Source organism: Eumetopias jubatus, unplaced genomic scaffold (genome assembly GCF_037043125.1).
Source record: "Eumetopias jubatus isolate StellerSeaLion01/CBP00866 unplaced genomic scaffold, mEumJub1_p1.0 scaffold_8, whole genome shotgun sequence".
In the NCBI taxonomy this organism is placed as follows: domain Eukaryota; kingdom Metazoa; phylum Chordata; class Mammalia; order Carnivora; family Otariidae; genus Eumetopias; species Eumetopias jubatus.
In genome coordinates this window covers 47,327,002-47,388,445 of record NW_028274814.1, presented here as the reverse complement: position 1 = coordinate 47,388,445, position 61,444 = coordinate 47,327,002, and the positions used below count along the sequence as shown (strand labels likewise).

Genomic DNA, 61,444 nt, shown 5'->3' with positions numbered 1-61,444 from the left:
GACTAGGACTAAAAGTAGAACACACTGGGGTCGAAACACACTGGTTCACACATTAAGCCATTTTCAATGGCCCAGCAGATCATTTCTAATTTTACTCTATATAAAACAACCTATGATCTTCTTTCAGTTTTCATAGTCATGGGCCTACTGATCTTGAAGCAATAGGGCTAAATTAAATGGCCACCTCTAAATTAATGCTTGTTTTGTGGCTACCCAAAGACTCAGGAGAAAATCTGACATGGAAGGATATTTTTGACTATTTTGAGGACCAGAAGAACTTGGTATTTCTCTAGGAGATTTTCCTCTAATCTCTGTTTATAACGTGGAGATAGAGTGAGAAATTATTTTCTCCACTTTCAGTCACTGTTAGAGGTGAGAGTGGTGTGTGTCCTTTTAGTTGCTTAGATATCCATAAGACACTGTCATAGGTGTAATACTAGAAGTATCTGGTGAGTGCTGTAGGTGGAAACACTGAAGAAGGATTGATGATGTAGCTTCGGGTGTATTCACCCAAAAGCTGCTCTGTGTTTTCTTCATGTTCTAATTACTTCTTCAGGTTGGGATGCATTTTCTATTTGTATATGCAAATGTAACTTCATTTATGGGTATAAATCAAACCTGTATAAATAATAAAATACAGTCTGTAGCTAATGTTCATGCTTCCCAGATCTGTCTGGACTGCCAACACTTTCTTAAAATTCCTAAAAGAATTGTGTAGATGACTGTGAAACCAAATGTGATATAATAATAATAATAATAAAACTTAAAAATCCAAATACCCTGAGGAAAAGGCCATTTATAAAATCAGGTGACACATTCTGAGAGAGGACAGGAAGATGAAGTTTAACGTCCCAGTTTTGGCACAGAGTTGGATGGTAGAACAGTCCACAGCACAGGTGGACATGATCTCCCAATTCTCTGCCCAGCCCCTAGAATGGGAAATTGTCCCTTAATAGAGCAGTGAGCTGACAAGGTAAATCTCTATTTTAAGGGCCAAAATAAATAGTTTCTGAGAAGCCAAACATCTATTTTTTTTAAAAGCCACATCTGGAGAGAATGGGATGTCTTGCTTGGGATGTCTTAGGATGTCTAGGTGGGGATGTCTAGCTTGCGATGTCTTGGTGGTTTTCCATCCAGAGCCTCTATGATTATGCATTGCAAGTGCTGGTGCTTGGTTTTTTGGGGGAGAAATACAAGTCATGAAAGACCAGAGGAGGCTTCTAGGCTGCACCAGCAAGAGGCAGTAGACTACCAGTGAGACCAGCCGGTGTGCACCAGCTGAGGAATTTGAAAGTTCTGTTGTTCAACATTCTGGATGTTTGCTCTAATTTTAATGAATTACCCCATAATCAGAGAAAGCATAAGCCAAGGTGATAGCAAAAAGAGCCACCTCTGGACTATTAGACTAAGAGCCATACTATGCACTGCTTTTAATCTCAGCCCTCAAAATTTCACAGTACTGAGCAAAGGCAATTTATTTGGGATGATAGAAAGAACTTCTAAATTCTTATTGGGCTAATTTGGTAATGATGACAAATCATGAGTTTCTGGTCTATTTGCCAGATTCTCAAGTCTTTTATAATTGTTTTTATTAGAGGAGTAATATTCCAAGTTTGCTTTTTCTCTAAGCGATTGGCTTCATCATTCAATCAAGTAATTTATAATGGAATAATCAAAATAATCTACCCTCACTAAATCAGATAATTCTCTGTAAACACAAAAAATGTAGGTACTTTCAAAGGGGGCCAATAACTCCCTTGAAAATATAAGCACATGTTTTTGACTCAATTCTTGCTTGGTATTTTACGATTTTAATTCAGAAAAATAGAATTTAAAAATATTTAAGTTCATGAACTCAATTTACAAACTTAGTCGATCATTTGCAAATGTCACAAAGTTTTATTTTGTTCATTTCTAAGTAATAACTGTGATTAAGGAAAGGGTTAAAGTCTAGGCAAGGAGAGATAGGAGGCCCCTGACTCCTCTGACTAGGCTCACACAGAAGGCTACGTGACCAGGTTCACAGAAATCCCAAATGTGGAGAAATGCTGAGGTGTACAAAACCAGAGATAAGGGAACACCTGGCCCTGGATGTTAGGGAGTATTATTTTTTATTAATTAATTTAATTTTGGGGGAAGCTACGTTGTAAACACAGAAAATGACCAGACCTCAGAGAAGAAGTAAGCCGTTATGGATGTTATCAATAGTCCTTGCTCAAACCAAGGGGGTGCAAGAATCTCAAGGCCACAATCTTCCCAGTCAGTTCTCAATAAAAGACTGCAAGCGACACACAGTAGTAACCCATTTGGGACCCCTCTCACTCTAGGGAGCTTTCCTGTTTCTGCTCTCACCTTTGCTTCATAAACTTGCACTTCATTTCACCCTTTTATGTCCCTGAGATTTGTTCTTCAATTCCATGAGACAAGAACCCAGTAACCCTGCAACAACTGTAGCAATAACTGAAAAGTATGTTAAAATAAAAGATTTTTTTTTGAAATAAAAGAAATTTTTAAAAATTATTTTTATGGAAGAAAAATTGTAGACAAATTGTGACATCTGTACCTCAGAATTCTGACTGTTTAAATATGGATTTTACCTCAGCCATCAAAAAATACCTAAAAACTTTGCATATAAATGTGCTTTGCTGCATTATTTTTTCATCTTTTAGTTTAGTTTGTGTTTGAATAGAGAAACAAGCTAACGGACAAGTATTGGTTTGAGTTCCTCCTCGCTATTTTTTCTTGGAAATTATGTCCTCTTGTCTTTAAGGAACTCTAGTCCTCTATTTTCCAGGCACCTTGAATCCCTTCCCTCATAGCAACAGAGACGACCACGGATCCAGATCTGAACTTTATGTTTTGGTAAAAAGTGGTTGGTATGAGGGGTAGACATATGACCCAAACAAGACAAAAAAAAAAAAAAAAATATATATATATATATATATATATACACACATATATATATGACACAATTGGCTTGGAAATTACCATTCACACACTCACATACACATGAATAGTTGAAAATAGTATTTGTGTACTTAGCTTCTCCCCAAAATTATGTATATAAGTTTCGTTTGTTTGTTTGTTTGTTTTGTCACCTAGAGAAGAATATTTTGTGAGGCTGGAAGTTCCCAAGAAGTTTGTGTCCCTTTGAAGTATTTCAGTTTTAAAAGGGCCTTATTTCTCTTTCTCTCTCTCTCTGCTTCCTCTCCTCCTCCTCATCTCTTTCTCCAGGGACCCTGAACAGGGCAAGGGTCAGGAGAGGCAGGATCTTGGGAGAACAAGGCATCTGCTTTATTTCAAGCCCTAGCCTAGACAAATGGACATTTACCTCCGAAGGCCCAGCGCCGGTTTACCCGACTCTTTTGCCAAAGAGGGGCCAGGTGGGGTGACTGGTATAACCACCTGTCAACCTAAAATTGCCAGAAGGCAATAAGTGAGCAAAGGTATTTATTTGGGATCAAAGAATTGCAATTCAGGGTACACAGGTTTGGGTAGCAACCCAAATAGTGTCCACTAGGAAGCAAAAGTCAGGGTTTTTAAAGGCAAAAAAGGAATGCTTGTATACATTGTTCACAAAGATTTTGATTGGTATTGGCAGCAGCAAACCAACACTGACTAAACGTAATTGGTAACTAAGGCTTTCACTGAGCAAAAGTCCATTATTGTAGCAAGTTGCAGATGTTCGCGCAGAGTCCTTGGAGTATTTGCTGCTTGGCCCAGTTCAAAAGTTCATGGTTCCACTTGAGGAGAACAGTGAGGACATGCATAAGGCCCACCTCCTTCATGGCCTCTCACTTCAATTTTAAAACCCCTTGACGTAAATGACTCCATTTTATTTCACCTTTCAAGAAACAGAAAGAAAGAAAGAAAGAAAAAGAAAAAGAAAAAGAAAGAAAAGAAAAAAAGAAAAAGGAAGAAAGAAAGAAAGAAAAGGAGATATCTGGGATCCCTGTTTGCTGGGGAAGCCCAGGAACCCCAACAGGCAGTAAGTCCAAATGGAGTCTGTCACTAATTTGCAGCTACTGCCTGGAGCGATATTCAAGTGGGCGTGGCTGGGATGGAGTCTCACGCACTCTGGAGGCTGTGCCGCCGCTTGGGGTTGGGGGTTAGCGCCACAGGTCTAGGACATCTAGGCTGCCCAGGGGCTACTAAATGGGTGCTTAATGCTTGGTCACAAGAGGCTTGGGAAGAAGGCATCTACCTAATCCCAAGCTCTAACCTAAAAAAGGGTGCATATTCCCCATGAGGGCAGTGCTGGAGAATGCTGGACTGCCTGGCCAGGGAAGGGCTGGGGTCCTGGCTGGGGTATCTTTCATATTAAATTTCCAATTCTATTGAATGTATCTATTGACTTCTAATGGCTGGGATAAGTTCTTGGGCATGCACTGAAAAGTTTATTGAAGTTGGGGTAAAATTTGTTTTTTGGGTAAACTTCTGATTACTGGAAATCTTCGTTTCAAAATACAAGATACGTCTCCTGTCTTCAATCTCCTTGGTCCAGGGCTGTTAACAACCAGCAATAAGTTTTTTTTAAAAAAATTGCAATACTTTATTTCTTAGGGAAGTTTTATTTTTCTTAAAGATTTTATTTATTTATTTATTTGAGAGGGAGAGCACAGGTGGAGGTGGGGAGTGGGGAGGGTATAGGGAAAGGGAGAGGCAGACTCCCCACTGAGTCGGAAGCCTGAGGCAGGGCTCGATCTCAGGACCCCGAGATCATGACCTGAGCCAAAGGCAGACATTTAACCAACTGAGCCACGCAGGTGCCCCTTAGAGAAGTTTTAATTGTATAGGTTGATCTGGAACAAAGGACACACTGAGCAGCACCAGGCAGGATCAGCAGAGAAGGCAGTCATGCCTTCTTCATCAACCTAATGAAGCTGGAGAGCCAGGTTCTTGTCTCACGGAGTCAAAGAATGAATCTCACACACAAAGGGTAGTGAGTAAAGCGATGGAAGTTTTTAAGCAAGGATGCAGAAAAAGCTCTCAGGAGTGAGAGGGGTCCTGACAGGGTTGCCACTGGGGGCTTTTAGGGTTGGTCTTTTATAGAAAGCTAACCAGGAAACTTAAATCTTTTTGACTTGTCTACTGACAGCACCTTTGTGTAAGCAGGACTAGTGATAACATCTTTAATGGCTTACTTCTTTTTAGGGTCTGGTTATTTTCTGTTGACCACAGGAGACCGTCATAAATAAGACTTCGTCCTCGGACACCTAGGGCAGGTGTCCTATGGCAAATATGCCAAAAAACACTCCAGAGTGTTCCCTTATCTCTGGTTTCCTTACACCTCCATATTTTTGGGATTTCTGTGAGCCTGATCATGGAGCCCCCTGTCTATCTCTCCCTACCTAGCCCCACCTGTCCCTTTTCTCACCATAAGGTGGAGGACATTGCAGAGGGGACAGGAAATGAACAGAGGAATAAGAAATGGCCATGAGGGCTGCCTGAAGATTATCCTTCAACTCCATTTCCCTCTCTCCACCCCTGGAAAGAACATGAAGAATGACATCGTGGACTGAGAGGCCAGCATGGACAAGAGTAAGGATGTCGGCATGGTTTACAGAGGCTGTCCACTGGCCCAACATCAAGCTTTAGGACAATTTCAGGTCTTTCACTTTGCTTATCTTCCCTGCCTCCCAGGAGCTCCTTTCCTCATCTCCACTTGTTCCTCCCTGCCCTGTCTCTCTGCACATACTACACACCCCCCAGATCACTCCTCATTGCCTGTGTCATCTTGCACTTTCCTATCACTCTCAATTTGCTCAGAATCTCCCCTGTTCAAGGATTCTTTCCCCATTCTCTCCTCTAATCATGCTATTCTTAGGAGTCAGGCCCAATCACCTGTTGCATCAAAATCTTGTTTCCATACCCTCTCTTCCACTACTAGGTGTTCTTACTTCTTCTGCAGGCAGTGTCAACCTTTTGCATAGTTTCGGACTTGACTATGCATAGTTTTTAGGGAACTTCAGTGTTGTGTAAACCACATTCCCAGATATTGTTAAGCAACAGAAAAGTCCTGCTACAGCAGAATGTTCTGGGTTTTATCATCATGTGGGCCCAAGAGCAGGGCATATATGCATTATACATGCTTGCAAATCATTCAAGCAAGGTCAAAACACTGCCTGTTTAGCAAAATAGCATTTTTACTTCACCGCAGATTAGCTATAAAAACAGAAAATTTCTATTCCCCTTAGAATTAACACACACACACACACACACACACACACACACACACACACACACTCCTTCAGAATTATCTGCCCCTTTCTGAGTTCCCCTCAAATTTACTGAAATGGAGAAATTAACTTATTCGCCAAGAGTGGTTTGGATTATGGTTGGGAAGAAGAGATTTTGATTCAACTCATTTTAGTAATGACTTATTCAAGTAGACTCTGGGCTTAGTATTGAGCTAAGCACTAAATTTTGTTAACAGTGTCAATGGTCCTTTCCCTCAGCTCACAATTTAATTTGTGAAATATGCCAAAAACACTGCCATGGAAAGTAGTCTTAGACTTCCATATGGTTGAGTTAAAGACAACATACACTTTCAAATGTTTTAAGTTAAATAATTTATATTGTCTTTTGTATATAGAATCCACAGTGGGAACTTACCTGTGAATGAAAACCTCTGGAACTATTACCACATCATGTCAAAATATAAGAAGTAAAAAAACAAAACAAAACAAAAACCAAACCTCTCCACCTAAAAACATGTTGAGTTTTGGGACTTAAATTAACAACATATATTAGTTCATCTTTAGGGGGATGGAGAAAAAAAATGGTATCATATTAGACACCCACAATTGCCCCCTCTTCTTTCCTTGTCTTGTTAATTCAAATCGCTTTAAAGTCATATGTGTAGTCAACAAAGAATATGGCTTTTCACTGTAACAGCTAATATTAATTTTTCACTCACTTTGTTCCAACCAAATATTTTAGTACCTTTACACTTATTGATTTATTTTTTTCTCAAAATAACCCTACAAATCAGGAGCTATTGGTATCCCAACTTTATAAGAAGGGAGAGAAATTAATTAACTTGCCTATACTGATAATATGTATCAGGGTTGGAAATAAAATCTAAGAAGCCTCATTTAAAAACATATGTTTTTGGTGTGCCTGGGTGGATCATTCGGTTAAGCATCCAACTCTTGATTTTAGCTCAGGTCATGATCTCAGGGTTGTGGGATTGGGCCCCACATGGGGCTCCATGCTCAGCTCTGACCCTCCCCCACTTGTGAGTGCTTTCTCTCTCTCTTTAAAATGAATCAATAAATCTTAAAAAAAATAGAGGGCTATGCATCCTTGACTCTTCTGTCTTTTAAAAAAGTAAAATGAAAAAAAAAACATATGCTCTTTATAATTCATTTAAAACCCATCTGAGATTTTATTAGATAGCCCTCTAATAAGTATCACAAAACTTTTCTTTTTTTTTTTAAGATTATTTATTTATTTATTTATTTGACAGAGAGAGAGAGAAAGAGAGAGAGAGCCCAAGTGGGCAGAGCAGCAGGCAGAGGGAGAGGGAGAAGCAGGCTCCCCACTGAGCAGGGAGCCTGATGTGGAACTCGATACCCAGGACCCTGGGATCATGACCTGAGCCGAAGGCAGATGCTTAACCAACTGAGCCACCCAAGTGCCCCTCACAAAACTTTTCATGACTAATTCCGTAAAGGTTTTCAGAATGTGCTACTACTACTACTTATGCATGTCCAGAAGCTTCTGAAATGGGTCATGTCATTACATTATTATTATTATTTATTTACATTATTATTAATTAATTTATTTATTTATTTTGCTTCAAGGCAACGCTGTGCTTAGACCATTCAAAATCAATGAAAAGAGTTAGTGAAGTTGCACAAGTAATTTCATAGCCCAAATAAGACACCATTAGAAATGGTTCCAAAAATATGATGTTCCAAAAATATGACACACTGAAATTTAGTATGAACTTCCTTTCTCTACCAAAACAAACCTGCAGAACTATGAAAACACTGAAGTATCCAAAAAGCTACAAAAATATATTCATTTATGTTTTTACTATATCCTGATCCACCTAGAGGAAAGGGTTAGCATTTAGAACATAGGATCAATCTTCAACAGCAGAAAAGCAGGCCTTTTACTAAGAAAGGAAACAGGATACTGACAAAATGTGTCCTCACCAGCGCTGTGAATTGTGCAAGACTGTTGAATCACAGATCTGTACCTCTGAAACAAATAACGCAATATATGTTAAGAAAAAAAAAAGAAGAAGAAGATAGCAGGAGGGGAAGAATGAAGGGGGGAAATCGGAGGAGGAGACGAACCATGAGAGACGATGGACTCTGAAAAACAAACTGAGGGTTCTAGAGGGGAGGGGGGTGGGGGGATGGGTTAGCCTGGTGATGGGTATTTAAGAGGGCATGTTCTGCATGGAGCACTGGGTGTTATATGCAAACAATGAATCATGGAACACTACATCAAAAACAAATGATGTAATGTATGATGATTAACATAACAAAAATTTTTTTTTAAAAATGTATCCTCACCAGAGAATACCAGTACATTTATAAAATATCACTACAGCAGCTTGTGATTCAATCACTAATTTCATTATATACTTGTATTTCCAAAGACATTAAAAAAAAGATGTTCTCAGAACTCATGAATATTTCATTTTAAACCCATCTGGCACGTAGCAGACATGACACATAACTGAAACATCCTTATTTGAGATAAGGAACAAAAGAAAGAGAAACATAGCAAGCAATTTTTAGTTCCAGCTTCATGTCAGTACTGGTTAATCTATGGCAGGTGTCTAAATCACAAAACTTGTTAACTTAAAGTATTTTAGAAAAAAAAAATCTTTCCTTAAGAATTTAATTGAGGGGGCACCTGGGTGGCTCAGTAGATTGAGCATCCAACTCTTGGTTGCAGCTCAGGTCATGATCTCATGGGTCGTGGGATCAAGCCTTGTGTTGGGCTCCATGCTCAGCATGGTGGAGTCTGCTTGAAGATGTTCTCTCTCTGCCCCTCCCCACTTTCTCTCTCTCAAATAAATAAGTAAATCTAAGAAAAAAGAATTTAATTGAGAAAGAGACATCAGCAGGATGACAGAATAGAAGATGTTTTGTCCCTTCACAGAAACACTAATTTGACAGCCATCCACATATAAAAACGCCTTCACAAGAGTTATAGAATCCAGGTGAGAGATTACAGCAACTGGAGGACGCATGGAAATAAGAAAGGATGCACTGACGGGAGTACGAAGGACAATCTCACTTTGTACACATCTGCCCTCCCCATGCCCAGGGAGTGTGTACCCAGAGAAACCCCCTCCACCTGGGGGCTCTCTCATGGAGGAAAGAGAGAGGAGAGCATCTGACTTTGTCATGAACTCTGGTGTTGGGCTGCCTCCATTCCAATGAGTCCCCATGGATGCAGACTCCTGACCTACTTCCACAGACCCAGGCTCCAGCCTGCTGTCATGGACCCCGGTGCCAGGCTCACCCAAATAGTAGTAAGGAGGGCATTGATGGTCCATGGTGTGATCTGGCAATAGATATGCAAAACATGACCCCTGGGTACTTATAATCAACCACTTAAAAAAGCAAGAACCATAAGAGACTTTTAACAATAGGGAACAAACCAAGGTTTGCTGGAGGGGAGGTGGGTGGGAGGATGGGGTAACTGGGTGACAGACATTAAGGAGCGCACTTGTAATGAGCACTGGGTGTTACATGCAAGTGATGAATCGCTAAATTCTACCCCTGAAACCATACCACACTATATGTTAACTAATCAAAATTTAAATAACATCTTGAAAGAAAAAAAAAGCAAGAAGCTGGGTGACTACGATACTTTCAAACATTTTTGGCAAACTAACATAATGACACTGGCTGGTTTGTTTCTACTGGACAAAGTTGGAAAAGAAAAGTATGAGCTCGGGGATTTGAACTCCCAGCTGAAGCTGCATAAATGATCTAAAAACTTTATGTATGTCATGAAAGACACCCTTATATCCCCTGGCTACAGGGTTGGGATTGCTGAAAATCAAACCTAGAGATTGGCGGAGCAAGACGGCGGAGGAGTAGGAGACCTGGATTTCGTCTGGTCTCAGGAATTCAGCTGACTAGGGATCAAACCATTCTGAACACCTACGAACTCAACAGGAGACCGAAGAAGAGAGTAGCAACAACTCTCTGAACAGAGAAGTGACCACTTACTGGAAGGTAGGACGTGCGGAGAAGTGAATCCGAGGGGATATTCGGGAGGATAGACGGCGGGGGAGGGGGCCTCCGTCGGCCGCTTCTGGCAAGTGATGGGGCCGCGGAGCACAAAATTGGAAATTTTAGAAGTCGGTTCCACTGAGGGACGTCGCTCCAGTGGCTAAGCTGGGGGTGGAACCCTCGCGGGACAGTGTGGTCTCAGGACCCTCGGGGTCACAGAAAGACCGGGGGTGCCTGAGTGCGGCAGAGCTCCCAGGTACCGGAGCGGGGAAGCCGGCTGCAGAGACGGAGCCGAGGCGCGGGCTCTCAGCTTGGGGTGGCCATAAACTGTGGTCGGTGACAGTCGGGCCACTGTTCCTCCAGCAGGGACCCAACAGGCGGCAGAGCTGGGGAGACTCCCCTTCCTCCCCCAGAAGGAACGGTGCGGGAGTGCACCGCAGGGATCTGCTGGGTTTGGAGACTCCACACGGGGTCGGGTGCCAGAGATAGAAACGCTCAGTCACAGGCCGGGTGAGCACGGAGTGCGGCCGGAGACGGGGGAGACGGGAGTAACTGCTTTTCTCTGGGGGCGCACTGAGGAGCGGGGCCCCAAGTTCTCAGCTCCTTCGAGTGGAGATTGGGAGGCCACCATTTTCACTCTCATCCTCCAAAGCTCTACCGAGAGCTTTCAGGGAACAAAACCTCCTGAGAGCAAACCCGAGCAGATTGCTTAGCCCCGACCGACAAGGGCGGGGCAATTCCGCCTCCGGCAAAGACATTTGGGAACCACGGCAACAGGCCCCGCCCCAGAAGATCAGCACGAACAGCCAGCAAGCCAAGACGAAGTTTACCGATCAAGGAGAACGGGAGAACTCCAGCGCTAGGGGAATACTGCATATAGAATTCATGGCATTTTTACCATGATTCATTAGTTTTTCAAAGTTAATTTTTTTAACTGTTTTTTTTAATTTTTCTTTTTCCCTTTTTCAACCAACATCTTATCAATCCCTTTTTTAAAAAAACATTTTTTATTTTTCATTTTTAGAGTCATATTTTATCCCTTCATAGTAGTTACCCTCCTTTTTGGCATATATATATAAGTTGTTCTCTCTTTAAAATTTTGAGATACAGTTTCTTCTAACAGATCAAAAATACCCTAAATCATTAATAGTGTATGGCTTTGTTCTAGTTCCTGCCTGATCACATTCTCTCCCTTTTTTTTCTCTTTTCTTTTTCTTTTTTTAAATCTTCTTCTTTCTTTTTTCAACCAACTTATCAATTCCTTTTATAAAATCTTTTATAATTTTCATACTGTATCAACCCTTATTTTGTACATATATAAGTCTTTCTGCCTTTAAAATTTTAGGAGGCACTTTTGTCTAACAGACCAAAATACATCCAAAATCTAGTGTGTGGCACTGATCTATGCACTAGCTTGATCATACTTGATCATATTCTGGTTTTTTTTTGTTTTGTTCTGTTTTTGTTTGTTTTTATCTTTTTCTTTTTCTTTTTTTTTTTCCTCTTTCTTTTTTCTTTCTTTCCCTTTCTTTTCCCCTGGTTTCAGGTCTTTTCTGATTTGTATAGAGTATATTTGCTGGGAACGTTGTTAACCTGTTAGCATCTTGTTCTCTCATTCATCTATTCTCCTCTGGACAAAATGATAAGATGAAAAAAAATCACCTCAGCAAAAAGAACAAGAGGTAGTACCGTCTGCCAGGGACCTACTCAATACGGACATTAGTATGATGTCAGACCTAGAGTTCAGAATCATGACTTTAAAGATACTAGCTGGGCTTGAAAAAAACGTGGAAGTTATTACAGAAGCCTTTCTGGAGAAATAAAAGAACTAAAATCTAACCAAGTCGAAATCAAAAAGGCTATTAATCAAGTGCAAAAAAAATGGGGGCACTAACTGCTAGGATAAATGAGGCAGAAGAGAGAATCAGCAATATAGAAGACCAAATGATGGAAAATAAAGAGGCTGAGAAAAAGAGAGAGAAACAACTACAGGATCACGAGGGCAGAAATCGAGAGATAAGCGATACAATAAGACAAAACAACATTAGAATAATTGGGATCCCAGAAGAAGAGGAAAGAGAGAGAGAGGGGCAGAAGGTATAAGAGCAAATTATAGCAGAGAACTTCCCTAATGTGAGGAAGGAAACAGGCATTAAAATCCAGGAGGCACAGAGAACCCCTCTCAAAATCAATAAAAATAGGTCAACACCCCGACATCTAATAGTAAAACTTATGAGTCTCAGAGACAAAGAGAAAATCCTGAAAGCAGCTCGGGAGAAGAGCTTTGTAACCTACAATGGTAGAAACATTAGATTGGCAACAGACCTATCCACAGAGACCTGGCAGGCCAGAAAGGACTGGCATGATATCTTCAGAGCACTAAACGAGAAAAATATGCAGCCAAGAATACTATATCCAGCTAGGCTGCCATTGAAAATTGAAGGAGAGATAAAAAAGCTTCCAGGACAAACAAAAACTAAAGGAATTTGCAAACACGAAACCAGCCCTCCAACAAATATTGAAAGGGGTCCTCTAAGCAAAGAGGGAGCCTAAAAGCAGCATAGATCAGAAAGGAGCACAGAGAATATACAGTAACAGTCCCCTTACAGGCAATACAATGGCACTAAATTCATACCTTTCAATAGTTACCCTGAATGTAAATGGGCTAAATGCCCCAATCAAAAGACACAGGCTATCAGATTGGATTAAAAAACAAGACGCATCGATATGCAGTCTGCAAGAGACTCATTTTAGACCCAAAGACACCCCACATTGAAAGTGAGGGGGTGGAAAACAATTTTCCATGCTAATGGACACCAAAAGAAAGCTGAGGTGGCAATCCTTATCAGACAAATTAGATTTTAAACCAAAGATTGAAATAAGAGATGAAGAAGGACACTATATCCTACTTAAACGGTCCATCCAACAAGAAGATCTAACAATTGTAAATATCTATGCCCCTAACATGGGAGCAGCCAATTATAGAAGGCAATTAATAACAAAAGCAAAGAAACACATTGACAACAATACAATAATAGTGGGGGACTTTAACACCCCCCTGACTGAAATGGACAGATGCTCTAAGCAAAAGATCAACAAGGAAATAACAACTTTAAATGAAACACTGGACCAAATGGACTTCACAGACATATTCAGAACATTCCATCCCAAAGCAACAGAATACACTTTTATGATATTGAGGTATATACACATTCTTCTCTAGTGCCCATGGAACATTCTCCAGAATTGATCACATCCTAGGTCACAAATCAGGTCCCAACTGGTACTAAAAGATTGGGATCATTCCCTGCATATTTTCAGACCACAGTGCTTTGAAACTAGAACTCAATCACAAGAGGAAAGTCGGAAAGAACTCAAATACATGGAGGCTAAAGAGCATCCTACTAAAGAATGAATGGGTCAACCAGAAAATTAAAGAAGAATTAAAAAAATTCATGGAAACCAATGAAAATGAAAACACAACTGTTCAAAATCTTTGGGATACAGCAAAGGCAGTCCTGAGAGGAAAGTACATAGCAATACAAGCCTTTCTCAAGAAACAAGAAAAGTCTCAAATACACAACCTAACCCTACACCTAAAGGAGCTGGAGAAAGAACAGCAAAGAAAGCCTAAACCCAGCAGGAGAAGAGAAATAATAAAGATCAGAGCAGAAATCAGTGAAATAGAAACCAAAAGAACAGTAGAAAAGATCAACGAAACTAGGAGCTGGCTCTTTGAAAGAATTAACAAGATTGATAAACCCCTGGCCAGACTTATTAAAAAGAAAAGAGAAAGGACCCAAATCAACAAAATCATGAATGAAAGAGGAGATATTGCAACCAACACCAAAGAAATACAAACAAGTATAAGAACATATTATGAGCAGCTCTATGCCAGCAAACTAGATAATCTGGAAGAAAAGGTGCATTCCTAGAGATGTATCAACTACTAAAATTGAACCAGGAAGAAATAGAAAACCTGAACAGACCTGTAACCACAAAGGAAATTGAAGCAGTCATCAAAAAACTCCCAACAAACAAAAGCCCAGGGCCAGATGGCCTCCCAGGTGAATTCTACCAAACATTTCAAGAAGAATTAATACCTATTCTCCTGAAATTGTTCCAAACAATAGAAATGGAAGGAAAACTTCCAAACTCATTTTATGAGGCCAGCATTACCTTGATCCCAAAACCAGACAAAGACCCCATCAAAAAGGAGAATTACAGACCAATATCTTTCATGAACATGGATGCAAAGATTCTCACCAAAATACTAGCCAATAGGATCCAACAGTACATTAAAAGGATTATTCACCACGACCAAGTGGGATTTATCCCTGGGCTGCAAGGCTGGTTCAACATCCGCAAATCAATCAACGTGATACAATACATTAACAAAAGAAAGAACAAGAATCATATGATCCTCTCCATAGATGCAGAAAAAGCATTTGACAAAGTACAGCATCCTTTCTTGATCAAAACTCTTCAGAGTATAGGGGTAGAGGGTACATACCTCAATACCTCAATATCATAAAAGCCATCTATGAAAAACCTACAGCGAATATCATTCTCAATGGGGAAAAGCTGAGAGCTTTTCCCCTAAGGTCAGGAACGCGGCAGGGATGTCCACTATCACCACTGCTATTCCGCATAGTATTAGAAGTCCTAGCCACAGCAATCAGACAACAAAAAGAAATCAAAGGCATCCAAATCGGCAAAGAGGAAGTCAAACTCTCACTCTTTGCAGTTGATATGATACTGTATGTGGAAAACCCAAAAGACTCCACCCCAAAACTGCTAGAACTCATACAGGAATTCAGTCAAGTAGCAGGCTCTAAAATCAAAGCACAGAAATCAGTGGCATTCCTATACACCAACAACAAGACAGAAGAGAGACAAATCAAGGAGTCGATCCCATTTACAATTGCACCCAAAACCATAAGATACCTAGGAATAAATTTACCCAAAGAGGCAAAGGATCTGTACTCAGAAAACTATAAAATACTCATGAAAGAAATTGAGGAAGACACAAAGAAATGGAAAAACGGTCCATGCTCAGGGATTGGAAGAACAAACATTGTGAAGATGTCAATGCTACCTAGAGCATTCTACACATTCAGTGCAATCCCCATCAAAATACCATCCACTTTTTTCAAAGAAATGGAACAAATAATCCTAAAATTTGTATGGAACCAGAAGAGACCCCGAATAGCCAGAGGAATATTGAAAAAGAAGAGCAAAGCTGGCGGCATCACAATTCTGGACTTCCAGCTCTATTACAAAGCTGTCATCATCAAGACAGTATGGTACTGGCACAAAAACAGACACATAGATCAGTGGAACAGAATCGAGAGCCCAGAAATGGACCCTCAACTCTATGGTCAACTCATCTTTGACAAAGCAGGAAAGAATGTCCAATGGAAAAAAAGACAGTCTCTTCAACAAATGGTGTTGGGAAAATTGGACAGCCACATGCAGAAGAATGAAACTGGACCATTTCCTTACACCACACACAAAAATAGACTCCAAATGGTTGAAAGACCTAAACGTGAGACAGGAGTCCATCAAAATCCTAAAGGAGAACACAGGCAGCAACCTCTTTGACCTCAGCCGCAGCAACTTCTTCCTAGAAACATCGCCAAAGGCAAGGGAAACCAGGGCAAAAATGAACTATTGGGATTTCATCAAGATAAAAAGCTTTTGCACAGCAAAAGAAACAGTGCACAAAACCAAAAGACAACCGACAGAATGGGAGAAAATATTTGCAAATGACATATCAGATAAAGGGCTAGTATCCAAAATCTATAAAGAAGTTATCAAACTCAACACCCAAAGAACAAAGAATCCAATCAAGAAATGGGCAGAAGACGTGAACAGACATTTTTCCAAACAAGACATCCAAATGGCCAACAGACACATGAAAAAGTGCTCCACATCGCTCGGCATCAGGGACATCCAAATCCAAACCTCAATGAGATACCACCTCACACCAGTCAGAATGGCTAAAATTAACAAGTCAGGAAACGACAGATGTTGGCAGGGATGCAGAGAAAGGGGAACCCTCCTACACTGTTGGTGGGAATGCAAGCTGGTGCAGCCACTCTGGAAAACAGTATGGAGGTTCCTCAAACAGTTGAAAATAGAGCTACCATGTGATCTAGCATTTGCACTACTGGGTATTTACCCCAAAGATACAAATGTAGGGATCCGAAGGGGTACATGCACCCCAATGTTTATAGCAGCAATGTCGACAATAGCCAAACTGTGGAAAGAGCCAAGATGTCCATCAACAGATGAATGGATAAAGAAGAAGTGGTATATATACAAAATGGAATATTTTGCAGCCAGCAAAAGGAATGAGATCTTGCCTTTTGCAACCACGTGGATAGAATTGGAGGGTGTTATGCTGAGTGAAATAAGTCAATCAGAGAAAGACATGTATCCTATGACCTCACTGATATGAGGAATTCTTAATCTCAGGAAACAAACTGAGTGTTGCTGGAGTGATGGGGTGTGGGAGGAATGGGGTGGCTGGGTGATAGACATTAGGGAGGGTATGTGCCATGGTGAGCACTGTGAATTGTGCAAGACTGTTGAATCACAGATCTGTACTTCTGAAACAAATAATGCAATATATGTTAAGAAAAAAAAGGAAGAAGATAGCAGGATGGGAAGAATGAAGGGGTGTAAGTCGGAGGGGGAGACGAACCATGAGAGACGGTGGACTCTGAAAAACAAACTGAGAGTTCTAGAGGGGAGGGGTGTGGGGGATGGGTTAGCCTGGTGATGGGTATTAAAGAGGGCACGTTCTGCGTGGAGCACTGGGTGTTATGCACAAACAATGAATCATGGAACACTACACCAAAACAAATGATGTAATATATGGTGATTAACATAACAATAAAAAATTTTTAAAAATGATTAAAAAAAATCAACCTAGAATCTCATCCTATGATCATTTGAATTACTACAGAAATTGAACTTCCAGTCTCATGGAGTATCTACTTTAAAGTGAGAGCATTAACTGGGGAGGAATGGTGTCCTGAAAGTTGGGATGGGGACGTGTGGGAAGATCCTGAAGAACCTGGGGATATTGAGCCTCTAAATTCTGATGCGTCTTTTTTGACACTGGAAGAGATCTCCCCATTCCCAAAAGGAGCACCCTTTCACTGCCAGTGGGAGTAGCCCCTCTACCCCCTTCTGAGAAGATTATCAGTGCAATGCTGAGGAAACTGCATGGACTCCCTGTCTTGCTCAGCAAGACAATTCTGAATATCCTCAGGAGCTCCCTTTTGTTCCCCTTTACTTCTTTTTTTTTTTTTTTAAAGATTCTATTTATTTATTTGAGAGAGAATGAGCAGGGGGAGAGACAGTGGGAGAGGGAGAAGCAGTCTCTCCATTGAGCAAAGGGAGCCCGAGGCGGGGCTTGATCCCAGGACCCTGGGATCATGACCTGAGCCAAAGGCAGTCGTTTAACCAACTGAGCCACTCAGGTGCCCCTGTTCCCCTTTACTTCTAAACTTATAACAAGACTCATGTCCTAGAAGGCCCCAAAAGGTGGATGTACAAAGTGTGACCCATGAGGAGGTGAGTTATACTTCAAAAGAACTACTTGAGTTTTCTGATTTATACAGACAGAAATTTGGGGAGCATGTGTGGGAATGAATACTAAGGATGTGGGATTTCACCATTAGGTGAAAGGAACATGAATTTGGGTCAGGCCAAATTTGTTAATATGAGCTCACTCAGCAGAGATTCTGCAACTAATATTGCAGCTTGGGGTGTTAGAAAGGTCTCTAACAATTTGGTTGGTTGACTAAAACATGAACAAAAAGATGGCCCATCATGAGCAAGTTGGAAATACTAGAACTGCGTTGGTTTAATGTAGAGAAAGAGATTGAAAAGCTGAAGGAGATTGGAATGTTAGAGTGGATTTGTTATTTAAAACTTACCCACACTGGGAGGGTCCAGAAGGCATACCTTTCATCATGAGAAATCAATTTGTGAGGGAAACCCCCAACATCTTTGAAGAACTCTGAGATCACTCTTCTCTGTGGACTAGACTTACTTACAGTAGGAACTGCAGTCACTGAATTGGGAAACCTAGATGCAATGGAGGTAATTGGATCCCAGGTGGCAGCGGCCAAGGCAGTACTCAACTGCAAAGGCAAGATGACTGTGGTTACTATAATGGACAGCAGAGTCAAGCTAGCCATCAGAATACTCTGACTCACGGGCCTGTGGCATTGGCCAGTTACTTACGGTGTTCCCAGAACTGAAATAGATAGGAAGTCTACTATGTCCTCATTTGATCAGTATAAGCAGAAAGTTCTAGATCAAGTGAACAGAAGTCTAACCTGAACCACAAAACATAGAACCATGTTTCTCAGTCTATTCTCAGACTTAAGCCAGTTTACACAACCAGAATGAAGGGGAGGCTGGGTCTCCATGAGGAAGGATTTTGGTACACTGACTAAAATTTATACTGTTGATCTTTTCCCCAACCTTCCTCAATGAGACCTACAGCCTTTTACTAGGTTAACTGTGCATTGCATAAAAGGAAATAATCAGAACTTTCAAAGACTATTGGACGCTTGCTTGGACTAATTCCAGGAGACCCAGGATGTCCCTGTCACCCACCTATCAGAGTAGTGGCTTGTGGAAGTCAGGTGATCAATGGCGTTTAGCTCAGAACCCTCTCACAGTGGGCTTGGTGGGCCTCCAAACACATCCAATGCTTATTTTCCTTTTCTAGAATCTACAATTGGAATAGATATACTCAGCAGCTGACAGAATCCCCACATATGTTCCCAGACTTGTGGAGTGAGTGCTATTACAGTGGGGAAAGCTGAAGTGGAAGCTACTAGAAGTGCCTGTACCTAGGAAATAGTAAACCAAAAGCAATATCACATTTGGAGGAATTGCAGAGATTAGGGCCACCCATCATCAAGAAATGGAAAATTGCAGGGGTGATAATTCTCATTTCATTCTTCCTATTTGGCCTCTGAAGAAGATGGATGGATCTTAGAGGATGTAGGTTATTGTAACCATCTGGTGATGAGTAGTCCAATTGCAGTTGCTGTACTAGATGTAGTTTCATTGTTTCAGCAAATTCAGTACATCCCCTGGTACCTGGTATGCAGCTATTGATCTGGCAAATGCCTTTTTCTCCATTCCTGTCAATAAGACCAATCACAAGCAATCTGCTTTCAGCTGGCAAAGCCAGTAATACACTTTCATTGTTCTACCTCAGGGGCATATCAATTCTCAAGGCCCATGTCATAATTTAGTTTGCAGAAATATTGATTACTTTTCCTTTCCACATGGTCTATTACATTAATGACATTATGTGGACTGGACCTAATGAGCAAAAAGTAGCAATTACTCTAGATTTATTGGTAAGACATTTGTGTGTCAGAGAGTTTGACAAGTTTCAGACAAAATTTGACAAAAATTCAGGGGCCTTCTTTCTCAGTGAAATTTCTAGGGGCCCATTGGTGTAGGGCATATTAAAATATCTCTTTTGAGATAAGATTAATCTTTGCATGTGGTCTTTCCTACAACCAAAAAAGAGGCAGAAGGCCTAGTGGACCTCTCTGCATTTTGGAAGCAATGTATTCCTCATCTGGGTCTGTTACTCTGGCCTGTTTATTTTTGGCTAAAAAATAAAGATTTGAGTGTTGTCTGTATTTTGTATTTAAAGCCATGTACAAAGATAAAGACTTCAAGAGAAAATATGTGATAAAAACTGCAAAGAATATGTTAAAACTCTGAGGCACACCATTTGAAGGCTCAAAAAAGGAGAAAGCAAAATAAGTGAAACGAAAGAAAACCAGTAAAGAGTGTTAAAAAGAAGAGAAAGGTAGGAGAGATGCACAGATTGTTTGATCAATAATGCTTTATAAAATTAGGTAAATATAGTGCTGACACCAATAGACATGGGTTTGCCAATCTGGAAATCACTGATGTCATTTGAAAGCACAGTTCCAGTGTAGTGATAAAGGCTGAATACAAAATTGGTATGCAAATGAGTAAAATAATATTGAGAAGTAAAGACAGCAATAAAGTGTTTTCCAGAGTCTTGACTCTAAGGCTTTACCTACCTTTCATCTGAAATATCCCTGAAACTAATCTTGTATCCCCATGTAATGCACTTATGTTGTTACTGACGTTTTTAGTCTATGTTAACCTCTGTTCTTTGGACTAAGTATAGACATTTTGTAACCAATAACAAAAAGCCAGGCGATACAAGATCATTTTACTGAGTTTGGATTTCAACTAAGTGAGTCCTAGAAACTTTTAAACAAATACTTTCTAAACAAATAACCATCCTCACTTCTATTGAATAAATGGAATCATGGAATGATATGTAGAAACTCCCATTCTGTAAATTCTATAGTAATGTAGTAAAGTGGGAAAAAGACAGAACATTGAATCATAAGACATATCTTGGCTTCATCATGTATTAAATGCAATTTTAGGCATAAAACCTAAATTGTGAAACTAAATTTCTTCGCTTTAACTGTGAGAATGATTATGATAATCTATGCAAATCATAAGATTCATGTAAGATTTACAAGAGGAAAATACCTAAAACTTCATTTTTAATGTCACGTGCTATACAAATGAAATCTTTTCATTAACATCACCTGCTACTCCACCCTTTGATATAATATTTAAAAATTACAACATGCATAGAATTCTAGCAATAAAGGTGTAAAATTAGAGGTAGTTCCTGGTTTTGCATTATACATGAAGCTAAACTTCACATTCAAATCTAAATGAGAAAATTAAAATATTGATTAAAGAAGATGCAACATTAAGCATTTCTTTTCAAAGAACACCATAGAAAATAATTAATACATGATTGATAAACTGGGAGAATGTATGTTTAATGTTTAAAAATACAGAGGGTGGGGATTTTTGTCCATTTAATTTACTATTGTACTACAGAATTTTTTCAGATCTTATTTCTTATTTTTGCACGTCCTCAGCAAAGTTCAGAAACTTCACTTTTTTTTTTTTTTAAACAGACAGTCTTACTTTAATCAAGTTCCAGAAAGAGGGCACACTGCTTTGGAAAGCACTTGTCTCAGCAGAAGACGCAAGAGTGTGTGTAAAAGAATGTTTCTAGAAAATACCAAAGGCACGAAACATAACCCCAACTTTGCCTTCCACTTCCCCTTGATGCCACTCCATACCTTGGGTGGGGAGGCTACTTTGTCCAGCTGACTTTGGGAATGTCAGAGTGCTCCGTGAGGGTGTCCAGGTGTCTGTTGAAGTCCTCCACTCTCTGCTTGTGGGTTTTGGAAGCTTTCTTCAGGATCCTTTCCATTTGCCGCTTCTCCTGCATCTTCTCGAAGGCCGCCTGGGCCGGCGTTCGCTTGTCCAGGCCGCGCCGCTTCTCCTCGTTCTTTTTGCTCGTTCCCATCGCTTCCAGGAGTTTCGCCTTGTCTTTGTCCTTCTTTTTCTTCTTCCGCTTGGTGACGCCGAGCTCTGCAACGCCTTTTAGTTTCACGGGCCCCTTTTGAACCTGCTCGTACGCCGCCATGATGCCACTTGCAGTTCTGTAAGTAAACTGCCCAGAAACTTCACTTCTTATGCTTCCATCCTTAGTTGTGATTTAAATTTCAGGTTGGCCTTGTAATCACCTTTCTCATCAGTAATTCTTCACACTTTGTTTTCTTCCACCTTTTCCATTTATTCTTTATGAAAATAGGAAGGATAGTCTTGATTTAAGGCAAAAGCTAAGGTCTAAAATGAAAGCTAATCATGGGAAATACATTTTTCTACTTTCCCTGAGATCAGTTTTGTTCTGTCACTTCACTAAAACTTAGTATCATTAAAAAATTCTATTATCACCCAGCCCCTTAGAAAAAATTATTTTTTCTTATGCTGAAAAACTTTTCCAAGCTCTGCTAAAGCAGTCATGAATAGGATAGAATCCTTGGATTTTATATCTATGTGAAGCCCATGACTCTTAACATAGGACTAAGGAATGTACAGTAGAAGATGCTACTTAAGAAGTGTTGAGTAAAATGTATGAATTGCAGTGGTTGTAAAGGAAGAAATGAAGATTATAAATATAGCTTTTAGGGAACAGCTGTGCAAAAGTTTTCTGTAAAATATATCCATGGTAGAATATTTGATCTATTGAGGATGAGATGTTAAATAGAAAACTTAATATAAGTATTTCTAATCTGTAAAAAAAAAAGAAAAAGAAAACTGTTCTTTCCAATCTTTTATATTAAAATTTTGCATTTTTAGTACCCCAAAGAAAATTTATTTTGTCCACTTACTATGTTTGAAAGCAATAGAAATTCATTTGCAAACATTTGTTTTCATATTCCCCTTTAATCTAGCCCTAAATATTCATTTTTCTCTCTGCTTATCTAAATTGTAGGCATACTGTAAGGGAATTTCTTCAGACAAAATGAAGGTATTTTGTGTGAGAAAAAGATTGAGTCATCAAAGACATCCTCTGTGCTAAATCCCCCAAATTTCATAATACCTTGAGTCAGTGTCTTTCTTCCGTCTTCAAAACCATTCTTTGAGAAGCAAGTAATTCTAAAGGACTCTACTAGATCCGAGTAAGGCAAACATATAGCAAACATTTTCTGGACTGAACTTAAAGGCATGTTCTATATTTCCCATTCTTAAGAATTCAAATAATAACAACAAAATTGTATCTACGTATTTGTTTGTAATCAACAAACAGCTTGCCTGAACTGGGATGGTTGGAAGGTAGATATGTAAAATTAAAATATTTAAAAATCTTCTTTCTTTATTTAAAATTAAAAATGAAGTATAGCAAAGTTTTTTTTTCTTTCTATTGCTGTTGCAAGAGATCATCACTCTGTATCTTTTCTCAAACATTAATTAATAATGCGACTTAAGTTTATTTGGATTGGCCACATGATTTTGATATGTTCCACTAACATTAAATCACCTTCACTAGGTTTGGAAGGATGATTAGGAATTAATCAGGCAAATATAAAGTATAGTATTAAAGTTGCAAGGAGCAGCATAGGCAAGGGCTTGGAAGTAAGATATCCATTTGGTGGGCTTTAGGAAAGTAAGCATGATAGGAACTTATTTTATGAAGGAGTGTGGTACATAATAGCACTGGGGATTTGTTTCTTTCCATATGATTGAGAACTTTATGTGCCAGATATGCAGAATGTTCTGGGAGAGGAGACAAAAGGATGGAAGACAACAAAACTATTTTTTTAAGTTTATTTTTTTTAGTAATCTCTCTACCCAATATGGGGCTCAAACTCAACAACCCTAAAATCGAGAGTCACATGCTCTTCAAATGAGCACCCCAAAATCAAAACTATTTTACACTAGAGTTGTATATAGGGTGGAAAATAGGGAATACCTGAAAAGATTACAGAGGTGTGAGTTATCTCAGACTGATGGTTTCCTAGGCAACTAGCATAAAGACATAAGCGTAAGAGGATCCATCTTGTGTCCAGATCATGGACATTTGTATAATTTAATATGGTTGGGCATAGTTCTATGTGTATTGATGTCATGGTACTCCTTATAAAACTTGCTAAAAATTAAGCTATATCTAATGAAATACATTAATTAGGGATTTAAAATTTTCTGATTTTTAAAAGAAAGATTAATCTAATAAATGGGAGTTAGGATAGAGGAGACATGCAAAACTGCGTTATTAATGGTGAGAGATGATTAGGACTTAGAAAAAGCTAAAGTGGAGAATGTGATAAGATACACAAGAATAGAATAAAGTTCCTAAATTAGATATTATTTGGCTTGCTAGAAAAGGGGGTAACGTTGAGGTAGGAAACAATGCTTCTTATACTTTTACACTGAAAAAATAGGAGTTGGTATAATAAACTTGTCTTTATTTAGCTTGGTGCTCCTTTGGATTAATCAGAGAAAACTGTTTAATTAGGTAGATAAAAAGCTTGCTCTGGATGTTAGGAGAGAGGACTGCTTGAAATAATGATGTGAGCTTCATCCACATTTAAATAAATGTTAATGTATATGGCATATTAAGAAAATAGCATTTGTAAAAAGAAGAAAGTCTAAATAGAACTTCAAGGAAAGACTGGAGAGAGAGAGAGGGAGAAGTCCAAAGACATAGAAAAGTAGTCAGTAAAGCAATATGACTACCAGGAGTGAGGTTAAAAAGGAGAATTTCAAAGAGACATGAGTTATCTGTAGCTACCCACAGTGTGAAATGCTCTAGGACTGAAAATTGCCTACTTAGTTGGCAATTTTATGATCACTGGTGATCTCAAGTATGACTGAAGTTCCCTTGCTGTTACTTTTAAGAATTTTGCAATTTTTAGTTAGCTATTAATATTTTTCACATTTTTATGACTAGAGTAGCCAGCTAGTACTAGAAACTGGAAGTGTCTTTAGAGACTTTCAGTTTTTTTAAAGCACGTGTCTCATGAATATTATTTTCAAGTGTGGTACTGTGGTTTATAATAAATATATATTTTGGACTTCCATCTACAGTTTCTGGCTTACAGCTCCTAAATTCCTTGGAATTTCTTAAGTGATAAATGCAACGGAACATCTTTTGTTAAAACATTTGGTTTCTTGTCCTCACTTCCTGAAATCAAGTCACCTCAGAGCCCGGAAATGGGTGTCTGTTATTCATAACAAGTCTCTTTCAAACAGGACTTGCAAGACAGAGTTTATGTTAATGAAGTGATGTTTGGAAATCCCCTGGGTTGGGGGTGGGGAGGGGAGCAGTGGTTGCCAGGGGAACCAACTGGTGAAATGAGGGTGAACTTTCAATCCCACCCCATGATTTCCGGAGAGGGTGACAGGCTGGAGGTTGAATCTACCTATGGTCAGTGATTTAATCAAGCACGCCTAAGCAGTGAACCCTCTGTAAAAACACAAAAGGAAGGAGTTCGAGAACTTCCAGGTTGGTAAATCAGAAAGCTTCCACCTGCCACTGTGCCTGGCCCTAAATACCAAATGCCACAGGAATAGAAGCTCATTTTTTGGGACCTCATCATATGTATCTCTTCATCTGGCTGTTGACCTGTACCCTTTAATATCCTTTGTAATAAACCAGTATCTAGTAAGTAAACTGATTTCCTTAGTTCTGTGAACCACTCTTAACAAGTTAATGGAACCCAAGAAAGGGATCCAGGCAACCTTTGATTTACAGCAAGTCAATCAGAAGCATAGGTAACAACCCGGGCTTGCAATTAGCATCTGGACTGGAGGCAATCTTGTAGGACTGAGCCCTTAATCTATGGGATCTGACAATATCTCAGGGCAGATAGTGTCAGAATTGAGTTGAATTGTAGGACACCCACCTGGTGTCCAATTGCTTGGTGGTATGGGGAAAATCCCACCACATTATAACTGGTGAGCAAAATTGCAATCAATATGTTGTACTTTTTTGTGGTTATTGCTATTCTGAAGGACACTTCAGTAGTCCTGAAGATAATAAAGTGTTTTGTTCTATCACAAGTCTTGTAGTAGATTCAATTCTATGAACATATTTCCTAATAAGAAATTATCCTAGGGCGCCTGGGTGGCTCAGTTGGTTAAGCGACTGCCTTCAGCTCAGGTCATGATCCTGGAGTCCCGGGATCAAGTCCCACATTGGGCTCCCTGCTCAGCAGGGAGTCTGCTTCTCCCTCTGACCCAACCCCCTCTCATGCTCTCTCTCTCTCTCTCATTCTCTCTCTCAAATAAATAAATAAAGTCTTAAAAAAAAAAAAGAAATTATCCTAACAGGACTAGAATGAAGCACATGTGGTAATAATATCTTAGTCTTTTATGATTCTGAAGGATTGCATTTGCAAATGCAGCAGAATCAAATTTCCACAGGAAAAAAGTAATGTGTGAAAACATATCTTTCTATAATTTGACTTAACTTTCAGGCCCTACTTCCCCTAAAATACCCAGAAAATTCAATCATGCCAATTTGCCAGATAAAATATATCTTGGTATCTTATCTCTCACTGGCAAATATTCAGTAAATTCACAATTCTCTCATTTTTTTGTTATGATCCATCTCACCAGGGAGATACAATCAAATACTCTATTTTAATATCACTTAAAATAATTCTTGTCTGGGTGCTTATGCTGCAAAACTGGTATATGTTTAAGATTATTTACTTCAATTTGGTCCTTTTTCTTAGAAATTGCCTTTTTAATTTTGACATATAAAATATTTATAGGTCTAAAATCAAAACTATAACGCAAGTCTAGCTTTCATTATATTCTCCTATCCCTTTCCTTCATTTTTATTCGCTGTGGTTTGTCCTATAATTATTTCTTTTAAAAAAAAATCTAAAAAAAGCACCCATATGTATGTCTTTGTTTAAATTGTAGTCCTCCCCACACTTTCCTAAGCAAAAGTTACATACTATAAACATTGTTCTCCTTCTTGCTGTTTTCATTATAATAATATCTCTTGAAAATAACCTCAAAGCACATAAGCAATGGGCTCTTCCTCATTGCTTTTAAGTGACATATTACTTCATTGTATGAATTTACAAAGTTTGTTCAACTAGTCAGCTACTGATGTACATTTGAGTTACTGCTACTTTTCTTACTGTAGAGAACCAACAATGCTGTTAGGAATAGCCTTATGCATACAGTCTTTTTTTTTTTTTTTTTGTCTGTTCGTCACTCTACTTTGATTATAATTTCCTAAAAGTAGAATTTCAGGGTCAAAGAGTAAATGCATATGTCATTTTGCAAAATTCTCACTGGGAGTTTTATCATCTTTCAGTTCCTCCAGTTGTGTATGCGTTCCCTGTTTCCCCCACAATCTCACCAGTGGAATATTTGTCACACTCAGAATACTTGTTATTTGCATTTTTCTTATTAAGTGCGTGAATGAATTTTTTTTCATATGTAAAACTTAATTTTAGTGAATGAAAGTATTTTCGTCATAAGAATAAGAGAGAGGATTAAGCTAGATCATAAATTCCTTAAGTATCAACGTTATTATCCTGAGAAAGCCTTCCTAGATTTCTCATTGATGAGAGTATGTAATGGTCTGGAGAAAAAGGATGACATGAATACAAAACAGAGCACACCTCAGATGTTGACTTTTATTTATTATTTGAACTTATTTTTTTAAATATCAGAAATAACACATGTTTACTTTAGGAAATTGTAGGAAATACATGCAATATTAATGAAATTAGTCTGCTTCCTAGCCAGAATCAGCATGGAATTACATACAAAAAGAAATCAATTTTCTTACTTTTTTTTTTACAGTTTAATGTATTTTAATAACAAATTTACAGGAACAGCACAGAAGACAGACAACATTAAAAATATGTACTTGCAATGTAGGACAAGTCAGTTAGAAAAGTATAGCGAATAGAAGGAACCTGCTGCATGATAAAAATGCCTCAAACACCATTTAGTTGCTGTCAATAAGAAACTTACTTGTTTCAAAAAACTCCAAATGCTGGCATTGTCCAGAAAAATTTAACAGGTTTATTTATGATTGTTATAAAGTTGAACTGCTGAAATGTGTCACTGAAACATTTTGACTTGCATTAACGCTTTATGTGCCCACATTTATATTAAAAATTCACACACAAATGCAAATGGAAAAACTGACAATACCTGATTTCTGTCCCCTGTGTTTCCACTTGTAATCATATACTTAGGTACCTTTCGACCCCATGGGGGGCGGAACATCCAACGTTCAGAACTACCACTAACAGGAAGAAGAGAAATTTTTTTTTCTTTCTTTTTTTTTTTAAGAATGAAATGTTTTCCATCATAGTGGATTCTTAAGCATGTTCTCCAATAAAAAACTAAAAAAGTAATATTAATTTTATGGATGTTTTCCAGAATATATATTTTGACCACACTTCATTTATTGATGAATCCGAGAGGAGTAATACTTTCAGAAATTTGAAATTTCTATCCAAGAATAAGTTACATTACTCTTTTTGTTCAAGTCATTTTAGTATCTTTTACTACAGTTTTAAATCTTCATCATTTCATATTCACTATTAATTTTTTCACATGAGTTTTATATATTTGTTGTTATGTTGGTCAATACCTCTTCTCTCATTAGAACATTTTGCTATTCTAAGACTTTTTTACTTATATATAATAAAGAATATGTCTTGGATATCTGTCATGAGAGTGGCCAACTTGATAATATTATGTCATAACTTTCAGCCATTTTTTTCAAAATTGTATTTTCTATATTCCTCAATATTTTATCTCTTATAATCAGTTGTCGCTAACCTTTTAATTTTTCTCTGTTTCACTTGCTAGCCTTCTGGGACAGTGTTACATAATAATGGTGATAAACTCATTTTGGTGAACACAAAATACAGAGAATCACGATTTTGTTTCATTTTGGTGGTAATTTTACATATATCATCATTAACATATTAAGGAAGTAGTCTACCATTCTAATTCACTTAGAGCTTTCCCCTTTTTCTCCTCTTGCACCACCTTCTCTTGCTTCTTCTTAAATCAGAAGTAGCTATTTAAGTCTATCAAAATTTTTCCCTTATCTGTGAAGATACCAGATATAATTATCCAGAAAGACATACTTAGGAAATGAATAGAGGCTAATCCAGTAAAACATGGAGAGGAAGTATGATTATGGAGTAAATGTTAGAAGTGCTCAGTTGCCTAAGTTTCCAGGAATGTGAAATTTATATGAAGTTTGCAGTAGCACAAAGAATGAATGCTACTAAAAGGAAGGCTAAAGAGAAATCAAGTAGTTTTTAAGCAAAAAACACCGAAGCATTTTTAACCAAGTTGCATAACATCTGAGTTAAAAGTAAATAAGAAATGATTTTTTTACTAATATTTTATAGGTGCACACTGAACAGCTCGAGGGAAGAGACAAGGTCATTATTTCCATATCCAGTATCCTATACAAACATAATAGCGAAATTAAGGTAGATATTAATTGAATTTAAAAATTGCTATAATTTACAGGGTTCAGTGGAGGTACTCAAATTATGCAGTTACAAATTGTATTGGAAGCACAGATAGTTCTCGTTTTCCATGGTTCCCGTAGCACAGATTTCAGTGATCATGGTTCACTTAAATGACACCAGTCCCCCAACAACACAGGTCAGTTTTCATTTACTACAATATATTGTGAGTAATTGCATAAAGTACAAACATTCCTGCTACATAAGTAACAGATGCTCATTATGATAAATGACCACTCTTGTCTCTTCTTTCAAGGTATGTCCATGATTGGTCACTGAGAATCTCTTATTCCATTTACATATTGTTAGTAAAGCATACAGTTGTTTTCTCTCTTTGCTTCTCAGTTGTGGAGATACTTTAGACAAGATAATTTAACTTTTAAAGGACTTCTACTGATTCTCGTAGGGTCTTGAGATAAAATGTGGAAACTTGTTATACCACCAAATACAACTTCATTAATCTAAGGAGTTATTTAAGCTTTTAAAACCTTGTAGACTATTGAATGGAGCACTGGGTGTTAGACGCAAACAATGAATCATGGAACACTACATCAAAAACTAATGATGTAATGTATGGTGACTAACATAACACACACACAAAAAAAACAAAAACCTTGTAGACTATTGATACTCCAACTGGAGATCTTGCAATTTCTTTAGCTGAGTTTTAGAAGAAATAGTATAGAAAGCGTAAGCTGAAAATACCCAAACATCTTGGCAGGAGGTAACAGAATATCCTTATAATAGACAAGAGTTTTTTCCATACCATGCAAATGACTGCGGAATGTGAATTGAATCGAAACAGAGTTAAAGACAAAAGACCTGTCAATGATACTTCAAAAACAAAAAAATTTTAAAAAAATTTAAAAGATAATAAAAAAGAAGAAATAGCTGACCATGAAAAAATTGATACTGCCATCATTTCAGATGGCAGTCTCGGAGGACTCTGAAATTCCTGAAAAACTGAGGAATTTCCTGAAGACAATTTCTTGGCACAACTGAGGAAAGGAGTTGTGCTGGAGGAGATGAAGCCGCCTTCAGGAAATGATGCCAGCAAAAAACTTCACGTTAAAGGAACTGTTGGAAATCTTTCATGTCTTTGACATCACAAAGGCTAAACGGTTAAAAGCTGATCCTAACTTAGAAAGAAGTAGGACAATTTGCCAAGGCATGGAAAAGATGTTCAATCTGTATAGTAAGTTGTGTCACAAAAAGGAGATGTATCACTCCTCTTGCTTCTCTTGATAAACCACTTGAATCCTCAATGTTTCTAATATTTTAAATTAAAACATATCACGTAATATTATTTTACTTTTTTTCCCACTTCCTTACACATTTACAACCAATGGCAAGAAGTTTTTATTTTTTTTTTAAAGATTTTATTTATTTGGCAGATAGACACAGCAAGAGAGGGAACACAAGCAGGGGGAGTGGGAGAGGGAGAAGCAGGCTCCCAGCTGAGCAAGGAGCCCGAGGCGGGGTTCGATCCCAGGACCCTGGGATCATGACCTGAGCCGAAGGCAGACACTCAACGACTGAGCCACCCAGGCGCCCCTGGCAAGAAGTTTTTAATGTTTTGACAAAAATGTTTTTAAATGTCATAAAACAATAAAAAATGTTTCTCTTGGATTCTGAGATCGATTGTCCAAAGTTTCAGCTTACATCATCATCTTTATTTTGTACACTATTACAGTAAACTAGGAGTGTTTGCATTTAGCTACAATTAAAAATTTGATATAGCTACTTTATTTTCACAAATGATAACTACTAGAGTTATTAGATTTTCCAATCATTTCATTTTCTTTGAAAGCTACATGTTTTCAGCAGTTGAAATATTTACTGGTGTTATACCTGTAACCAAAAAAAAAAAAAAAATGAATTGTGTGCTTTAGTTTGAAAAATAAACAATTACCTCAGAGTCCAATCTATTATTGCCAAAAGTTATTCTTTTCTTGTCAGATTATTTTAGTTAAGAGACCAAAGTGAAAACAACTATGGTGATTCACCAGAACCCTCAACTGTCTAGGGCCCAAAGCTACCTCTGGGTCTTTCCTTGACAATTCCACCCAAGAGGTCATTGAAAAATCTGGGTATGCCCAGGACACTTCAGACTCATGCCTGGTGTCTTTTTTTTTTTTTTTTAAGATTTTATTTATTTATTTGGCAGAGAGATACAGAGAGAGGACAAGTAGGCAGAGAGGCAGGCAGAGGGAGAGGGAGAAGCAGGCTCCCCGCTGAGCAGGGAGCCCGATGCAGGGCTCGATCCCAGGACCCTGGGATGATGACCTGAGCTGAAGGCAGCCGCTTAACCGACTGAGCCACCCAGGCGCCCCTCATGCCTGGTGTCTTAATGCAATTATGAATAGTGATTCCTTTTATTCTCAAAGTATTCAGGTTGGGACAACAAATCATATAGTTACGCTGATTCCCATTCTATCTTGTATCACACAAGGTAATATCATTGACCCTGATTTGACTTTGTCTTTGTACCTTCTCTCCATTCCTCAGGGCCTTAGGAAAGCGTAGACTAGGAACGTGAAAAGAAGGACAGGGAAGCATAACAGAGTTTCTGAATTTCTACCTTCCGGGTTCTCGATTCCATGAACTCCTTCTATATAGGACAGATATTTTGCTGAAAAAGAACTGCCTGAGCTACAGGCAAATGCTCTCAGAAACATTTTACCTTCTCTTGATACAGTTTGACCACATATGGAGGATGGCTGTCAGAGAGACATCTTCAAAATTAACATACTGCATTTCCTTTATCATTGACAAGAAGCAAGTGACAGGTTAACTCACAGGTCACAATGCAAAATTTTAAAATCCTTTCTTCTTCCTGGTTTCTTTTCTTGAGAGAACAATTCAGATCCGTCTCGGGGAAAGGTGATGGAAGACATTTAAAGAATAGCTATAAATGAACAAACAAACAAAAAAATCAGTTACTGTTCCTTTGTACCCGTGGGAGCTAATTCAAATGCCACAGAATCAGATTCATATCATCAAAATTCCACTCAATAATCATTTCATTTCTTGCTTCCTTGTCCCCTTTCCCCCAGTGGAATTTTAAAACCTTTATTCTCCTCGAGCTTCCTTTTAACACCATCACACTCTAACACTGAGCAGATGATAGGCAACAAGAGAAGTCATCATATGGGTTGAGTCTCCGTTCCTCCAGACACCACCATGTCTGTATTGGCAGAGGTTCTGCGTTGACTGTGCAGTGGGTCCCATTCATTTAGGACTAGGCTTTCCAATGAGGCCCTCCACTCTTTTCCAACTTACCTATCTCTGTCCTACTCTTTAAATCTTACCCTCTTTGTGGGCCCTACTCTTCCTGGTACTGTAAATTTTTTCTTGGGATATAAAAGATAGCTTATCTTCCATTAACATTCAAGATGCTTAAGAGAAAATCTGGAGTTTAAACTTGATTTTATTGTTTCCTTATCCTTTGGATTTCAAGCCATTTCTATCTCCTTTGAGCACTGTCTTTTCATTTTTTTGGTATATGTAACATAATAATTGCAGTTTAATAATTTGTTAATTACTGATTTATTGTCTTGATTCACCTTAGATTATAAACTTCTCTAAGATTTATAAGGGTATGGATTTTTGTTATATCCTCAGCATATAGTCCATGCTGCAGACCTGAGTAAACACTTAAGCCATATTTTTTTGAATAATAATGTTATCAGTATGTACCCCATATTACTTCATTTGTAACACTCTTGCCAGAGTCATTTTTTAATTGTCAACTAACTTTTTAAAAAATTTTTTTATTGTTATGTTAATCACCATACATTACATTAGTTTTTGATGTAGTGTTCCATGACTCATTGTTTGTGCATAACACCCAGTGCTCCATGCAGAACGTGCCCTCCCTAATACCCATCACCAGGCTAACCCCATCACCCCACGCCCCTCCCCTCTAGAACCCTCAGTTTGTTTTTCAGAGTCCATCGTCTCTCATGGTTCGTCTCCCCCTCCGACTTACTCCCCTTCATTCTTCCCCTCCTGCTATCTTCTTCTTTTTCTTTTTTCTTAAAATATGTTGCGTTATTTGTTTCAGAAGTACAGATCCGTGATTCAACAGTCTTGCACAATTCACAGCGCTCACCGTAGCACATACCCTCCCCAATGTCTATCACCTAGCCGCCCCATCCCTCCCACCCCCCACCACTCCGGCAACCCTCAGTTGTCAACTAACTTTTTACTTTTAAACATATCTTGGGCTTTGAAGGAAAGCAAACCAGGCTTTGAGTCTTTGGTCTGCTACTTATTCATGTGACTTTAAGAAATTTACTTATCCTCTATGAACTTCAGTTTCCTAACCTGAAATTTAGATATAATGGAACTGATATTGCAGATTGTTTTGTGCTTAAATAAAACATCTTTTCCAGTGTGTGACTTATAGTAGGCATGTAATAAATAGGATTTGTCATTACTTGTATGTATTATTTAGCCTCTTGGAGGTGTTTTCAGTGTTAGTTACATTATTTTTGAAACTCTTCTCTCCATCTGCTCCCATGGCATCACACTTTCTATTGTTCCTCTTCTTTCTTTATGCACTTATTCTTAAGCACCTGTGCTAGTTTTCCTAATTTCCTGCCCCATTTATAGTGTGGATATCTAGGATTTTATCCTTTGGCTTCTTCTTTTCTTAATCTACTAATTTATTTTGGATATTATCACCTAATCTCTAGATTAAAACTTACCAGGCTCAAATTCCCCTTGTACATAGTAAAAGCACACAATAATCGTTAGTAAATATTTGATAATGACTGTTTAATAAAATTACGTGTGGGCAAATTTTTAAAATCTTCAATACAGTCATCTCCCATTCAGCTCCAACCCCAAAGGTATTTTATGACCATGTCATTCTCACAAGCACCATACATTTGACCTATTAAAATTTACACTCAATATCAGTCCAAACACAAAAATACCATATGTATAACTGATCATTTTTCCTTGTGAATAAATTCAAGACAAAAAACTTAAAATTCTCATAGTCTGCTCTTTCCTTCATACCTCATTTCTAATTAGGTTGTGGCATGAAACAATTTTATTTTTTCTTAATTCCTTAACTGTTTTTTTAACTGTTTCTCTTGATTCAGGTGTCTCTTTTCTCAAAAATGTAAATTAACAAAATAATACACTAAAATCATGAAAAATCTCCTCTATGACATTCTAAGTACTCCCCGTGCCTACAGAAAAAAAAAAACCAATTTAAAAAAAAACAAGATATTGAACAACTTATACTTCAGCCAGGCTTAAGGTGTTTTCAGTATCATAAGTGGATATACAATAATGAGCAAGACATGTTTTCTACCTCCAGGGAGCTAAAACTCTAGCAGAACAAACAGACGCAGTCATAGCTGTTAGCAAAAAGGGTAATGCTGTGGGAATATGAAAGAGAAAGACATTAATTGAGTTTCATGTGATGGAAGCAAAATTTTAAAGAAGCAATGAGGCTGAAACTTGAAAACTGAATTGGATTAATCGAGTTCAAAAGAGACAGAATAATAATTCAGGTAATACAACTATAAAGGGCAAAACTCACAGAGGCATGAACCACATTCAAGCAAATGCTAATGACAAAATCTGGTTGGTTGGGGCATGCTATATATACATTAAACAAACATATTGTGCTGGGTTGTAAGAGTTTTAGCATTCTACAGTTGGAAATTTGGTATTTTTTTCTACACTCAAATATTAAGAAAAGCAACAGCAAAGTAATCATGAGCATTGCAGTACATTTACCTGATCTGTTTCTTTGCATTTTAACTAATAACATTAATTAGGGTAGTGATATGTGACAATAAGATAGGTCATATGCAGGATTGTGCCAAGTACATTATGGCCGAGAGTATAATTTTTCATCAGTGGACAACAACTCTAAGGGAGAAGAGAATCCCATGATTTAATTTGTATCAATGGCCATTTAAAATATGCCTCACAACTGGAAATAAATCATTGCTCTCTCCTTTCTACAAGAACCAGAAAACCACAGGGAATAAGAAATACCAGGGAAATAAAGTTCCTTAGCTTACCTGTTGTGATAGGTCTCATGGACCGATCACTCTTAAAATCGTACATACTTGCCATTTGAACCTGTGATAGCAGAATTCCCCAATAACTCTGCTCAAATGGAGGGGGCAAAAGTAAAGGGCATGAAGGCTATTTATTAGGAATAGCCAAGGACTAAGGTTGTCACCCAAATTCTCCTTACCTGTATCTTAACAATACCAAAAACTTTCTGTAGATGTCCCCCAAATCATAACACAGACCTGGGTTTGGTTGCAATTTGTCTTATTGTCCATATTCATCTGGTCATGATATTGTCTTCCATTTCCATACCACATACGTGACTCTGAACATGAGTGAAATCTGACATCTGGAAAACACATGAGGAAAGTCTTTAAAGATACAATACTGATACGCACATAAGCATAATATGTATGCACAAATATACTATAAATTAGCATATATATCAGAATTTACAAACATTTGCATTACCTATTGAAATGACTAACCAAAGTTACATATTGAGTGTTATGACTACTTGTAATATGAGAGAAGGAAGAGAATGGGATCTGAAATGGAATGGCTATTTTATTATAAAACTGTACTAACTCAAAGGAATCTTATAATGCACATCGATAGCCATTGTATTACAATTATTATATAAATTATTCATTACCACTGAATTTAAAATGGAAATTATAATTAATTTGTGAGCTTTTGTAATATGTATATTACATATTTATATATGTAAGCTTTTTGTAAATTTTTTTGTAAATTCCGGTGATATGGTCAGAGGCTTTCTAAAGAGTGATCTGGAAACAGTGTGAGGATGTGTTTAATGGAAGAAGCTTGGAAGGCTGGAACTAGGAAGTTACTGAAATATGGGTAAGAGGTAATGAGAATGTGACTGTATCACTTCTCCATTAAAAAAAATAAATAAAATAAATAATGAAATAGAATGGATTTGGATTTGGAATAATCTGAAGACAGAAGGAAAATCATAGTTAGAGAGGAAGAAAAATGATGAAGGGTTTATTAAAAGCACTCAGAGAAAACTTCAGTATGTTTGGATTGCTGCAACAAGACTATAGTCTATCTCTAGTCTGCTAATTTTTTTTTTTTTTTTTTTTTTTTTACAGAAACCTTATCACCTCCCTGTTTCCAGTGATCTTTCTATTAGACTTCTTTAAGTGGTCCAGTATTTTTCTGCAGCTTTCAGGGGAAAATTCAAACCCTCCCCATTATCTATGGGAACACTCATGACACTCCAATCTTATCCATTAGTTCACTTAGCTTCCTATTCACTTTGAATACCTTGAATTTTCTGAGCACCCCATGCTATCTGTCACCAATTTTATCCCAATATGCTTCCACTCCCAGCATTGAATATTATACCCCACCCAATCTCAACTATTTCTTCCAACTATATTGTTTCTTGCATTACATATTTATGTTTACAAGCACTTATTACACTGAATTGTAATTTTCTGTTTAGTTGTCTGCTTCTATCATACCATGAGTTACTCAAGACAAGGGGTTAGTTATTACTGTTATGCATAAGACTTATATTCTTGAGGGTCTCCCAAGTGTTGACACATAGTGTGAAGTTTCTTTTTTCTTTCTTTCTTCTTTCTTTCTTCTTTCTTTCTTTCTTTCTTTCTTTCTTTCTTTCTTTCTTTCTTTCTTTCTTTCTTTTCTTTCTTTCTTTCTTTCTCTTTCTTTCTTTCTTCTTTCTTTCTTTCTTTCTTTCTTTCTTTCTTTCTTTCTTTCTTTTTCTTTCTTTCTTTCTTTCTTTTTCTTTCTTTCTTCCTTCCTTCCTTCCTTCCTTCCTTCCTTCCTTCCTTTCCTTTCTTTCTTTTTTAATGAAAGAAGATAAGAAAGGAAAGAGTGAAGAAAAGAGGGAAGAAAAATCAGTGAGAAGGTATAGAATTTTGGGGAGGGGAAAGGACATGGCTCCTCTCTGAAGAAATTGGATGAACTGTCTGGAAAAGCCTAGATTTCCACTGTGATTGTTGTGATTATCATTTATATCCAGTTGCATTTGAAAAGGAAAGTTGCCTGTTCATACACTCCATCTTGGGCTTCCACCCTTAAACTATCCAGACAGATTTGTCATTTTCAAAGAGATCTAATGGAAAAACTATCCTCTTTCAATAACAATGGAGCCAACCCACACCAACCATCTAGTCTCTTAGCAAGGATCATAAGGTATATAAGAGCACCTGCACATGAAAGAGAATTTTTACGAAAAATATTTTAAAAAGAAGAAGAAGAAAAGGATAGAAAGGAAAGGAAAAAACTGCCCCCTCCTGCCCAAAAATGAATTTGGGAAAGAGGAGAGTGATATTTTAAATACCCCTCTAATTAATATACTTAGAGGACTCCAAAAGATATTATAAACATAAGGTAAGAACAGGATGCTACAAAAACCAGAACTCTCAAGAATCATGTAAGATTTTATCAGATTAAAAATATGATTGTTGAAATGGTAATCAGTAGGAAGATTTAAAAAGGAATCTTTAAAAAAAAAAAGAAAGAAAATACAGAGGAAAAGAGAAAATCTGCAAATCTGAACGTTTGAAGAGAAGTCACATAAAGAACAGGAAATAGAACTTAGAAGTAATAGAGTGTATTTTTCCTAAATTTAAAAGACATAAACTTTCAGACTGAGAAGGCCACAGAGTGCACAGCAGTTAAAAAGCACTCACTCAGAATATCCTAAAATTTCAGCTCCTGCAAATGAATAAATATCTTAAAAGCTAAAGTCAGGGGAGCCTGGGTGGCTCAGTTCATTAACTGTCTGCCTTCTGCTCAGGTCATCATCCCAGGGTCCTGGGATCTAGCCCCGGGTTGGGCTCCCTGCTCAGTGGGGAGTCTGCTTCTCCCTCTCCCTCTGCCCCTCCTCACCTCTCCTGTGCTCTCTCTCTTTCCTCTCTCTCTCAAATAAATAAATAAAATCTTAAAAAAAAAAAAGCTAAAGTCAGGTCACTTTTATGGAATGAAATTACACTGGGAACAGACTTCTTAACAACATTGTTTGCTAGAAACGGTGAGGCAACTCTCAATACTCACTAAGAAATTAATTTTTAACCTTTGAATTTATACCTAGCCAAAATAAGCCTTTTCAGACATGCAAGAAGACAGAACATTTATCTCCCATATACCAGCTAAACTCCATTATAGCTGAACTCCCTTAAAATGAGAGTGTAAAGTGTGAGTGTAAAAGAAGAAAGAAAGAAGAAATTAAAAAACAAACTGAATCTAACCCAAGAAAGATAGAAGAAAAGAGAGAGAGAGAGAGATTAGTTTGATAAAATAGTATTTAAACATAACAAAGAAACTCAGTCAAAAAAGACAAAAAAGTTTTTTTATACAAGAATTTGTAAATGATTACTTTATTTCCATGTTTTCTTTATTTTAGATATATTTCAAGATTTCAAACCCAGTAAAATGTCTAGGGAAAAATGGAGAACCTGGTTAGGGGTGAGACTAGATGAAACAAGAGACCACTTCACTCACCATTTTCCTTCTTCTTTAAGTCTTCACAGTATTCTGAGGTAAAGTCTTTCAGCTCTTTTAATATGTTTTGTGTTATATTTTTGTAAATGATATGCTCATCTGAGGCATTATTATACATATTCTTGCATAGTGTTACATTTTCCTCCAACTGTTGTATTTTGCTTTGTTCAATATCATTTGCTGTTCCGTTGTTGAAGATGAGTTTCCAGTAATCTATAATTCATATTAGGAGATTAATGACTTTAACATAGCCAAAGTTTTCTAATAAATTGTATTAATATCACAATGACTAGTTAAAAATTTAATAGATTACTCATATTAAAATGATATCTACATATGTATAAAATACTAACTGTATGTACTTTTAAGATGAAAATTTATTTGAGATAAAAAGGTTTTATGTTACTCAATAGAGCACTAGTTCCTTATTGAGGGAAATGCCCAAAAATGTTTAAAAATAAAAAAACAAGAAAGATCCATGTGAAGCAGAGATTTCAAAATAAAAGACGATGTAATTCAGTAGTTAATGTATAGTAACCTCACATTTGTGAGGTTAGGATGTACCATAACATACCGGTGAGCCTATGTGCTGTAATTTGAGTTTCTTGGACAGATATAACCATAATTTATATGTGAAGAGCTTGGGAAAACATTAGTACTCAAAAATGTTAAGTAATATGTTAGAGTATTTAAATTATTAAACATAATATTGATATAAATGATATCTACTCTAAGACTCCAAAGATATTAATGCATGTTTTTATATTTTAATAGCTTTTACCTCCCGTTGGCAGATAGCAATTGCTTTTAGCTTCTTCTCCTTCTCTATATTTTGAAGTTTTGTCAATGTACATGCTTTAGATCTTTATTGAGAAAATATATTTTAAAGTACTTGAAATTCCCTTTTTTCTCAAATGTGGAACAAACTGCTGATAAGGGTGGATTGAGAATTTTCCTTTTCTTATAAAGATACTTCAGCTTTGATATTAAAAAGCCTGCTCATTTCTGTTTATTGATTTATTTGTTCATGAACTCACTCATTTATTCACTTAATAGATTCATTCAGTCAAAGAAAACCAAAGATGAATAAGCCGTAGTCTGTGCCCTTATGAAGCCTGCATTATGTTGAAGGAAAAAAACCTGCCCACCAATTACTATGCTATTGTCAAGAACAGTTATAGAAGTTTTAGGAAAAAAAAATAATCATTTGGGAGAAATTATCTTTCAAAAGACAGCACCATGAAACCAGCTCATACTCACCTGAAATTGGTGTGATTCCTAGGAGAAAATAACTGGCTATTAATAAAGGAATTAGAAAAAAAAATCAAGTGTGATAATGCCATTTCGAAGGATGTTTGCAATTAGAATGAGTTGGACAAGAAGAAAATACATGAAGAATGGAGAATTTGCTTTAAACATGTGAAATCATCATGAACACTCTCAGGCTATAATTAGTTGTATTTTTGTTGTATTGATTTCACAATTTCTAGAAAAAAATAGGCTTTACATTCCTATCTTTAGCATGATTCTGCCATGAGTATTTGCCACTGAGGGAATTTGATATTAAAATATCCTCAAGACAATGGCTAATATGATATGGTCCTACAGTAATGAAACATGCTTTCCTATTAATCTGGAAATATTATATGGATATGTCTTAGGACTTGGATTCATTTGCAATATGCCTGATAAAACCAATCGACAGGCTCAGAGAAAAGTGGAAACTTACTCATCAGGCCCAGGGTCCCCAGTCCAGCCAACACCAACAGGTTCACGGTTATCGAAATGAAAGCCACAGTGCACCACACTTTTGACTGAGTGCTATGTCCTATGAAGAAGCAAATTCAGCAAAATGACATGAAGCAATACATTTTATTTTTTTAAAGATTTTATTTATTTGACAGAGAGAGATACAGTGAGAGATACAGTGAGAGAGGGAACACAAGCAGGCTTCCCGCGGAGCAGGAAGCGCGATGCAGGGCTCGATCCCCAGGACCCTGGGATCATGACCTGAGCCGAAGGCAGACGCATAACGACTGAGCCACCCAGGCGCCCGGAAGCAATACATTTTATATTGTTTCCCTTTTCCCTCACCCTCTCCATCCCCTGCCCCTTATGTATAGGAGTATTGGAAAATTTTTAGTGAAAAACATTGCTTGCAAAGTCAAGCAAGTCCTCATTTATGTTCAGCCAACTTCAATACATCTTTACATTCACAGCTAACACTGAAAACACGTAATTCCAAGTAAATGTGATTATAGGACATATTTTGGATGCTTTCATGGACACTCTCTCGTTTATATTTTAGCAGTGCTTTTCCCCCTTCTACCTTCCCCATCTTGCTGTTTCCTCATCCTTCCCATCTCCAGGAAATCAGGGTTGGACACTTGGTGGATGTTCCTTCCTAATTTTTCTATGCTAATATTGAGATCTATTATTTAATATGATTTAAAATCCATTTTCTGATGATTGATCTTCTGAGGTTTTCTCTTTAATATATTATTAGGAAATCATCTACTTTAGATTATCAAATTTATTGCCAAGAAGTTGCATAGGCTACACCCATGCAAATTTATTCTCTTCCTTGTTTTAGTTACATATTTAAACATAATCCTTTTTTAAAAAGATTTATTTATTTATTTATTTATTTATTTATTTATTTATTTATTATTTTAAAGTAGAGAGAGAACATGGGGGCAGGGGGGCACAGAAGGAGAGAGAGAGAGAGAATCACAAGCAGACTCTCCACTGAGCGGGGAGCCTGACATTGGGGTTGATCTCAGGACCCTGAGATCACTATCTAAGCTGAAACCAAGAGGTGGATGCTTAACTGACTGAGTCCCCCAGGTGCCCTAACTTAATATCTGATCATTTTGCTTTCTCCATTTTTCTTTAATTTGGCTGTTGGGTTCTTTTTAGTGAGACCAGTCTTCAGATTAAATTTTTTTCTTCAAAACTTTTCTATTTATTAATTTAAGCTTTTAAATTTGTCAATTCTCTTAAATTCTTTTGTGATTTTTATTATATTTACATTAAGATGGGTTATTATGGTCTTTCTCCTTTCATCATGAAAAATTGAGGTGATAAATCTTGCTTTCATAGTTTTAGCTGTTTCCAAAAAGAAATGTTTTCCTTTGCATTATATTCTAAATATCTGTAATTTTGTTACAGATAAATTTAGACTCTCCAACCTAGATTTTTATACCTTTATTCCCTTACCTCTTCCTTCCTAACACTGGGTTTTACTGTGACAGTTTAGTAAAATTTGTTCTAGACTATTATTAACTTTCTCTTGCAGTGTATCTATTTCACTGCAAAAATGATTTAGCACTTTCACTATTATAATTTTCACTGTAGTCATTCCATCATCAGCTATTACTTTTTGACTCACACCTAAAGTTCCCCTTACCTTGAGGTCTGATTAATTCCTTGTATGTCTGGAAATTTTCTTGAATATTTTTCTTACATGGAGTGTATGATGACATTTTATTTTGTTAGAATTGATGAATTATATCTGTTCTGAATTCAAGATAGGTGAATGGCAGGGTTTTTTTTCCCCCTCCATATGATGTCTAATTATTCTTTACTTATTTCCTTTTTTATATCTGTTCTTTTTCCTCTTTATGAACTCTTATTTACATATTAGATCACATGGATAAATTATCCAAGCCTATTATGATTTTCATTATCTCTTTACCTTTGAATAATATCTTCTATCTGATCTTCCAGAATATCTTATTGGGCCTTCATGAACTTCGCTCTTTTTTTTTAACTCATCTGCTGAAGTTATTGCTGTCAAAGTCATGTTGTTTCAATTAAAAATTTTTTGATTCCATAATTTAATGTCTGAAATAATCTTACTATGCTGGTTGTTTAATTTGGTTATCTGTCTCTTTCAGGCATTCGATTTTACTAGTAGTTACCTGTTTGGGACATTTGTTTTTTTTCTCCTTTGGCCTCTGGGTCCCCTAAAATCAACAACTATTTTTGTTTTCCCTTAGTTTTACTAACTCTGGAGTTTGAGATCAAGATTTGGAATACTTTGAGAAGTGTCAAACCTATGTGTAATGGAAAGCATAGTTGTTTCTTCCACTATATGTCAATGGCATGCCAGGTGACAAGCCGTTAGTTCTATGTTCCATAAAAAGGGAGAAACCTGGTCCAGTGTCTTCTTGGATATAAAGTCTAGTACTTTCTATGATTTAGAATTACAGAGGACTTTTTTTGCCTGTCCATTCAGTTTATGTATCAATCATCCAAGACCAGAAAGATAAGCAAGTCCTCATAGGACCACATAAGAAGGTTGGTACAACTTTTCTGCTATGGAGTTCAATAATCTCAAGAGACTAGGATATTTCCCAAGGATGAAAGAGGACCAAATCTTCCCCTAAGCTTTTTTTTTTTTTTTCCTGTGAATCTCCAGGCTCCTAACTAGCACAGAGGCAAACAAGTGCCTCACCTCTTCTCTTCATTGAAACCCCATAAGAGTTTTGGACATAGACATACTTCCAATATCTTTCCTATTTCTAGTTCCATTTAGGAGAGGCACTTACTAGTAGGAAATGGGAATGAAGGGCAGAATAAAATTGCATTTGGGCTGACTGAGATGTTGACTAAAAATCAGTCTGGAATTAATCTTACAGATAGATCTCATTCTTTTACCTTTTTTTCTAAAAATTCTAATAAAATATAAAAGGAGGATAATGAAGGCATAGATTCAAAATAATGAGGAGAAAGGAAACCACAGAAATGCATTTTGGAAGATGGATAAGAAAAGTTACTAGTAACTTCGTGGGCCTCGGAAAATGAACCAAAGTCAGCAATGAGAAAACAGAAGAAACATGCTGATTTTCATTTAAGAATCCCAAAAGTAGAGGCACTTGGGTGGCTCAGTTGGTTAAGCATCTGTCCTCAGTCAGGTCGTGTTTCCAGGTTCCTGATCAAGCCCTGCATCTGGCTCCTTGCTCATCAGGGAGTCTGCTTCTCCCTCTCCCTCTGCTCTTGCTGGTTCTCTTTCTCTCTCACTCTCTCTCTCAAATAAATAAATAAGATTTTTTTTTATGTTTTACTCATTTCATTTATTTTTTTATTATGTTCAATTAGCCAACAAATAAATAAGATCTTAAAAAAAAGAATCTCAAATGTTCTGTAAATTGGTGATAACCTCCTACTTTATCATTCCAAGTGGAAGTGTGGGGGAGCCTGAAAACTGAAAAAGTACCTGAAAGTCTACATATTATTCAGATAGACTCCCCTCACTTCATATTTTCTCCCCCACTTCATACAACTGAGTTACCCTCTGTGAGAAAATAGGATATATATCTATCTGTATCCGTATCCAAATGTGTATCTATCTATGTGTTCTGCTTCCTGTCACGGAGCTTCGAAAACCCTGATACTTTCCTAAGTGATGAGAACACTAGGAGCATCTCTTCTAATACTGGATCTTTGACCCTGCTTCTGACACAAGGATCCTCAACCCTTATAAATTCTTAAGTGATAAGAGCCCTAGGAGCATCTTTGCTCTTATTTTGTTTTTTTTAAGATTTACTTATTTATTTGAGAGGGACAGAGAGAATACCCACAAGAGTGGTGGGAGGGGTAGAAGGAGAGAATCTTCAAGCAGACTCCCCACTGAGGGAGGAGCCTGAGAAGGAGGGGCTTGATCCCAGGACCCTGAAATCATGACCTGAGCTGAAACGAAGAGTCTGGCGCTTCACCAACTGAGCCACCCAGGTGCCCCAGGAGCATCTTTTGTTCTAATGAAGTGAGTTTGAGTGGGCTTGTGGATGGATGGGCTCCTAGATGAAAGCTGGTCACAAGAAAGACCATGCCATGACAAGAAGCTTGGGATTTTCAGCCCTCTCCCATTCTCTTGAGCAGGGAAAAGGGCTGAAAATGGAGTCATTAACTCCATCAATCATGCCTATGTGATGAAACCTCCATAAAAATCCCAAAAGTATGAGGTTCAGAGATCTTCCAGGCTGGTGCACATAACATCAGGAGGGTGACACACCCCTGCTCAGGACCCTCTCAGGCCTCATGTATCTCTTTATCTGGTTGTTTATCTCTATCCTTTATCATATCCTTTAATAAAGTGGTAAATGTTAAGCGGTTCTCTGAGTTTTATGACCTACTCAGGCAAATTAATTGTACATGAAGAGGGGATTATGGGAAACTTCATTTCGTAAACAAATCTGACAGAAGTTGTGGGTAATCTTCAGTCTTACTTCTCGCAATTGTCATTTTAAGTAGGGTGGGAGCAGTTTTGTGAGACTGAGCCTTTACCCTGTGGAACTTGACACTATCTCCTGGTAGATAGTATTAGAACTAAGTTGAATTGTAGGACATGCAGTTGCTGTCACAGAGAATTGCTTGATGTGGGAAAACCCTCCACACATTTGATAACAGAAGTATCAGAAGTGAAGTGTTCTGCATGAATAGTAAACAAACAAAGAAACAAACAAACCTATACAAATATTGACAATTGGGTTTCTCGGTGAACCACCCAAGTGCATGAAGGCTACATATATACCCTCATATACACTGAGGTCCCACTCAATTAATTTGGCATCACACTCTTTTTTAAAAATATTTTATTTATTTATTTGACATAGAGAGAGAGCACAAGCAGAGGGAGTGGCAGGCAGAGGGAGAGGGAGAAGCAGACTCCCCGCTGAGCAGGGAGCCCAACGTGGGCTCCATCCCAGGACCCTGGGATCATGACCTGAGCCAAAGGCAGATGCTTAACCAACTGAGACACCAAGGATCCCTTGGCATAACACTCTTAAATGAGTACAGGCAACCAAATATCATCAGATATTTGAAGAAAGCTGCCAACATGAAAGACTGAGAAAAAAATATAAAACAGACAAAATGACTTTAGAAGAAACAAAGATAACACAATGAGAACACTTAAAAAGTTCTGTAAATAAACTAAAACTCTCTTACATTTCTGATGGAAATGTAACAAAAGAAAACAATTTTCACAGTTTCTTATAATGTTAAACATACCCATCTAACCCAGAATTCTACTCCTATGTATTTATCTGATAAGATTTTTTAAAATATTAAAGTAGGCTCCACATGACCCTGAAACCAAGACCTGAGATGAGATAAGGTGTTGGACACTCAACCCACTGAACCACCCAGGTGCTCCAGCCTGATAAGATTTTAAAAAAATATGTCTATGCAAAGACTTGAACTTCATAGCAGCTTTATTTACACTAGTCCCAATTTGGAAGCCACTGAAAAGTCCATCTACAGGTGAATGGATAAATATTTTGTGTATTCATACCATGGAATACTACTCAGTAATGAAAAGTAATTAACTATTGATAATATACAATATGAATTAATCTCAATAACATTATGCTTAATGAAAGAAGCCAGTCATAGAAGACTACATGCTGTTTGAATCCATTTATATAAGACTCGAGAGCAGGCAGAATAGTGTAGGATGACAGAAAGTAGATCAGTGCTAAAATCGGTGGTGGGGGTAACTGAGCGGGGAAGTTTTTTTGTATTTTGTTCTTACTTTTTGGGAACACTGATTAAGAAATTTTATTTCTTAATAAATAAAATAAACATGCAGGAAGCACAGATAATAGTTGCTACGTCATAGCCTTGTTCTTTCCAAAGGATAAAACATCATGCAAAAATGGGGTATAGAGTTTGAAAGAGAGAGAGGTGGTTAGAGAGAGCAGGTACTGTCCTTTTGATTAAAAGACACAAAATATCTTTTTGGGGAGACAGAAATATTGTATATCTTTATTTTGGTGGTTACAGAGGTTTATATTTGTTAAGTACAATAAGCTATACACTTAAAGTGGGTGTATTCTTTTGTATTTAAATTATACTTCAATAACTTTGACTTGAAATGCAATTTTTAAAACCTTCAGAGAAGTAAGATACAATTTTGTATCTACGTTTAAGAATAGAGTGTTATATTAGAACACTTGAGAAAACAAAAAGAGTTCATTGAAAATAAAATGATACCAGGAACATGTTTGTACTAGGTAAATTAAAAGATAATTTTAAAAAATCATCCATGAGGGTGCCTGGGTGGCTCAGTCGGTTAAGCGTCTGCCTTCAGCTCAGGTCATGATCCCAGGGTTCTGGGATCGAGTCCCACATTGGGGAGGGGAGCTCCCTGCTCAGCAGGGAATCTGCTTCTCCCTCTACCCCTCCTCCCTGCTTGTAATCTCTCTCTCTCTCTCTCTGACAAATAAATAAAAGAATCTTAAAAAAAGAAAAGGAAAGAAAATCATCCATAAAATTGAACAGAAGGATGAAGTGCCGAAAAATGGGAGGAAATACGGAGCCCCTAGGTGGTACAGACGATTAAGCAACCTACTCTTCATTTTTGCTCAGGTAGTGATCTCAGGGTCCTGAGAGCAAGCCCCGTGTTGGGCTCCATGCTCAGTGGGGAGTCTGCTGAAGTTTCTTTCTCCCTCTCCCTCTGCCCCGCCTTTCTCTCTCTCTCTCTCTCTCTCCAAAATAAATAAATAAATCTTTTAAAAAGAAAACAAAAATAGGAGGAAATAATATTGTAAAATAGGAAAAACCTAGAAAAAGATTAAAAACTGGGGATAGATGGAGAAAATAAAAAGGAGATGATTTCCCATAAGTAAAGGATATGAGTTTTTATCACCTTTTGTTTATCCTCCTTATTTCCCTTCTCAAAAGTTTTCCATCTTTTATCTTTAAAGATAATCTCTAATTGTTATGCCCCAGTGTCTCCCACAATGCCCTTCCTAACTTTCCCTTTGCCCCAGTGGCTGCATTTATTCACAGAGGGCTTACCTGCTACAGCTCTGCTCTCCGCCATCTCAGCTCTGCTCTCAACTCTCTCTTCTCTATTTTCAGTTTCACCATCCATCTCCATTTCAGGCACTTCATGATTGACTTTAAAAAAAAAAGTAAAAGTATTTTTAAAAAAGTCAGTTTTCTCTCATCTTCTACACTTTCTAACTATCCAGATATTACCAGTGTTCTTGGTCTGATTCTGATTCTGATGATAGATATTTTAAACAGACAAACACTGGGGTGCCTGGGTGGCTCAGTTGGTTAAGTGTCGGACTCTTGATTTCCGCTCAGGTCATGATCTCAGGATGGTGAGATCAAACACCCTGTGAGGCTGTCTGTGGGGCATGGAGCCTACTTGAGATTCTCTCTCTACCTCTCTCCCTTCCACTGCCAGGCTCACATGTTCTCTCTCTCTCCCTCCCTCTCTCATAAATAAATAGTAAATAGACAAACACTGTGTGGTCTTTTACAAAAATAAAATTCAAACAACCTACTCTGCTGTATACAAAAAGATAACATTGTTTTATAAGGAAACATGTATTGGAAACTATGTAACAGAACATAAATTGCATCTCCCAGTTTATAAGCACCCTAAGTCATTTGCCTATGGATGGCAAGTATGTAATACTTCCCAGTACATACAGTGCCTTTGTCAATATTGTAGGCACCCAGAAGAGGACTCTATTTGGGGGAACTGGTCCTTAAAACATTATCCACTAACTTGATGCCTCAAATTATATAACTAGAGACATGTTCCTAGAAGTGATTTTTCTTCCTCATTTGAATATAAAATACTTTGGGGTCAATTTATAAAGTAAAAATTCCACATATATATATATATATATATATATATATAGAGAGAGAGAGAGAGAGAGAGGGCATAATTTTATAGTAAGATCAAAATGACTTAAAAACAAACACAAAGGAATAAAAATAATGTAAATAACAAAATATAAATAACAAAACATAATCCCAGGGAAGGCACAAGAAGCCATGTTTCCTATAGCAATACAAAAATTTCAATAAATACAATTTTGATGTTCCCCCAAATCATCTTCCTACGGTTTCATTGTTACCTCTAACTTTCTGGGAATTGAGTTCCTGGATAAAACAGACTAGAATTATATGGCCTGGAATGATATCATGTAGCGATAAGGAACCTTCAGTCTTTCTCAGAAAGAAGCAAATGTTTACCACATCATCACTGACTAGGATCCCAGGGTTCTGCTAATCTCAGAGTATATGTCTATTTTATATCTTTCAGCAGTTAAATAAAAATCCTAGATAGTTATGATCATGCTACTACTGTTTTTCCTTCCCATAATAGCCTGTAGGTGAGATCATCCTAAAATGTCTAAAAAATGTAAGAAATGCTATTTTGGTGACACCAGAGATCTGGATTTCCAGAGGCTTAGACCACCATGGTTTGTTTTGTTGTTTTGTTTTGTTTTGTTTTCCACAAACTATGATCTTACAACCTAAACAAGACAGACAACACTATGCTCTGGCGTAGTAACTTCACTACGGACTGGCACTCTGTAATCGAAATCTTGGGAGTCCAGGAGCCTTGAGTTGAAGGAGAAGAGAACTCACCAGCGTAGTTAAATAGTTCTCTTCTCTGATGTGTCTGATCCCACATAGAGGCTCTTACCTGCTCTCTTGAGGCTGTAGCTCTCCTGGGATGTCTTCAACTGGGAAGATTTTGGAAATTGGAGAGTAGCATAAGTCACTTCTTCAGGCATACCGAACAAATAAAGCACAATCCGTCACTGTGTGTGGTGCATGTCTCACCGAACCTCACAGAAGCTGCTTTAGTGGCTTTATCTATGCATGTGCAGACTAAGCTCAGTGACCTACCTTTGTAAAAACCAAGCAAAAATATAGTGTCAGAAAACAGAACTGATCCCCTGAGAATTTCATAATTGCTTTATTCTCACCTCCACACGCATCTCTTATCTTTCTTTTCTTAACTTCCTCCAGTAAACACCAAGTTTGAGAAATGGTCCTGAGAGAAAAATGTGGGTTTTAAATATAAACATTCTTTTTTTTTAATTTGTGGAAAATGGCAGTGATCTCCTGACTTGAGAAGGCCCTGTGAAAAAATACAAGTAAAAGTATCATTATTTCTGCATATATAAAGTTGTTAATCAGCATGTGCCTGTGAGAATAGTGTTAGAATCGAAAACACTTAACCCATTACTAACTCCCAGAAAACCACAAGTGAGTTAGTTCTCACCAAAACATTGTTCCCTTTCTTTTTCCTTCCTATTTTTGTGGATTGAAAAAAGTCTTCAGAAGTTAAAAGAAGGAGTGCCTGGGTGGCTCAGTCATTAAGCATCTGCCTTGGGCTCAGGTCATGATCCCAGGGTCCTGGGATTGAGCCCCGCATCGGGCTCCCAGCTCAGCGGGAGGCCTGCTTCTCCCTCTCCCACTCCCCCTGCTTGTGTTCCTGCTCTCACTATCTTTCTCTCTGTTAAATAAATAAATAAAATCTTAAAAAAAGAAGAAGAAGAAGTTAAAAGAAGAATATTGGGGCACCTGGTGGCACAGTCAGTTGGGCATCAGACTCTTGGTTTTGGTCAGGTCACGATCTCGGTGTTATAAGATCAAACCCCGTTGTAAGGCTCCCTGCTCAGCTGGTGTGTGTGTGTGGGGGGGGGTGTCGGCTTGGGATTCTCTCCCTCTGCCCCTCTTCCACTCTCTCTCTCTCTAAGATAAATAAATGTTAAAAAATAAAAGAATATTAATAGATCAATACAAAATAAAAAAAGTGATACTAAGAGAAAGAGCAGAAAAAGCTACATGTGAGCTACACTAAATAGAGATTGTCCCCCTCCCACCCCTACCTTCCACACAGAACAACCTCTGAAAAGAAGAAGGATATATTTTAGAAGTGGCAGTTCTTTATATTTAGAGTGTATCCATCAGGTTAGTATCTGAATCCTAACAACTTCAATTCGGGTTTGGAAGGTAGGGTATATATGTGTATGAACCTGTTTTATAGACTGGGGAGTTATGAAGTTCAGGGAGTTCAAGTGCCTTAGTCATAGTCCAGCAAAGATTAGTTAGTAGAGAGCATACTCTGCATCCTGTATATCTAGAATAGTGACAAATGTATACCACATGTTCAGTCGATAACTTTAAATGGGTAAGTTATTATCTCATTCAGAAATAATCATAGCATTGCTCAGTGAAAAGCACCTGTTAAATACTGTTATTAATAAGGACACCTTTATCGACTTTTAAGAAAGACTGGGACATTGTGCAGTAGGCACAGCATCTGGATAAAAATGGGATAAAATCACAATACTACAAATGTAGAAGTCAAGGAATATTTAACATGGTGTTGAGAAAGAGAATATACTTCTTTTTAGGAAAACCACATTCTGATATGTAAGCCTTGAAAGAATGAGAAAGACTAAAGACTCCTGCCAGCCATGAAGCTCAGAATTTTCACTGACTTTAATTGCTCTGGAGCAACAGATGTTTCTCCCATCCTCATAAATGTGCTTTTATTAGTAAGGAATTACCTGAAAGAAAATCATTCATTCTTCTAGTCTAGTAGAAGTAGTAATGTATCTCCTAAATCTTCAAGGCTCAGATTTCTTCTCACAGGTTCAGACTTTCATCCCACCCCAGTCTGATCATAATATACTTTGTCTCCATAAATATAAATGCAGTGCAGTTTATTTCATAGGTGGATTCTGCCTATTTAACTTTGAAAAATAAAATGAATATCTTTACTTGGGAGTTCAGGAACATTAACTTATTTACGTATTCATTCTTTTATTCAACAAATTAATCAAGTATTTACTATGTGCTATTATTCCAGAGCAAATGACAGACACATTTTCTTCCTTAATGTAGTTTACATTCTACAATTCATATATTTGATTGGACATATACTTATATGTTAATGTTTTATGTTATTTATTCATGGATAAGTAATACAATGTAAAGTAGCAATAGTGCTATGGATAGGAATAAAGCAGGGAAAAGGTAGGGTGACAGAGGAAGGAGAGGAGTTTTTTATGTTGAACAGGGTACTCCCGGAAGGCCTCTCTGTGGAGGTGTCATTTGGCACAGAGAATAGTAACAGCAAAAATATTGTTCTACAAAAATATGCTAATTTAATACTATAATATTTACCATCTGTTTTAGTTATTGAAATCATGAGTCAGAATAATCTTTTTTTTAAAGATTTTTATTTTTATTTTTGGACAGAGAGAGAGACAGCAAGAGAGAGAACACAAGCAGGGGGTTGTGGGAGAGGGAGAAGCAAGCTTCTGGCCGAGCAGGGAGCCTGATGTGGGGCTCAATCCCAGGATCCTGGGACCATGACCTGAGCCGAAGGCAGACCCTTAATGAATGAGCCACCCAGGTGCCCCCAGAATAATTTTTTATTTTTTATTTTTTCATTTTTTATTATTATGTTGTGTTAATCACCATACATTATATCATTAGTTTTCGATGTAGTGTTCCATGATTCATTATTTGCATATAATACCCAGTGCTCCATGCAGAACATGCCCTCTTGAATACCCATCACCAGGCTAACACATCCCCCCATCCCCCTCCCCTCTAGAACCCTCAGTTTGTTTTTCAGAGTCCATCGTCTCTCATGGTTCATCTCCCCCTCTGATTTCCCCCCCTTCATTCTTCCCCTCCTGATATCTTCTTTTCCCCAGAATAATTTTTTAAAGTGAATTATTTGCTCTTTCAATTTCAGAGGTTTCAGGATTTTTAAATTTATTTTTTTTATTTTTTAAAAGATTTTATTTATTTAAACAAACAAAAAAAGATTTTATTTATTTGACATAGAGAGTGAAAGTGCACAATCAGCAGAGGGAGGGAGAAGCAGGCTCCCTGCTGAGCAGAGAGCCCGATGTGGGGCTCAATTCCAGGACCCTGCTGGGAACATGACCTGAGCCGAAGGCAGATACTTAGCCATCTGAGCCACCCAGGCACCCCGAGGATTTTTACATTTCCCCTTTCTTTCCAGTTTCATCATAATATATTCCCTCTTTTCAACTTCTGGGCCAAACTGGACCCCTTGCCAAATATGACCAAGAAAGGAAATAAAAGTACTGTATCCTCATCTGATTTGAATAAGAATTAATTCAGTTCTCCATTTCTGGACCCACTGGTCTAATCCCAGTAACTTGATACGCATAGACTTTCTAGGGATGTTTCACTACCTAAAATGCTTTATCCCGAGACCTTGAATCAGAACCCCTTCATCACTGCTTCTACCCACACTGACCAAATCACAAGCAAAGTACCAGCTGCAAAAATAATAACAATTCAGCAAACTAAGACAGAAACCCAAAAACTGACAGATGTAGGACCTGGCTAACATTACTCAGGAGAGTAGTGACAAAATATCCCAAGATGAATATTGTAACAGCTCTTGTGTAATGCTAGTCCAGAATGGAGTTAGGAGGACTAGACACTCCGGGAAGGGTAAGTCTGAGAGGAAAGGACACACCCCAGAAAATACAATATGGCAAAGAATCTAAAAATCTGGAGAATATTTTATACATAATTTAAGGAAAGAAGAAAGAATTAGATAATCAAAAGACAAAAGCAGGGGTGTCTGGGTGGCTCAGTAGTTAAGCATCTGCCCTCAGCTCAGGTCATGGTCCCAGGGTCCGGGGATAGAGCCCCGCATCGGGCTCCCTGCTCCGCGGGAAGCCTGCTTCTCCCTCTCCCACTCCCCCTGCTTGTGTTCCCTTTCTCGCTGTGTCTCTCTCTGTCAAATAAATAAATAAAATCTTAAAAAAAAGAAAAAAGAAAAAAGCAAATAACTGTAGGATAACTATGTCCAAATGTGGAGCAAACACAAATTTGGGATGACTTGAACAATGAGTGAGGCAAAATAAGAAAATTCCATTTAAACTTTATGCTGAGAATACTGAGCTTTGAGTGGCATATCGGAGATGTAGAGAGAGATTTGTAATTATTACAATGGAATTCATCATTATCCAACCGTAATGTGGTAAATAAATAAATACATTTTTTAAAATTCACTCTTAAAATCAACCAAGGGTAAAATCATGAAATATATATGGCTATGGAACATATGCACACTTCAGTATTAGCGGTGTAAAAGTAAAGGATTGAATGACAGAGATTAAGAAAGAGCAAAATGAGAAGAGAAGGGTGGAGGGCAGGAAAAACAGAAGGAAGGGTGATAGCACCAATCTCCACCTCCAGTGCAGTGAAGAAATTAGAGATAACACTCTGTGGTTGTTTAAATTAGAAGTAAAGGTTTATATTAAGGGGTGAGGGAAAGGAAGTGAGACAGTGGCCTTAAATCATCTATCAAAACAGGAAAGCAATAGATAATTTCTGAAGTTGATAAATCCATATGGAGTAAGACAAACTATTTAGTGATATAAAGATGATCATCATAAGAAATAAAAACAAAGAATTGAAAAAAAATTGCCTCCAAGGAGCAAGACAATCATTTGAGGAGAGATGTTTTTATTGACTAATAAGCGTTTCTGAACTATTTTGTAAAATGTGTACATCTATTATTTTGAAAAATGAAAATAACAATAACTGTGTTATTCATGTAGTATGTATTCATGGCTATCAATCAAGGTTCTCTCTCCAATTTCATAATTTGCCTTCATTCAGACCCTGTCCCAACTGATTTCTTTACTATTGACGCTGCCCTCAATTTAAAACCCATTGTTTGGGGCGCCTGGGTGGCTCAGTCGGTTAAGCATCTGCCTTCGGCTCAGGTCATGATCCCGGGGTCCTGGGATGGAGCCCCGCATCGGGCTCCCTGCTCGGCGGGAAGCGTGCTTCTCCCTCTCCCACTCCCCCTGCTTATGTTCCTTCTCTCGCTGTGTCTCTCTCTGTCAAATAAATTAAAAAATAATAAAAATTAAAAAATAAAACCTATTGATTAGCATATTGTACTTTCTGCAGTGAAGTATGGACACAGATTTTGAATTTTATAGTTGTCTTATTTCTGTATATAGGAAGTTGTATATATTTAAATTACATTTAAATAATTAATATAGATTTGTAAATAAATGTTATTACATAATGAATAACTTTTAAACATACACATATTTTTTAAAGTGGGGTAGGAACATAAACTGTGTGTTCTCCAGTCCCTCATACCTGGGGAGTATCCCCTCAGCTACTCCACAACTTGGCAGAATTCCAGTGTTGTCTCTTTATATACTCTTTTAAACAGCAGCTTTTTTTTTTTTTCCCCTGTACCCAAGGACAGAGGGATCTGTTCCCAGGCTGTCCCTCCCCACTGTGTTTGCAGCCTCAGGGGTGAGGGCTCCCCCTGTGATCATGTCTCCATCTCTCTTGCTGTTCCATTGCCATTCTATCCATCTTAGGTTGTTCAGTAGCTGTTTAGTCAGCTGTCAGTTCTTCAAGAGGAATTGTTCTATTAATGGGTGTATATTCTTGTGTCCTGTGGAGGAGGTGAAATCAGCGTGTTCCTATGTGTCTTGAATTGGGACCCTCTTATTAGAATGTTTTTTTTTTTTAAGATTTTATTTATTTATTCATGAGAGATGGGGGGAGAGAGAGAAGCAGAGGGAGAAGCAGGCTCCCAAGGAGCAGGGAGCCTGATGCGGGACTCGATCCCAGGACCCTGGGATCATGACCTGAGCTGAAGGCAGACGCTTAACCATCTGAGCCACCCAGGCACCCTAGAATGGTTTTTAAAAACAAAATGTATCAATTGATGAAAATGTGATGTATAAATGGAATTCTTTTTTTTTCCAGTTTTTTTGAGATATAATTGACATACAGCACTGTATAAGTTTAAGGTATACAGTATAATAATTTGACTTACATATATTGTGATATATTGTGATTACCAAATAAGTTTAGTTAACATTCATCACTTCATATAGATACAAAAAATAGAAAAAAAATGTTTTTTCCTTGTAATGAGAACTCTTAAGATTTACTCTTTTAACAACTTTCAAATATACCGTACAGCCATTTTAACCTTAGTCATAATGCTGTACATTAGATCCCTAGTATTTATTTATCTAATAGCTGCAAGCTTGTGCCTTTTGGCCACTTCATCCAGTTTCTCCTTCTCTAACTCTCTGTCTCTGGTAACCACAAATATGACCTCTCTCTCTCTCTCATATATACTCTCTTATATATATTATATATATAATATATATTTATAATAAAATAATATATATATATTTTAAGGTTCCACATATAAGTGAGATCATATATTATTTATCTTGTCTTTCTCTGTCTGACTCATTTCACTTAGTCTAATGCCCTCAAGGTCCATCCATGTTGTCATAGATGGCAGGATTTCCTACTTTTTTTTTTATGGTTGAACAACATCCCATTGTATACACACACACACACTATCTATCTATCTATCCCACTGTCGATGGACACTTGGGTTGTTTCCATATTTGGGCTTTTGCAAATAATGCTTCAGTAAACATGGGGGTACATATATCTTTTTGACATAGTGTTTTCATTTTCTTTTTTAAAATTTTTTTTAAATTAAAAAAAATTTTTTTAACATACAATGAATTATTTGTTTCAGGGGTACTGGTCTGTGATTTATCAGTCTTACACAATTCACAATGCTCACCATAGTACATACCTTCCCCAATGTCCATCACCCAGCCACCCCATCCCTCCCACCCCCTTCCACTCCGGCAGCCCTCAGTTTGTTTCCTGAGGTTAAGAGTCTCTTATGTTTTGTCTCTCCCTCTGGTTTCATCTTGTTTCATTTTTCCCTCCCTTCCCCTATGACCCCTCTGGCTTGTTTCTCAAATTCCTTATATATGTGAGATCATATGATACTTGTCTTTCTCTGATTGACTTATTTCACTTAGCATAATACCTTCTAGTTCCATCCACGTCATTGCAAATGGCAAGATTTCACTTTTTGATGGCTGCATAATATTCCATTGCATATATATACACCACATCTTCTTTATCCATTCATCTGTTGACGGACATCTAGGTTCTTTCCATAGTTTGGCTATTGTGGACATTGCTGTTATAAACATTGGGGTGCATGTGCCCCTTCAGATCATTACATTTGCATCTTTGGCATAAATACCCAGTAGTGCAATTGCTGGGTCATAGGATAACTCTATTTTCAACTTTTTGAGGAACCTCCATACTGTTTTCCAGAGTGGCTGTGCCAGCTTGAATTCCCACCAACAGTGTAAGAGGGTTTCCCTTTCTCCACATCCTCACCAACATCTGTCATTTCCTGACTTGTTAATTTTAGCCATTCTGAGGTGGTATCTTATTGAGGTTTTGATCTGTAAGTGGAATTGCTGGATTATATGGTAGTTCTATTTTTAATTTTTTGAGGAAACTTCCAACTGTTTTTGACAATGGCTGTACCAATTTTCAATACTACAAACAGTGCACAAGTGTTTCCTTTTCTCCACATCCTTGGCAGCATTTATTACCTCTCATCTTTTTGATGATAGCCATTCTAATAAGCATGAGGTGATATCTCATTGTGGTTTTGATTTCCATTTCCCTAATAATTATTGATGTGCAAATGGAACTCTTATACACTGATAATGAGGATGTCAAATTATACAATGACTTCAGAAAAGTGTTTGGTAATTTCTTAAATTGTTAGGCCTACACCTACTGTCTGATCAGTCACTGCACTCCTAGATATTCATCAAAGATAAATAAAAACATGCCCATAGAAAGACTTATGTACAAATGCCCATAGTAGTGTTAATTGTTATAACCAGAAATAACCTAAATAACCAACAGCAAGTTAATGGATAAACATACCCAAACAATGGGAGGGTACTCAGCAATAAAAGGAATGAACTGGTGATATAAACAGCAACTCAACAATAATCGCAAAGAAATTATTCTGATGAAAAGAAGCCCAACAAGAAAGTGAACATACTCTATAATTCCATTACTCAAAATTTTGGAAAATGCAAACTAATCTATAGTGCCAGAAGAGATGTCAGTGGTTACAAGGAGATAGGGTGGCAGAGAAGGTTGAGGAGGAGAGAATACACACCGGCACAAGCAAACTTTTAAGGATACGGATGTTCACTATTTTGAATGTGATAATGATTTCATAAGTTTATACATATGTCAAATCTTAATAAATTGTTAACTTTAAATATGTGCAACCTATTCTATATTAATTATAACTCAATAAAGCTATTATTGTCAGAACTTTTTGCAGGATATTAGTTTATTGAGAGTTACTTAAAAATCTTAAAGAAAAGGAAAGATATACCACGTCCTTGGATTAGAATACTAAATACGTAAAGTGGTCAATTCTAATTTTTACTTAAAATGTGATATAATAGGCATCAAAATCATACTAAGTAGTTTACATAGTTATTGATGAAGTGCTGCGAAAGTTCACTAGAAATCTTTATAGGTTTTCACTTTTAGCTCCAGAGAATAGGTTACATTAGATCAGATCTCTCAACAAAAACAACTCTAAGAGATGGATAACATACCAAAATAGCTGTTTGGAAACTTTGAATATCAACTAATTCAGCCAGACTTTATGGGCATCAAGATAGTGCATCTAAAGGGAACCCTTTATGGTAACTCTGACATTCATATTTCCACATAACCAATTCCATATTTGCTCAGGACCAAATACCAAGCAGAAACAAATAGCTCAAAGTTTTAGATAGTCTCAATGGGCATAGAGAGATGAAACTGGAGCCCAGCAAAAAAACAAGATAATCAGGATTTGAGGAGACAAAGTAACAGAAAGAAAAGGAACTACAGAGAAGTGAGTCTGATATTCTGAGCCACTTTTCTCCTCAAAGTGTTTCTCTTTAAACGCATCATGTATAGGGCATATCGTCAAGAAGCCAAGTGAAAACAATAGCAAAGAGCCTTAGAAAATACATAGAGCTGGGGCGCCTGGGCGGCTCAGTGGGTTGAGCAGCCACCTCTTGATTTTGGCCCAGGTCATGATCTCAGGGTCATGGGCTCATGCCCCACATTGGGCTCTGCACCCCACAGCGATTCTGCTTGAGGTTTTCTCCCTCCCTCTGCCCCTCCCCACCTACTCATGCTCTCTTAAAATAAATACATAAATAAATCTTTAAAAAAGAAAAATACCTAGAGCTTATTAGTCTCATAGTGTGGCAGTAACAATAAATACAGAGTCCTAAAGCTGAAACCCATAAAGCTGACACTTTAAAAGGGGTACCTTTTGAAGTAAAAATCAGAGAGCTATCACTCTTTACAATGACTGAAATGCAACTTAGACATCTCAATTCCTGATTAGGGCAAAGTGATCCTCCCCTGTGAAAAATCTGTCAAAACAGAAAAACAGACTTAAATCCATTCTGAAGAAAGATAGCACCACCCAGATGTTCTACAAATTTTCATTCTGTAGGACAGTAATTGAGTGAAAAGTATCCAGGCTTCAGGTCCAAATAATAGAAGAACAAGAGAAAAAAAGACAACAGAAAGAGACCCAGGGGAGAAATAGATATTGGTGTTATTAGGCATAGACTTTAAATTTCTTTTCTTATTAACATATGCAACAATATTGGTTTCAAGATGGGGAACATTACTAAAGAAATGGGATCTCTACAAAAGGATTAAATAGAATTTCTGAAACTAAGAAGTATAAAAACAAATTAAAAACTTGATCAAAGGGTGCAAAAGATACCTAGAATTAGTTTCTATTGACTTAGATGAGTCAATGAAAATTATTCAGATAAAGGAAGGAAAACAGAAGAGATTAAAAAATTAGAAGAATGTAAGACATCTATGAAATAGAGTAATAAATTTTAATAGGCATTTAATGAAATCTTATAAGAGATGGAGTGAGAACTTGTGGTAGAAGTATTGTTAGAAGAGAACCTGTCTAAGAATTTTCTAAAAGCGTTAAAAAAATCCAGATTTGGGGGCGCCTGGGTGGCTCAATTGGTTAAGTGACTGCCCTTGGCTCAGGTCATGATCCTGGAGTCCCTGGATCGAGTCCCGCATCGGGCTCCCTGCTCAGCGGGGAGTCTGCTTCTCCCTCTGACCCTCCCCCGTCTCTTGTGCTTTCTCTCTCTCTCAAATAAATAAATAAAATCTTTAAAAAAAATAGAAAATCCAGATTTCGGAAACTGTAAATCTTAAGCAGGAAACAAACAAAAAAACAAAAACAAGGAAACCATACCAATGTATATTCAGCTTACTGCTGAAAACAAAGACAAAGAAAGTCTTAAAAGGTGTCCACAGAAGAGAGAGAGATATATTGTCTTTAAAAATAACATCAGTAACACTGACAGGCAAACTTTAACAGAAACGATGTGTTTAGTAATTTTTTTCTGTAGTAACAAACAATCTCAGTATTTCAATATCTTAGAATCACACTTCTTTCTTACTCTTGGCTGTGGGTTATGGATGCCTCCGCTGAGCTCTACTAGCTTTGATTATGTCTTTCTATTTTAGGGTCCAGACTGAAGGATCAGTCCCTTTTACATGGCAAAGGCAGAAGCAATAAAGTAAAGCAAAATATACAAGGACATTTAAAATTTCTGATTGACATAGCATATACTAGTTCTGTTCACAATTCATTGACTAAATCAAGCCACACAGCTAAGAGTGACAATGGGCTGGGAAAGTATACTCCAATGAAGGCAGCACGGCAAAAGTGGGGATACATCATATCCATAAGAGGAAGGAGTAGAGAGTTGGGAACAGTATATTCTCAAATGATGGAAGCTCTCAAATGGTGTGATTAGATTTAGGACCTACCCAGATAATCCAGGATAATCCCCGCACCAAGATCCTTAACCAAATCACTTCTGCACCGATCTTTTTTCCTTATAAATTAACATGTATGGGTTCTAAGGATTAGGACCAAATATCTTTGGTTTGTTGTTTTTCACTCTACCACAATCTGGAAGGGATAAATTCCCAAGTGGTCATGTTCATCTGGATTCCACAGTGGAACTATAAAAAGGGAGCTTTAGGAGAAAGCTATGGAATCTACCCCTTTGTGGAAGCCGCTGCCTGGAGGGGAAAGGCTGTCTGTGAGGAAACCGTTGTCTCTGTGGAAAATGGTTTCTCCACAGGTTTCTCTCTCAGGAATTATGGTTTCTGTGGAAGCTGCTGCTTTGTGGGACTACAGTCATGCACCTGTGGGTAGAGTTGGAGGTACTGTGGGTTGACAGAGTAAGAAGTCAGAAAGATGAAGTAACTGGATGTGAAGAAGGACGAGATAGATGATGATGCGGGGTCTACCCGGCGCTTCAGCATCCACTTGTCGGACCTTCTGTTGGACATGAGCATCCTTTTCAGAGTAACGATTTCTGCCTCGGTTTTATCTTCCAGTTATTCCGTGAGTTCCCCTCATTGCCCAGTTCTGACAAGGACCTAAACAGGGAAAGGGATTCTGGGAAATGTATTTCCCAGACAGGAATTTTGATGCTATTTGACCACAGGAAAAACCCAGCATATTCCACATTTCTGCTGACAGTTAGTATTGCCAGCCTTTAAATTCAGCCATTTTGGTAGGTGTACTGGTACCTCACTGTATTTTTATTTTCAATATTTTTTCTAGTGAATAATGATGTTCAGCACCTTTTATATGCTTTTATGGCCGTTTGAATATTTTCTTTCATGAAGGGCCGCTTCAAGGCTTTCTGCCCATTTTTGAATTAGAGCTTTTTATTATCGATTTGTAGGAGTTAATTCTATCTCGACTACTAGTCCTGTATAAATTTGGATATGTATTTATTATACTAATTCAAATCCAAACCGAACATGTGTCTTTCCAAGGCTACAACTTGCATCTTTTCTCTCTTAATACTTCTTATTTTGAATGAAGTCTAATTTTCCTGTTTTTTATTGTTAGTGTTTATTTCATCTTATTGTTAGTGTTTAAGAAATCTTTGTCTGCCATAAAGCTATAAAGGTATTGTTCTGTTTTAACTAGAAGCTTTATATATTTGTTTA

The 61,444-nt window shown here is 37.5% G+C and overlaps 1 protein-coding gene and 1 pseudogene across 6 annotated transcripts; both read right to left on the bottom strand.

Moving 5' to 3' along the window:
- Positions 1 to 18,290: 18,290 nt before the first annotated feature.
- LOC114221696 (protein FAM32A pseudogene) lies at positions 18,291 to 21,821 on the bottom strand (annotated as a pseudogene). Its single transcript, XR_003611793.2, has 2 exons — positions 21,413 to 21,821; positions 18,291 to 18,370 (listed from the first exon to the last, which is right to left on the bottom strand). The product of XR_003611793.2 is annotated as a protein FAM32A pseudogene (transcript).
- A 6,642-nt stretch (positions 21,822 to 28,463) lies between these two features.
- On the bottom strand, positions 28,464 to 59,677 carry LOC114221714 (uncharacterized). Of its 5 annotated transcripts, none has more exons than XR_015768821.1 (11): positions 56,364 to 59,677; positions 51,031 to 51,216; positions 50,039 to 50,209; positions 49,438 to 49,592; positions 49,152 to 49,357; positions 47,498 to 47,599; positions 40,422 to 40,520; positions 38,693 to 38,905; positions 35,437 to 35,543; positions 31,833 to 32,057; positions 28,464 to 31,000 (listed from the first exon to the last, which is right to left on the bottom strand). XR_015768821.1 is itself a non-coding variant. In XM_088025909.1 (11 exons), exons 5-11 carry the CDS (start codon positions 49,240 to 49,242, stop codon positions 30,960 to 30,962), a joined length of 762 nt encoding a protein of 253 aa, XP_087882035.1. In that variant the 5' UTR covers positions 49,243 to 49,357; positions 49,438 to 49,592; positions 50,039 to 50,209; positions 51,031 to 51,216; positions 56,364 to 59,677; the 3' UTR covers positions 28,464 to 30,959. The 5 variants fall into 5 exon arrangements, 4 of the variants coding, with proteins under 4 accessions (XP_087882035.1, XP_087882034.1, XP_027975617.1 ...); XM_088025909.1 differs by having other exon boundaries at positions 31,949 to 32,057; XM_088025908.1 differs by lacking the exon at positions 28,464 to 31,000 and having other exon boundaries at positions 31,007 to 32,057.
- Positions 59,678 to 61,444: the final 1,767 nt, after the last annotated feature.

Excerpts from the sequence above, each read along its gene's own strand:
- LOC114221714 (XM_088025908.1), bottom strand. The coding sequence starts at position 49,242 with ATGCCTGAAGAAGTGACTTATGCTACTCTCCAATTTCCAAAATCTTCC. Across the intron at positions 47,600-49,151 it reads CTACAGCCTCAAGAGAGCAG|TCAATCATGAAGTGCCTGAA; the intron begins GTAAGAGCCTCT and ends TTTTTTTTAAAG. Across the intron at positions 32,058-35,436 it reads CAAATTGCAACCAAACCCAG|CTATTCTTTAAATGTCTTCC; the intron begins GTCTGTGTTATG and ends GTTCATTTATAG.